This window comes from Schistocerca nitens, chromosome 7 (assembly GCF_023898315.1).
Source record: "Schistocerca nitens isolate TAMUIC-IGC-003100 chromosome 7, iqSchNite1.1, whole genome shotgun sequence".
Lineage (NCBI taxonomy): Eukaryota > Metazoa > Arthropoda > Insecta > Orthoptera > Acrididae > Schistocerca > Schistocerca nitens.
Window position 1 is genome coordinate 180553043 of NC_064620.1, and position 72089 is coordinate 180625131.

A 72089-nucleotide genomic window follows, 5' to 3' on the forward strand; every position below is an offset into this window, starting at 1 on the left:
AACTATTGATGGGAAGAGAGATGACGGGGATGGAACCTATGTCGATGGAGAATGCTTATGACATTTGCCTGACTCATGTAACTTTCTCGTGCGATTGCATGGGAGCCAATGTGCAGAAGACATGCAATAGTAGCAAGAATATTAATTTCCTTCTTTTCTGTCGTCAAAGGTTTCCTTCTATTATGATGTGTAGTTGTTACACTAATATCTTCACGAAACTTTTGAAGAGGTTGATAAATAATTGCCGAGATGGTTGACGTATATTGAGATATTGAAACGTCCCCTTAGAAAAATTTATGAATTACTGTGCTGATAAACCTCTTACATTATTTGATTTTCAAACAGCTGAGCAGAACTGAACGTACTCGGACATTTCGCTCTTTACCTATTCTGACCAACACTAAACTGACAGCCAATACTTTTAGCGCAACGCAATCTGACTTTCAATAATCCCTACAAAAGAATGGCCCTGACTAACAATAACCTATACCTTTCATGAATCACTTATCGCACAAAAATCTTCGTTACTCAAACTACTGCAATACAGCGAGCGCCACTACTGCCAGCTAAATAAAAGATTCTAACTACTGAAGGCACTAACTACTGATAGGCATAGTTAGCAAATGAAAGATTTTGATAGAGAACAAACAAAGCATTTACCTTAATAGTTGAAAGGTGGCTACACTGAGCCACAGCGCCAGAGATCGCGCCAGAGAGTTTTGTTTAGCCGGCTCCACTGGCAGTGATTATTGAGAACTCGTAGTGGGAGTTCTTGTCGAGATGTGGCAGTAGTCAGTGGTTATTGAGAGGTAGCGGAGGAGTGTGCTCGCTGAGATGTCGTTGTGAAAAGTGTTTGTTCCATATTTTATGCAGTTGTTTGATGGGATGTATAGCAGATGTTGTTCGAATGGAGATATTGTAATGATTAGAGTGCTTTTCATCAATATATATGAAGGTAAAATATTCCCTGTTTCTTTTTATTATTTCAGTGTCTTAAATAATGCGTCATTACAGGTTCAGTCAACAAAGCATCTGGCTTGTGTTCTTGTATTAGAGTGTAATTCTGGGTTTGTTGCGTAATTATAGTATTTCTATTTTCTTTAATTACTTCAGTATAAATGGTATTTGAAATTGCTTGTCTTATTGAAGAAGAAATGTGCCAGATGTGTACGTTGAGTCATACTTCCACACACAGAACAGTGACACTTGTGTTTTGGTTTCGTAGGTTTTATAGTTGCTGGGGACTTAATTAATTAATTAATTGTGTTAACGAAAATTTTCATTTCATTCTTTGTTGTTGTTCCATGCAGTCAGATTGCGTACAAAAACTAATCAGGGCCAACCGTTTACGAGACTTCGTAATCGGACAGACAGCTACTAAAAGCAAAAAATTAAAATTATTTGCATTTCATATTTATTTTAATTAAGCCCCCATGCATAGTGTTCAAAAGTCATAATATATATAGCAGTTCATGACATCCAGTCTTACAAATTTACTGTCTCTAATGGACACACGTCCAGATCATCCGCTCTCAAAACTCCGCCATTTAACTCCCTACATCCGGCCGGCCGGAGTGGCCGTGCGGTTCTGGGCGCTACAGTCTGGAACCGAGTGACCGCTATGGTCGCAGGTTCGAATCCTGCCTCGGGCATGGATGTGTGTGATGTCCTTAGGTTAGTTAGATATAATTAGTTCTAAGTTCTAGGCGATTAATGACCTCAGAAGCTAAGTCGCATAGTGCTCAGAGCCATTGGAACTCCCCACATCCATCACTGCGGGCGGCTCACCTCCAACTGCGCAACGCTACGCGCTGTTAAGGGGCTCCGGAAAGGCTCAAAATCATGAAAAGTTCAATTTTTACTTTTTTGCGTTTTCTGAATCTCCAGCCTATTACCTTTTAATAGATATATAATTTATTCAATTCCGAAGACTACAACTATTTTTAAATTTTTTTTGAAATGTGTTCTACATGGGCGTGACCCACTGTGGCCCTGTTAAACTGCTGTCAAATGGTGTTATTATTAACGTCCGTGTTCATCAGGTACATTTTAGTGATGTGAGATAAAGTATGTGTTGTGGCTAATCTGTGATTCCTTTGAGAACCGACATATCAAATATTTCATTCACAACTCAAAACCCCAATGAAAGTGTAAATAGTGTTATATGGTCGAGAACCCCCAAGACTGTATTTGTTGGAATAGAAACACTTCACTTTGGTGTTTATGATGCTCTTGCGACTTTCAATGATGCCAATGTTGTAAGGTGCAAGGTATTTAGAAATATGGGAGTGAAGATAGGTTCTAACATGGTACGAGCGATGCTTGCCTTAGAAAAGGAACGCCTTCGGGCTGCAGACAGGGCTGTAAAGAGTCTAGAAATACAAGCAAGAGTAAACAGGAGGAGGAACAAGAGGAAGCTGGAGGAGGAGTTTGCAGAGGATGAAGATAATCCATCCTATGGACCTGGAATGCACTAAAAAGTTAATCCAATCTTTGTCGCTCGATTCCCAAAACTTTTATTTTCTCATACTAATTACATGTTTTCTAAGGATCTTCCAAACATATTTGTTTCAAACTTTCAGTAAATGTTGCACAGTACCTTCTGCATAATTTAACACAGCCTTTTTCCAAAAAACTGTATATTTTTGAATATATAAATAAAAAATTGCAAAAAAATGTTGTGAATTTTCATTACAATTGAAAAAATATAATCTTTTATAACTGAACTAAAATTTTGTAAAATCCCAGTGTTAAGTTGTAGCCCACATTCCAATAAATAATCTGTAAAAATTTCAACTTCCTACCTCAAATACTTTGTGAGGAAAGATGTAATTTATAAGCGTTATTTTAACATTGCAAGTATAGGGCGTTCCGGAGCCCCTTAACAGCCAACTGCCCAACACTACACTGGCGAATATTACACCAACAATGCAAACCAACCACAGCCTTCACACAGCACAGTCAGTGATTTTCATATAGAGCGTTACATGGCGTTACCAACATAAAAACCTAAACAACCTACTTACATAGCCCCCATGTCCCCACAAAAATTTCACAAATTGTTTTGGGCAGTGGCCAGTATAGATATGAAAAAAATTTTTCATAATTACAATAACAAAGAAATTAAATGCACACATTTATCGATACAATGTTGGTCAAAAGCTAAAATTTTCTCACAGTCCATAAAGACCGTCCTGATCATTCATCACAGTAAAATTGCAGTGTTTTTCTCGAAGTTTGAGCAGTAAAAGAAAATGCACACGGAAGTAGTGGATTTCCATGCAGTCTTGAAGAAGTAGTGTTGTCCTTCCAACGGAAAGACAGCGCTGACTCTTGACATGCAGACAGATAATGGGCCAGAACAGAGCAAACCCACAACAGAGTCAGTCGAAGTTTTGAAGAATATTGGTAGGTAGGTCATCACAGAGAAGACGCACTGAAGTTCTGGTAGAGATTATGGCATTGGTGGGCCACCAGAGGTGCAGACCCACTCAGTCCTTGTAGAAATAATGGTATTGGTGGGCCATCAAAGATTCAGACCCACTGTAGTCCTTGTAGAGGCGGCCAGCAGCCATCTTTTGCGACTGTGCAGGTGCACAATCACCATCGAAGAGTCTTGCGGAGAATGTAGCAAGTCCATAAACCACCACTTGTGCACTCACAAAGATTTTGGAATTGTCCTTAGAACCAGCAATGCTGTTAACCAGTCCCTTGCTGAATTATTAACACACGTGCAAACACTAACAATCCCAACTTCTAATCTATTGTGCATATACTATGACCAACAGAAACTTTGTGCAGTGAAATGTAACTTAATTTGATGAACTGGTGTCTATAGAATTATAAATTTACAACATAGGAATACAATTACAAAGGTACAAAATACATCATTAAGGAACATAATAGTACAGATAACGTTTGTAATAATACAGGCTTTACAAAAGAATAGAAATAAACACGTACATCAGTGTTACAGGAATTATGACATAAGTAAATAAATAAAATAATGAGAATTGTTTTCGAAACATTAATTTCACATATGAGCATTGAAACAGAACAGAATTAATAATGTCTAAACATCTTTACAAAGGAAATAACATATTATTAATGCAAATTATATTTGACGATATCAGTATTCCTCATCATAGTGAATGTAGCTTAGTATTAGAAAAATTCTACAACATAAATCTCATCAGATAAACATATAAAGACAGGAAGAACACAAATACACAAGGGTACAGAAACACATAGTGGAATAATACAAAAGGAAAGGACAGGGTTTGTTTTATTGCAGTATTTTGCAAACAAAACGTTCTTTACTTCTTGGAGATCTCCCGTCATTCATCATTATTCCCGTAAGTCCTATCTATACCACCTTTCTGTATTCTATTCATATTTTTTCCAAATTAATTATTTCTCATTGTACAATACTCATTTTGTCCCAAATCGTTTTCATATAACTTCTCAATGCATTCTTTCCCTATTCTCCATATTCAGTTTCTTATATAGTCAACCCCCTCTTAAGCTAACTCAAATCTACTGAGCTCAGATATATATACTAAGGGACAAGGCAATGCAGCAGTACAAAACAATTAACACAAAAAGAAATGACAAAAAAAAATGCAAATTGGAAAAGCAAGCAGCAGTATATCTAAATTAGCAGAGCAAATGCAACATTACAACTAATATGAGCCAATGTGCAGCAACAAGAAAAATAAATCAGTAGTAAAACTGGCTTAACGCAGTAATACAAAGTGAAATTCAGAAGCACTATGCCTGGCAAACAGCAGCAGCAAATGCTATAAGTTATATCTAAACATGACATAGCTCAAGCAGAAAAAATAATCACAGTAAAGATAGGAAATGTGTAATAACTATGTCAGATCTTAACACTAGGGTGATGCATCACCTTAACTTACACTACTAAAAGGTTACCAGTCATTGACAAAAATTATGTATGCAATTCCTGTGAGGGGAAATGTCTTTTTGTGCTCCCTCGTTTTTCTTTAAGTAGATCATAAAGTTATTATTTACTGAATCTGTAGGCATAAAATATCTATATTAATACATCTATAAAATTTTATTTTAACAAATGCTGCAGTGCAGCTAGAAACTAGATATTAAACAAAATGAGCAAATAAATACATAAGGCAAGGCATGAAACGTCATTCACTAGGTAAATGTCATCTCCAAAGGCAGTAAAAAATCTCTCAACTAGAAAGACAATAGATATAAAATGTTTCTCATCATTTCATTAGGCATTTTAGTAAATATCATAAATTAAGAGCTCCACAGAGTAATCATGTTTTCAAGTTTGAGCGTGTCGTAATTGTGGTGCTTTCTACAAAGAAATGTCAATAGCGAGGGTAGTGGCCTCCTTTTTTTTCACCTAATGGCTTTCTTTTTTCAGGTGGCTGGCACAGCTGGCCGCTCACAACGCATTATGTCAAGGTCACTTAGCTTTCTTACTGAAATATTTATGACAGCAGTTTGCACTACAGTGACAATCTCATATAAAAAATTTCATACGTGGAGAATTTGCGTTACAAATTTGTAGAAACAAAATTATATAAATACAACAGTGTCCAAAAAATTTTCGGTGGCATTGTGATACATTCACACATGTACACACATTTCATAATTCTTAGAGTACGATTCTTGGTTTCCAACATCCTTTTCCACAAATCAGAGTCCCTAACCACTACTCATTATTCATATACATATAAACACGTAACCACATTCCTCATATATGGTAGCATCATCTTATCGATCATAAACATACCTCAACAGCATAATACACATCGTCATCGTAATAATATCATAACAGATCAATCACATCTCAAAATCGTCGCAGCTTCTTTCAACAATATCAAGACCTTCAATAAAGTCATCTACCTCGAACGTACTTCAAAAATCATGTTCCCTTACGAAATACGACATTCAAAGCTCTCATAGTATCACAATGGTTCTGAAAAAGTACAAACAGTTCACACAGTGCAGACAAAATACAATTTCATAAGTGTTAAGTTATCCAACTGTGTAATTGCGTAAACATGTGTCACTGACGTAGTAAAAAGAATGTTTGTTTCTCTGTCAAATAATCAGATAGCTGTGTAATTCTGTATTAGAGAAATATGGTACCGATGTGTAAAGTTGTATAAGCAAATATCATATTAGCTAAGGCTCCTTGTGCTTGCCAAACACATGGTACACAAAGTAAGTGTGTACCCTCCTGAGGATTAATGTATTTGTACCCTCAGGTGTTACAGATTACAGCAATGGAATGAAATAAATCACAGAAAACTTTCTTTGTAATTCAAAAAACTTTAAAAATAAATGTTTTAAGTACAAAATTAATCACTCAAATACGCGTACTGAAGGGCTAAATTCTGCGTCTTGTAACATAATCTCTGTCATTATTTAAGGGGAAGGCACTAACTACTGATAGACATAGTTAGCTAATGAAAGATTTTGATAGAGAACAAACAATGCATTTACCTTAATAGTGTTCAAAAGTCATTATATATATATATATATATATATATATATATATATATATATATATATATATATATATATATATATATAGCAGTTCATGACATCCAGTCTTACAAATTTACTGTCTCTAATGGACACACGTTCAGATCATACGCTCTAAAAACTCCGCCATTTCACTCGCCACATCCACCACTGTGGGCAGCTCACCTCCAACTGCGCAACACTACGCGCTGTTAACAGAGTACCCAACACTACAATGGCGAATATTACACCAACAATGCAAACCAACCACATCCTTCACACAGCACAGTCAGTGATTTTGGTATAGAGCGCTACATGGCGTTACCAACATAAAAACCTAAATAGCCTACTTACAATATGTCGCCGCATACTCTGTGCAAGAACGAATTGCATTCCTCCTACACTCTCCATACATCATGAGCATGTCGGCTTTTTTGCATTGGTAAATCCCATCCTCCACTCACAACCTAATGCTTGGACTGTCACGCCCTATCTGACTACTAAGTCGCAGTGCACTCGAGGAACATACAAGCACACTGTAAACAGACATAACAACATCGTACCTAGCAACTACGCAAGCTGAGTGTCAGAAAGAAGTTTTGGTGTGAAGACTTTTAAAAATACGATATCTGGTAATCGACTCGCATTAGAATCGTGCAACAAACACCAGTGACATTCTAATCTACTCTACATTTAGTTTGTTAATGTCAATAGACATTGTTCCATTTAAAAAAGTGCATGTTTACACAAAAGGTACACTATCTAATCATTATTACAGTCTGGTTATTGGCTAACAATTGAAGCCCCTGTCTACCAATCCCTCCTATGAAAACCGCACATCAACACCACTTTCCATTTCTGTAATACCGGCTGTGATTCACCCTGTGTATGGAGGCCTGCAGATGCCACCATCCATCACGAGCTATGGACGTCCTTCGAACGTTGGCACACCTAGCATACATTGTGTACGACAGCCATATAAAAAGAGCTGAAACATGTATAATCTGTGTTCAGAGATAGTGGATATTCTCCAAAACAAATTAGCTCCATTTTAAACGGGGAAAAAGACTGCCACTCATATGATCAGAAGGGGAAGAAGGTCTTATAGTTCAGGGTGTTGCTCCTACGTATCGGCAACATTTCGTCAAAATTAGGCGTAACCTAAGGAAACGTGGAAGTAATCTTCGTCTACCTACGAAGATCTGTAACGTTTCCGAAATGCTGGATTCTACAGAATAACTTCCCAATGTGACAAATCCTGCATTGCTTAGACTACATTCAAAATTCGTGAAAGGAGAGCGGAAAGTAATATCCACACTCGCTTTTCGCAACCCAGTCACTCAGCCATGGACCTGCATTATTTCTCTATGGTACACTGTACAGATTAAACTGGCATGAAAATCTTGCCCCTGGGAAGGACTTTCCGAGAATCAACTATGAAAGAATCTGTGGAAACGCGTTTGATAGATCTTATTAATCGCGATGTCAGCTTTCAAATAATTAAGGCCAGGGACCCAGTGACTTCTTTAACATATCCACAAAGAAAAACGTCTTACGCGTAGTGAAATGTCTAGTGACAGTTACTTTTATTATATTGACACCTGAATTGTAACTGTAACGCATGGGCCTCCGTGTCTCGGAAGGAGCTATCTTTGGCAGAGGGGGCTAAATTTGACAGGGGCCTTTCGTGCAGTGGTAACCTTTGCGAATGTGCATCCATGCCAGTTTTTGGTATGGACTTACCAATGTACACCAGCGTGTCCACTGCAAATAACCCACCTGAAGGTGGCTGTATAGTTGTGAGCTGAAATATGGAGGCAAAGGCGACGATGTCAGCCAGCTGCCATCCCAAAGCCTTTTGGAATACTCATTACGTCGGGAATATTTCAAGAATCATTATTAAATTCGTTTTTTGATTATTTAGTAATTTTAGAATGGAGACTTGGTGCCTCCATTGTACAAGAAGCCCTGCATATTTTAAATGGTTGTATTGGTGTACCCAAGAGGCCAATAAAAAGGAATGAATTCTCATGATTCTAGATGTTAATACAAACTCGCGTTCTTCGGAAGTATACCACCAACGTGAAGCAGTATATTCTGTACAATATTTAGTGCGGTACTAGAGTCTGGGACCAATATGTAACTGAACTAACAAGATACTCTAAACGTACGCAAGGAAGATCAGTGGTAATGCTCACATGCTGGCTTCCCTAGAAATACAGGGTAACAGAAATATTTTAGGAAATGATTGTTGAACAGTTACACTTTATTTCTTTATTTATTTGGGTCAAAATTAACTTGAATTCTGAAGCTCTGTTATCCAAAGTTATCCAAAGCTCAATCTTGTTGAATAGATCCTATAACTCTTCTTCACGTTTGCTGACAATAGATATCTCAGCAATGAATCTTGTAATTGAAATTCTTTCACCATGAATTTTAATTTCGGTCTTGCACCTTTCTTTTATTTACGTCATTGCTTCTTGGACGTTTGGATTGAACACTAAGAGCGAAAGATTACATCCATGCCTCACGCTCTTTCTAATCGTAGCACTTCATTCTTGATCTTCCATTGTGATTATTCCCTCTTTGTTCCTGTACATACAGTATATTACCCCTCTTTCTCTATAGATTATACCTATTTTTCTCAGAATTTCGAATATCTTGAACCTTTTGACATTGTCGACCGTCTTATCAATGTCGAAAAATCCTGTGACGGTGTCTTAATTTTGTTCAGCACCTTTTCTATTACCAAGCGCAACGGTATAATGCCTCTCTGGTGCCTCTGCCTTTCCTAGAGTCGTCATGTAAGACATTCTAATTTTTTCCTTTCTTATTATCCTTACCGCTTTTAAAATGTCAGCAAAACAGCATTAATATCGACGTTAGGCACTGTGTGTCTTGTTAGGATCCATGCTTGTTCCATTCAGACACGTTGCTAGTTGTTCACAACAGTAATGCCCATTTTAGAATTCGTCCCCAAGCTTGTATTCAGTACTGCTCGGTTACGTCTTGGATTTGTTTTTAGACTGTATTCTTGTGCGGTCAAAGAGGCAGAAAGCAGTATGGACAGGTCTAGTGATCAAGAGTTGGTCGATATACAACTCATGTATGACTACGTTGAATGCAGTAACAGAGCATAACAGCGACACTATTCTGAGCTGTCCCACATCACAGTATTTTTGCATCTTTACGTAGACACCCACTAGAAACAGGATCTTTCCGCGTCACTATGCTTTGGTGACTGTATATTACAGGCATTTATCAATTTTATGAAGGTATTTGCAGAGGAGTCCGCCTCCACTATCAAGTGGTCAGCGGGACAGACACTCATGCGTAGGACCCGGCTTGATTCACGGTACTGTCAGGCGTTTCTCCTTGATGCGAGGACGGGGCTGGGGTGAACTCAGCCTCGTGATGACAACTGAGGAGCTGCATGATAAAGCGATAGCAGGTCCAAGGTCGGGACGTCGACAACGTCCGAAAATGCGGAGTGCTGGTACAATGTTTCTCCATACCGCATCCGATTTTGAGTAGCTGAGTACGACCCGGCGGTCGGCCGACTATCGCGTGATCTTAAGAGCTTGATGGCGGGATTAATTTTTTTTATTTTCAAGGAAAGAAAGGTAATTAGGATAGCAAACCGAATAAATCACAATTACGTTACTAGTCGGTAGCATGCCACCCAAGAAAATGTTTTCTTGTATAAGTTTGGCAACATACGACATCTATTCTTTTCTCGAGGTCCAGTCGATCGCGAAGTGGAAACTACAGTGAAAATCAGTAATCTTTCATTTACAGTGTTTAGTTACATCTTTCAGCTACTTCTCAAAATAGTCGCCACTCCAACATGGACAATTGTTGTAGAGTTGTACGAACTTTCCAATACCCTCATCATGAAAGTCAGCCGCCTGTACATTTTTCCAGTTCTCTACGATGGTCTGCACCTTGTAGTCTGTGCCAAAATTCTGTCATCATAGCGAGCGGTTCTTGTGAGTAAACAGCTGGAAACCGGAGGAAGCCATGTCTTAGCTGTATGGTGGGTGATCAAACACTTCCCACCGAAAACGCTTCAGGAGGGTCTTTGTTGTGGCTGCAATGTGCGTCGGAGTATTCTTATGACAACATTGCTCTTCGGTTGTTCTGAATTACCCTTCTCAGACGAATTTTTCGAACTTCTTGGGGCACCCGCTATACAAGGTGATCGCTTGACACTCGCTTCCTTCCCTGTACCATGAACTTCTTTACGTCAAACAATGATGGTTGGAGAGATAACATTGCGGTTACAGGTAGTCTGACGAAACCAGTAATAGATGTTGGCTGCTGATACATAGTGTATGTGGATAGTGTTAACTCCCTCGGCATTGGCTAAGATTTGAAGGCGATGCACTAAACCGCCGAACCTGGTAGCCATACAATAAATGACATAATGAGGACGGCTGAAAGTGTTTCATTTTCTTACATCCAGATTTACGTTTTCCACGATTTTTCTACACTGAAGAGCCAAAGAAACCGGTACACCTGCCTAACATCGTGCAGGGCACCGACGAGCAGGCAGAAGTCCCGCAACACAACTTGGTATAGACTCTCCTAGTGTCTGAAGAAGTGCTGGAGGGAATTGACCCCATGAATCCTGCAGGGCTGTCCATAAATCCGTAAGAGTACGAGGGAGAGGAGATTACCTTCTGCACCTTCATGACGCCGGCCGGAGTGGCCGTGCGATTCTAGGCGCTACAGTCTGGAGCCGAGCGACCTCTACGGTCGCAGGTTCGAATCGTGCCTCGGGCATGGATGTGTGTGATGTCCTTAGGTTAGTTAGGTTTACGTAGTTCTAAGTTCTAGGCGACTGATGACCTCAGAAGTTAAGTCGCATAGTGCTCAGAGCCATTTGAATCATTTGAGCTATCTTAATGACGTTGATAATTGCTGATTGTTCTGCCTCATAGGAGAAGGTTCCCATCCGAAGGCAAGGAATGTGTGCTGAGCCTCTGTCCGCCCCTCCACCCACTTCGACAAAGCCGTCGGCAGAACGAGGGTGACTTCTTATGCCGTAAGTCTTCAGCCGCCCTTGCTGATGATTTTTGTTTAACGTTTAAGTAGAGGTGAGGGTCGAAACTGGGACCAAAGATGTTTTTGCGCAGCCCGCAGACAAGTCTTGTACAAACTCGGTACTGCTTTACTCTGGAGTATTATGATATTTCTGGGTAGCGAGTAGTGTTCGTTCACGAAGCCCAGAAAGCAATAGATAAATACTGGTGCCCTTATAGACGCCCGTGCTGTTTAGTTTCAATAAGTCCTTCAGTACAGTTCTGCAACGTCCTCTAATGAACGAAATACATGAGTACTTGATACCAGAATAATGGTGTTATTGAACTGAGGATTTTCTAGCGGACAGAATACAGTATGTCGGTATCACCGGGCAGAAGCTTTCACCCGTAAAAGTAACTTCGGAGTTACTTTCTCAGTTACTTTTCACAATATAAGAAGTGTAAATGACGCAGTAAACAACGTCAGAAGTCCTGTGAGGCTTTTCCTCGGTGAAGCTGTTGTGTGTAGAGAAGTCGCAAACCTAGAAAATTGTAGCGAAAAAGCAGGAAGACCTGCAGGTAAGTGATGCTTGGTGCGCGAATTAGCAACACACCCTCAGCATAGACAAACGAATTGTATCTCATCTACATACACAGAAATAACCATTGTTGTGTGATTACATGGTTGGTTCAAATGGCTCTGAGCACTATGGGACTTAACATCTTAGGTCATCAGTCCCCTAGAACTTAGAACTACTTAAACCTAACCTAAGGACATCACACACATCCATGCCCGAGGCAGGATTCGAACCTGCGACCGTAGCAGTCCCGCGGTTCTGGACTGTGATTACATGATTGCAGAAAAATCACCAGAAGTAACTACGTCATGAAATATCTACGAGTTTACATGAGGAGCAATTTAAAGTGGAACATAATACTAATCTCAGGTAAAGCACGAGCTAGACTTAGATTCACTGGAATAATCCCTCAGTAAATGTAGTCCGTCAACAAAGAAGGTAGCTTACAGTACTCTCATTCGACCAATACTTGAGTATTACTCGTCAGTATGCTATCAAAACCAGATACTAATGACAGAGGAAATAGAGAAGAACCAAAGAACAGCAGCGCTTCTCGTTACGGGTTCATTCAGTAAGCACGAAAGCGTGGCAGAAATGATCAATCAACTCCACTGGCTGACGCTTCAAGAGAGGAGATTCGCTGAACAGTGTGGTTCCGAGAGTCAATCAATATACTGCTTCCTCCTACGCATATCTAGCGAAAGGACCGTGAACATAAAATCAGAGAAAGCAGTTCACACAAAGGCTTGCCAGCAGCCGTTCTTCCCCGCGAACCATTCGCGGCTCTCAACGGGAACAGGAAAGTAGAGAAGTGACAGTGGTTCACAATGTGCCCTCTGCCACACACCGCAGAGTGGCTTACGGAGTATAGGTGTAGATGCGGCTGTAGAAATCATTTATTTTCCACTGTGTACGTGTGCTGGCAAAGGAAATCAGCTTTTTAAAAATCAAAGTTCGCGAAGCGATTGAGTTTTGTGTAAGAATGTAACGTGAATAGAGAATACAGTGATAGATTTTGGCGTCGCGTATAGGGTCTGAATCCCGAAAAAGTGGACAAAAATATATATTCACAAAAATCGGAGTTAAGAAGTTTTGTTTAATAGGTTGGATGGATTAACGTTGGGACTATTGATTCTTCCAGTGGTTGAATTTCAGGACCAATACAGCATTCATTTGTGAGCCACGAGCCGAATTAGCTGCGCTAGGAAAGTACTGCGTCGTTTGATTAAAATATTTGTATTCTGGGAAATCAGACTTAATATTCCTATATGGTGTCTATTCCAGAACATATGTACTTAATTACGAACACTTAGTTTATTACTTACTCAGAAGTTAAAAATTAGGTTTTGTTAATTAACTTCTTACGAATACTAGCATAAAATTGTAAAACACGGGCGAGCAAAACGCGGTAAGTCTTAGATTACATGACTATCTGCCTTCTTTTCCGTTCTGATCTTAAGTATGTCACATATTATCTTTGCGAATCAGCCTTAAAATCCAGCTACTGGCCGTAACTCCGGCTTTAAGTTATTTTTAAGGAACAGCTGCAAAATGTCATTATATACTTTATATATATGTGAAGTGTGTGTCCAAAAGAACAGACACTTTTTCCTCCAGCAGCCACTATGAATTAAGACACAAAGGAATTATGGACATTGAATTCAAGTGGGCGTTAATTTAAATAAATAAAGGAAACTGAAAGCTTGTGCCAGACCAGGATTCCATGTCCGATAGAACAGACACCGTATATATATGATTAAGGTGAGGACTGCCAATGATTTCTTTAGTGTGGATGCACACTAGACTCGATCTCTCGGGACTCGGCGAAATACTGCAAGTACATTAGTAGTGTGTGAATGAGTTGAGGATTTGGGTCTGATTGGAGTCGTGTTAGGTTAGTCCGTGCTCCTGTGATGACTCCTGTGTCCGGATGGCGCTGTGGTCAGCGTAGGCAGGAGACGAGGGTTCGAATCCTGAGCCGCGACCTATTACTAACTTTCCCCATCGATTTAAACCAATGCCTACTGGAAGCCAGTGTCTGAATTCGTATACGTTATTTACTTTGTTGTCGGAAGCTGTTGTCTTCTTAGTACCTGCAGCAGAGGATTATGAGCAATCAGATACTGAGAATGATGTAGAAGATACCAATGTTGGCGAGGAACGAGATGAAAAAGGGTTTGAAGGTGGAATATGAGTAGCGCAAGAGAAGAAGAATTTTCTATTCTTGCCACTAATCTGTATTATCCGCATTATCTGTAATAAAGGCTGTTTTGTAATGAAGTTTTCCATTAAAATTATAAATGTTCACTGAAACTATTTTTGTCTACGTCATAAATTTTTCCACTGTCTTTACGCCATATTGTATCGGTCATTTTGAATTTTTCAGTTTTGATATAAAAACGTTATGGTAAGTATGATAAGCCCCGTTATATCCACTTTTGGCCATTTGAAGCAGATTTTGAAATAATTTTCTGCGTCGTGATTTCCCACAGTCAAATAACTGAATACCTGGCCACGGTGTGAGAGGAATATAAACAACGATCAAGAATCTGTCTCTGTGGAAAGACAATAATATTTTGACAAATATTCCATCTCTCGTGCTCTGCTGTCTTAGTTTTCTGTAAATGACGATGGCCCACCTTTAGGAGCTGGAAGAATTTTGTGTTACAGCCCCACTTCTTCCGCATTAGCTGACTTTTGTGAGTGGACAAGATACTGTTCCTTGAGATAGTTCAGTTGACTCTGAACAACAGAAGATCTTGAATAAAATCGTAGCAGAGGTGTAGAAAGATCTATAGTGTAGAATCTAGAAGATTTTTAGAAGATTTTACCGTCACAAACAGTAACAAAAGCATTTAAGAGAGTTGTCAGAAAGAATCATTGTTCCAGGAAGTGGGATTGTCAGGCATTGCGGAGGTTGCTTGTAAGATGTCGCATGAAACCAGCGAAAGGAATCTTTTGTGAGTTGCGAAGACTTACTAGCAGTTCAGGAAGCATAATGACTGTGCTTAAGAATGGTCGGGCAGTTTGTCAGAAGCTACGTATTTTTGCAGCAACATAGAGCGACGCTTGAAAGGTTCTTAAGAGTGACGCCACTGGATAGTGCACGACTAAAAATCAGTGATTTTTAGTGACGAATAACGCCATATACTCTGGCAACGCGGTGGAACGGCTGGGTTTGGCGATGCCTGGAGAACGTTACCTGCTGTCATGTCTAATGTCAACAGTGATGGAGGGAGACAGTGTTGTTGCGATAAGGGGGTGTTTTTCGTTATTATGGCGTGATCCTCTTATTCGCTTCAGAAAACTCTATTTGTGGGAGGACATGGACACACATTACAACATTGTGCACTGCGCACATTAGAGTAACGCCGATGATCGTATGAGCATCCTGACATAAATAAGCATTTGTGAGGGAATGGTTTGCGGACAGTTACTGTCCTGAAAGGCTCTAACCTGCCCAAAATCCAGACGTGAAGCCACTAGAATATCTTTGGGATGTGTACGATTGTCGTGTTCGTTCAAGTCCAAAGCGTCCTACATCACCACTACTCTGGTTTCAGTTCTTGAGTAATAATGGGGTGCCATTCCTCCACAGACATACGAACACCTCATTGGAAGTGTCCTCAGCAGATTTCAAGCCTTAATGAAGGTGAAGAGTGAACACATGTCGTGTGCCCTAATAGGTGTCCAGATACGTTTGATCACTTAGTGTAAGTTGACAGTGGCTTTGTATATGCTCCGCTCTCAAATAACGCATTGTGTCAAGTTTTTTGCCACCGCTTTACACCGGTCTTTGTTTTAAATCTTGCCATATTATTTTACCCAGAACAATTGTTATACGGAAGAAAATGATGACATTATAGCGAAGACAATAAAATAGAGACAGAGCCAAATCAACATAGGCCATTTCAATTTGATTAGAGCTTCCTTATCACGTGTGTGTATGTTGTGACAGAGAGAGAGAGAGAGAGAGAGAGAGAGAGAGAGAGAGAGCGAGGGAGGGAGAGAGAGAGACAGAGAAAGAGGAAAAGTGAGGGCTGGGGCTAATGAACTGTGGTGATAATGGTAGGGCCATGAGTGGGGTGATGAAGGAGTGGAGGACTGTTCACTCCCATGTACGCAGTAAGCTGTGTAAACAAGGGTTCGTTGATCTATTATAGTAAGGAGCCGGGAGGCTAATAAGCGAAGTGCAATTAGCTGCACTGCAACGGCGAGGGGTGCGTGGGAATAGCTTGCAGCTGTTAAGCAGCGGCTTGTTTCGCATCCTAGTTGGGGCGAGACCTTTATGTCCTATGGCACTGAAACTGTCTCGCCTAACATAACCTTCAGTTTGCAACAGACAAGCGGGTTTCAAATTTACGAACAGAAATGAAAGTTATGTTAACTGTGGTATTCTGTTCCGAAGCTAATTATGAATCATTAACTCTTCACAGTATGAGTATAAGTAAGATCTTACTTCAGTTTAGGTGTTATCACTTTATCAGAGGGAACGACTAACTCGATACAGAGGGAGAAAACGTACCTGCTTGTCGTTGATACGACAGAGCATTAGGGGAGCCTACCAGTGCTATAGAACAACCCTTGTAAGCACACTAACAGAAAAATAATGCATAAATAGCAACAATGATAATAGTAATAAATACAATAATAGCGTGAAATACCTATTATGTCTTTATGATTCAACTCTAAGTAGGAATCATTTATGTGAAAAGATGTTAGTGCCTTGTTCTGAGTTATTATACAGAAAGCAGTTGAAATTCAAAGGCGAGCGTAACATTCCACTCTCGGAGTAACTAACTGCTTACTGCCAAGGGTTGTGTGACAGCTTTTGCTGATCAGGTCCATCCATTGTTACAATAACATAAGGGCGTGCGCTTCCGGTACGTTCGATCATCAGCATAATCTGCTCCTTTCGTTCACTGGTGGCCCCCAAAAAGTGTTACAAATAATTTTATTTGTATATTTTTGTACATTAATTTTATTAGATTTCATGAAATTAATGTACAAAAATATACAATTTTATTAGATTTCATGACCCCCCCATGAACCATGGACCTTGCCGTTGGTGGGGAGGCTTGCGTGCCTCAGCGATACAGATAGCCGTATCGTAGGTACAACCACAACGGAGGGGTATCTGTTGAGAGGCCAGACAAACGTGTGGTTCCTGAAGAGGGGCAGCAGCCTTTTCAGTAGTTGCAAGGGCAACAGTCTGGATGATTGACTGATCTGGCCTTGTAACAATAACCAAAACGGCCTTGCTGTGCTGGTACTGCGAACGGCTGAAAGCAAGGGGAAACTACGGCCGTAATTTTTCCCGAGGGCATGCAGCTTTACTGTATGATTAAATGATGATGGCGTCCTCTTGGGTAAAATATTCCGGAGGTAAAATAGTTCCCCATTCGGATCTCCGGGCGGGGACTACTCAAGAGGATGTCGTTATCAGGAGAAAGAAAACTGGCATTCTACGGATCGGAGCGTGGAATGTCAGATCCCTTAATCGGGCAGGTAGGTTAGAAAATTTAAAAAGGGAAATGGATAGGTTAAAGTTAGATATAGTGGGAATTAGTGAAGTTCGGTGGCAGGAGGAACAAGACTTCTGGTCAGGTGACTACAGGATTATAAACACAAAGTCAAATAGGGGTAATGCAGGAGTAGGTTTAATAATGAATAGGAAAATAGGAATGCAGGTAAGCTACTACAAACAGCATAGCGAACGCATTATTGTGGCCAAGATAGATACGAAGCCCACACCTACTACAGTAGTACAAGTTTATATGCCAACTAGCTCTGCAGATGACGAAGAAATTGAAGAAATGTATGATGAAATAAAAGAAATTATTCAGATAGTGAAGGGAGACGAAAATTTAATAGTCATGGGTGACTGGAATTCGAGTGTAGGAAAAGGGAGAGAAGGAAACGTAGTAGGTGAATATGGATTGGGGCTAAGAAAAGAAAGAGGAAGCCGTCTGGTAGAATTTTGCACAGAGCACAACTTAATCATAGTTAACACTTGGTTTAAGAATCATGATAGAAGGTTGTATACCTGGAAGAACCCTGGAGATACTAAAACGTATCAGATAGATTATATAATGGTAAGACAGAGATTTAGGAACCAGGTTTTAAATTGTAAGACATTTCCAGCGGCAGATGTGGACTCTGACCACAATCTATTGGTTATGACCTGTAGATTAAAACTGAAGAAACTGCTGTAACGTTCCCTGGCATTTTCACAGTTTATTTGTGCCATATACGCCGCTCTGGGCAAGTTGTATATACATCGTAATTATTAAACAAAAATATTACTGAATGTGGTATAAAATACGTTTGTTATTCTCATTATGTTTTATTGTAATATTTCTCTATATTTAGGATAGGAATTTTTCTGTATTTAATATGTGAATGTAAAATGTGTCAGTATTTGCGGTATCAGAGATATAAAAATTTGCCAGAAAAGAATAATTTACAAAGAAATGTTAATTGTCGGGAAATGCTATATAAGGATTAAACATTATGTATTCTTTGGTCGTCTCTGATCAGACGTTGTCGAGGTAGGTCGCTGTGAAGAAGCCTGTAACGAATGTGTAGACTTCTTTTGTCTCTGTCTGGACTTAGCCGCCATTAGACGATGCGTTACGAATTAATGTGAGTTGAATTGTTGTTTGAGCTAAATATATCAGTATTTATCAAAAGTGTGAATTATTTATGTAAATTAGCTTGCCCACGTCATCTATAAAATTTCTTTAAGAATTTTTCAGCATTTTTTAGCGGTGTTGCTGGGCTGTGCCGCGACCAACAATCGCAGATCTGAAGAGGCGGCACATTTAAAAAATTATCAAACCCGTAAATCGGGAACAGATGCATAAAAATCAATAGTGAATTAAGAAATTGTTCTTTCTTTTCAGTGATCCTGTGGCTGATAAAATTTGAATTAATTATACGTTTGTGCATTCGTAGGCGGATAGTTAATGTTAGTCAACATTGAAATTTAAACAGTTTGGTTCTTTAAAATAACTCAAATGCATAGTGAAGTAGGTTTGATCAGTGATAATTGTCGGCTTGGCAATAATTAAAACATTTTCTGCTGATAGAGATAATCTTGTGTTCTGTGGCTATTGCCGGGATAAAATTCAGTAAAATTATTTAACAAAAAACCCACTGCATCTGGAAAGTGTATGCCAAGGCCGAATGATTTAAAGGACTCAATTCTCAATCTAATATTCTTAACCAGTTCATATGAGTTCACGTAAATATTTTTTTCTTTAAATGTACGTAATTATTAAGAAAGTAAAATTTCTTATTCCCACACGAAAATAAGAGAGTGGTTCTACAACAAAGTTCGCACGAGAGAAACTTAACTTAAAAGCAAAAAGATAAAATCTATTATTTACTCTTTAACGAAATTTAAAATCAATTCCAAATATTTTCGACAAATTTCGTTAAATTGGCGCCCAACGTGGGGCTCGAATATGCAGTGGCCACTAAATACCCGTGAGATAACTAGGGAGTTAATATAGTCGAACTTTGTTGCAGAACATTTAATAATTTTCTATGTATTGTATGTATTTCATAACCAATATTGTGTGGTAATACCTGTGTATGATTTTTTGCATGAGAACACTATGTATCCAGAGGCAAGCTGAAGAAGAGAGCTTATTATTTCGAAAAATTAATTACCTACCACAATATCAGGGGGCAGCTGCACCCAAGATAGATCACCAAAAGGTAAAGCTACAGTGTAGTTGTCCTGTGGGTAGTAAAGTAGCCTCAGTGCAATGTTCTCGGATCATTAGTGGTGTGCTTGTTGTTAGTACTTTGTTTTAAAATAACAGGACATTTAAGTAGTTAGTCATTGTAGTATATAGTAAGTGTGTATTAGTTAATGTCCATTTCTTGTGTGATTATGTCAGTGAAACCTGAGTGTTAGGATATTTAGTTCAGATTTTATTTCATTTGCTTACTATGGTTAGACTGCGTAGTCAGAAAGATATCAATATGGATAATGAGCAACAGTCAGTAAGTAGTGATACCGAGTTGGAAAGTGGGACACAAAGTAATGTTAGTGACGTAGTTCAGGAAGTACAATGTGAGGATCTGGGGGCAGAAGGGCAAGAAATGTTGCCACTGCCACCCAGTGATTCAGTTGATAGCGGAAATACTGTGCCATCCACAAGCACTGGACACGGACCAGAGAGTGGTGTGATGTCAGAAGTGCAATCATTAAGACTTATGTTCGAGCGCATGCTCAATTTCCAAGCTAAATTTGCAAGTGAACAAGCAGAACGCGATAAAGAACGTGATGCTAAACAAGCAGAGCGTGACCGACGCCTGCATGAGAGGGACTTACAGTTGATGCGAACTTTAGAAGTTATGCAAAGTGATATTGTCAGTTTGAAACAAAAATATGAAACCATACCCAAAACGGTGCAAGAATTAAGCGAAAGGGTAGATAGTGTTCAAGTGGCTAACGCCAATATCGTAGAGGAAATCAGTGTCCTGACTAATAGGGTCGAACAACTAGAACTCGACACAACTCAAGTAATTGAGGACAAAGTGATCGAACAAGTGCACAAAGTAGAACGTAAATTCACAAAGGAAATAGATGAGAAGGTGCACGCCGCAATTGAGGCCAGAGAGGTGGACTCAACTGCGGATGTGCAAAATATTAAAAAGATAGTGCAAAAGGACATTCCGCTGTGGCAGCGGAGTGTGGACCGCCGTCTTGCCGAAATGGAGCTAAGCTTGCGGCATGACGATGCGCAGGCGTATGTCACGCCAGCCAGGTCCAACAATGATAGGCATATAAATACTGCAGTAAAAAATTGCGACTGCGAGACAGAACAGGCAACCAATGTAAGCGGAACAAATAAATGTCATTCCAAAGTAGTGATTGAAGAAAGTCTGATTAGGAACCGACAGTTTCAGATCTTTACAACGGAGAAGAAATCTGTTCACCCTGTAGTGTTTATCAAGGGATTTAGAAACATTTTGCCTAGCGTTTGGAGTCATACCCAGAAAATACAGTTTGTTATGTCATACATACAAGGAGATGCTGCATTATGGGCAACCGAAGCAGCTGACAGTTGTGATACATATGAGCAATTCGAAAAGGCATTCTTGGCCAAATATTGGTCAACATGTATTCAAGAGAGATTACGGAAGGAGGTATATAATCCAGAGCCGTATTCTCCACGACTAGGAAATTTGCGAAAATATTTTGAGAAGTACATTAACAAGACCCGTTACTGGGATGAACAGATTTCATCCCGGGATTTGATCAGACTTTTGAAATCACACTTGCCGATACATGTAAAGGAAAAGGTTATACACGTGCCCGAAAATGATATGGAACATTTCTTGTCTGTTCTGGACTCAATTGACCTGATTCAGGAGGACGTTAAGGCAGCCTCTGAACAGGCTAGAAATAACGGAAACGGTTATAGAAATGGTAGAAATAACACTCCTCCACCAAGTAATGGAAACGGCGGAGGTAATAATAGGAGACAAGAGTATGCACAAAACGGAAATAGAGGTAGAGACCGGAACGGCAATAGTCCGCCGGTGAATAATGACCGAAAGAGGAGGTTCGATGACCGGTATGAAACAGGCCCACCAAGCAATCATAGATGGAAAAATGCCAGGGGGCCGTACAACACTAATACTTATAATGATGCAAACCGAACTTGGCCACAGAACCAGAGGCCCAGTCCGGACCGGCAAAACAGTGATAGATATGACAATAACCGACCGCCACCACAAAATGCGCCAATTGCGCAGCCGTGGCGGCCGACGCAACACAACGTGCACATAGTGGAGGTCAGTGACACAGAGCAGCCACGCCCATCCACTAGCAATAATTCAACAAACTAGATGCAGCCGAGATACGCTCTCCATCGTCGGCTGAGGTTTGGAGTGAGAGCAGCCCGACACAGAACAAAACGCCGAACAAAATCTGTATCCTTAGGTACAATGACGGGGTACAGATGGGAGACGAACTAATAACTGAACCATCCACATGCATAAAGGAGCACAAAGACAAAGTACAAGCGATAATAGAGATCAAAATTAATAATATTGATGTGCAAGCAGTCATAGATACAGGTGCTACTGTCAGTGTTATGAGTATGGACTTATTCAAAGTACTGGGGAAGGAAAGGCGTATGCTGGCTTTTCCCGTGAATAATTGTAGAGTCACTGGAGCCATAAGTGCACAGCGACAAATAATTAAACTCCAAGTGCGGGTAGAGATGTATATAGGGGAAGAAGCCATAGCGAGCTCATTCCTGGTAGTAAAGGGTTTAAAGGTAGCCTGCATTTTGGGGGTAGATTTTTTGAGAGAAAGGGACGCAATAATCGACCTTTCTCGGGGAAAATTAAGTTGGATGAATGCTGGTAGGAGAATAGAATTGTCCATGCTCAGATCTGGAGAGGTACCTGTACCTAAATGTAATGCTATTAATATAAAATGTAGGAATCAGTCGATACTACATTTAGACAATCATTGTCTAGGACAGAATCTCTATTATCCTGACGTACAAGGTGATCAATCAAAAGCGAATATGGACGCATTAGTGAACAAAGTGTCACAGTCCGAAAATTTGAATTCTATGCAACAGCAGGATTTGGTACAGTTATTATTTAATTATGCAGAGGTATTTTCAGAACGACCAGGAATTGTTAAGGGATATCAGTACAAGATCGAGGTAACGCCTCACAAAACTTACTGTCGAGCCTCATACTCCATTCCTTGGTCCAAGAAGGAAATAGTAGCTAAAGAAATAAGAAAACTGATCGAATGGGGAATAATAGAACCGTCTTTGTCCCCTTATAGTAGTCCTTTGGTGGCGGTAGCAAAAGCTGACGGACAGGTACGGTTAGTACTAGATGCAAGAGACATAAATGAAATTATTGTACCTGTCAGGACGCATCCGGAAAATCTTGATGAGCAAATTCAAAAATTCCATGGAGTGCAATATTTGACATCTATTGATATGAGAAGTTCTTTCTGGCAAATCCTGCTCACACCCGAGTCGAGGAAATATACTGCATTTATATTTGGAGGAAGGAGCTACCAATTTAGGGTACTACCTTTCGGCCTAAATGTAAGTGCAGGAGTTTTCATAACAGCCCTTGACGCGGTTTTGGGTCCGGATTTGCTGCAAAGGGTAACAGTGTATGTAGACGATCTAGTGATTGCCACTGCCACCTGGGAGGAGCACATAGAACTACTGAGTAAAGTCTTAGAAAGGTTTAAGCAAGCGGGGGTAACAGCAAATCTTGATAAATCCAAATTTGGACGTAATCAGATTAAATTTCTAGGTCACATAATAACACCACAAGGCATCAAACCTGACAGCAAAAAACTTGATGCAATTCGTGGGTTTCCTAGTCCGAGAACTAAGAAACAGCTCAAAGCATTTATAGGTCTAGCATCTTTTTTTAGACGGTTTGTCCCAAACCAATTAATGAATGACGAATCTTTATTGAGCCTGTTGCGTAAAAATGCGCACTGGGTGTGGACAGAAGAATGTCAGCGCGCATTTGACGCTATCAAAAATGCCTTGGTGAACGCAAACATACTGCGACACCCAGACATGACAAAAGATTTTTGTATAGCGACAGATTCGTGTTCATACGGTCTGGGCGCGTGTTTATTTCAGTGGGACAGGAGCAACGACCCCACAACAATCAATGTAATCGGATTTGCCAGCCGCACACTAAACAGCTGCGAGAGAGCATATTCCGCTACCGAATTAGAGGCTCTTGCAGTGGTTTGGGCGGTAAAGAAATTTAATTATTACATCTATGGTAAAGAAGTCAAAGTATTCAGTGACCACCAGGCTTTGAGCTATCTTATGACTTGCAAATTATACCATACCCGCTTGCTAAGATGGAGGTTAGCATTACAGGAATATAAAATTAAAATCATGTACCTAAAAGGACAAGATAACGTTGTAGCAGACGCCTTGTCGAGGCTCCCATTAGGGCAATCCTCAATGTCAAATATTTTGGAACAATCGGAGGAATATCGAATACTCTTAGTACAAGATAAGGTACATAGGAGGGACTTTTTACATATGTGTAAGAATATGTCTATATTGCAGGAAACTGATCCGACTTGGCGAGATATCATTAACAAAATTAAAGAAGGAACCAATCTTAAAAGTGTGCAGAATTTCAAAATAGTAGATAATATCCTATATTATAAAACAGGTCTGTCAAATGACCATGGAGTCGTGTGTATACCACAACAGGCTATCCCAGCTGTAGTGTGGCACACGCATTTGGCATGGGGTCACCCTGGGATAGGCAAAACAATAAGGATTTTATCCAAATTCTGTTATTTTAAGGGGATAAGCCAGCAGACTCGCACCATTATCAGGACTTGTCCTCTGTGCCAAAAAGCTAAGTTTCAAAATAAGTCCACAAGGTTTGAGCTGCATCCTATAGTGCCTCATCGACCAGTTAGTATCTATAGACATAGCAGGACCCTACCCACGAGCCAGGGGTGGATTGAAGTACATTTTAGCGGTGTATGACCTTTTCTCAAAATATTTAAAAATATACTGCCTTAAATCAGCCACTGCTCGTGGAATAGTTAAATGGTTAGGGAAAGAATATTTTACACAAGTGGGTAAGCCAGAAGCGATAATATCGGATAATGCTTCCTATTTTACAGGCCATACCTGGAAAAACTATTTACATGAACAAAATATAAAGCATATACTAATTTCCCGCTTTCACCCACAAGCAAGTTTAGTAGAGAGAACATTTGGAGAGTTAAATAAATTTTTCAGGTTATACATTGCATATAAACACACAAGATGGCCAGATCTGATACCTAAGTTTGTAGAAATTCACAACGCAACCCCGCATGCTTCTACGGGGTATCCACCAAACGAGATATTAATGAATAATAATAGAGTTCTGAACGAGTGGCTGGCACCTTTGCCTAAGGTCCCAGTCATTCCTGAGCCTAAGGAAGAGAAGATAAGAAAAGCAGGGTGCAACCTTACCAGGTGCGCTCAGAAAAGGAAAGAAAAATATAACCGACATGTGACGAATAACCAAAAATTTAGTGTTGGGGACTTGGTACTCTTACGCAATCATCCTAAGTCCTCGGCATCTTTGAAACAGAATAGCAAGTGGCAATTGGTGTACAATGGACCTTTTAGAGTAGTAAGTGTGCCACATGAGTGTAGCTATCTCTTAGCAGACCCCCACTCAGGGAGAGTACGGGGACTGTATTCGCGTAAGGATGTAAAAGCATTCCTACAATAAAAGACTAATAGTCCTATGTGGACACCGTTCTTTTGTAAATAATGAACATTAATAGTGTATGTACTAGTGTAGAAGTGTTTAGTTGTAAGAATATGATTGACTTTCTTATGTGTATGGATATTTATGTTAAGTACTCTTTTAATTTGTGTTATCTAAACCATGCTCTAAATGTTTGCACAGATAATCTGATTAGTGCAATTATTTGTAGTGTTAAGCTGTGACAAAGTTCAGTCAAGAAGAACATTTTAGTAAGGATTAGTTAGTGTACTACATAATTTCCAATATGTGTGTCAAATTTGAAATATTTCTTGGCACATTCTTTTCTATTATGTGTATGTATGTATATATGTGTAGCTGTCAGATTGACAGACTCGAACCCAGAATAATATCAGTAATATGATGCCCTGAGAACTTTATTATCTCACCAATGTTATCAGAGAAAATAATGCACCCAGTAGTGACCCGAGGGCACCACGGGAGGCAAACTTGTTGCAAATTTATGTAGCGCAAAGTTACGCACAAAGAAGCTTCAATTTAAGCATGTGCATATTAAAAGGAGTTAGCCAGATACAGTCCAAGTCAATTTTTGCCTACAGAGACTACACTGTAGTTACGTAGGACGTTAATAGTAAAGTGTGACATGAGTACAAAGGAGTTATTGAACAATATGCCTGAATCCGGCTGGAATGCACAAATAAAATCTAATCGAACACGAATATAGATGACTATGGGCAAACTAATACGAATTTTGAGTAATTGTTACCATGTACGCAAATCTCACACCTTGGTAAAGAGTTACGAATGTGCTGTTACAAACAAAATTGAGCAGCGGACATTGTAAATAGAAATAAAGGAACTTTAACAAAAGTGCAGTATTGTGCGGCAGAGACAGACAGTGACTGTTAAACCTGCAGCAATACGTCACGGAGTAGTTGTGTATAAGTAATAAAAAACTGTATCATCACCGTGTGTGCAAGTGGACAAGGAACTAGCACGACACGAACAGTGAACCGATAACGGACGGTGGATCAACTTAGTGTCAAACTTTAACTCTTCGTGTGTCAAGGGACGCTAGGAAAGCGCATTGACTACAGAAATACATTTTGATTTTGTCCTAAGGTGAAAACTTGCGTGTGACTAATGACAAGTCATGACATGGTGAAGAATATTGTGTGCCCATAAACGTGTTACTGAGACAACGATACATTGTGCAAACCAGACTAGTGAAGGCCTACTGAGTAATAACTACCACTAACTGTGTGCATTCTTTCCCACAGCAGGAAAAATGCCTATAAGGATAGTACACTGTTTGTGAACTTGTTGCATGTTTCCCGGAGCACCGCGAGAAGACGTCGTACGGGCGAGCTGATATCCAACGCGCATCCGGCTACATCAGCTATGCAGCGGCCACAGCAGCCCGTAGCAGACCAGACAGCCACGCCCCTCCGCACCGTAGCTGTCAACGCCGGGGGCGGTGACCTACACGGAGTCAGCGCGCCGCGCCGAGCGCCGCCCAACAATCACTCCGCACCGCTCACCAAATACAATGTTATTGACTTTTTGAAATATTCACATAAACTGAATAACATGTTAATGACTTCATTTCGATAAACATTGAACATTTACTATGTACGTCCGTGAGTGATATATCCTAGGACAAGTGACCTTGTAGTGTATCACAAGAATAATAGTATCACACACAAAAAACCTTCCATTGAACTGTATGTGACTGTGATATTGTGTAATTGTGTAACCCCGTTTGTGACACACTGCTAATTTAATTCAAATGAATAACTGTTAAAAGGACAATATTGACTATAAACCAACTGGGATGGCTGGGCTCCGGCACAGTTTTGCCCAGGTTTCCTGTTTGCCTACGCCCAAATGGGGGAGCCATGAACTGGGACTAAATAAAAGAGCCATTCCGTAAAACATACAGAAGTGTAAAGAACGTTACTGGCACCATTGTGTCAAAGTGTAAAAACTCTTTGCCAAATGCTGCCAGGGGGCAATGTAACGTTCCCTGGCATTTTCACAGTTTATTTGTGCCATATACGCCGCTCTGGGCAAGTTGTATATACATCGTAATTATTAAACAAAAATATTACTGAATGTGGTATAAAATACGTTTGTTATTCTCATTATGTTTTAGGATAGGAATTTTTCTGTATTTAATATGTGAATGTAAAATGTGTCAGTATTTGCGGTATCAGAGATATAAAAATTTGCCAGAAAAGAATAATTTACAAAGAAATGTTAATTGTCGGGAAATGCTATATAAGGATTAAACATTATGTATTCTTTGGTCGTCTCTGATCAGACGTTGTCGAGGTAGGTCGCTGTGAAGAAGCTTGTAACGAATGTGTAGACTTCTTTTGTCTCTGTCTGGACTTAGCCGCCATTAGACGATGCGTTACGAATTAATGTGAGTTGAATTGTTGTTTGAGCTAAATATATCAGTATTTATCAAAAGTGTGAATTATATATGTAAATTAGCTTGCCCACGTCATCTATAAAATTTCTTTAAGAATTTTTCAGCATTTTTTAGCGGTGTTGCTGGGCTGTGCCGCGACCAACAATCGCAGATCTGAAGAGGCGGCACATTTAAAAAATTATCAAACCCGTAAATCGGGAACAGATGCATAAAAATCAATAGTGAATTAAGAAATTGTTCTTTCTTTTCAGTGATCCTGTGGCTGATAAAATTTGAATTAATTATACGTTTGTGCATTCGTAGGCGGATAGTTAATGTTAGTCAACATTGAAATTTAAACAGTTTGGTTCTTTAAAATAACTCAAATGCATAGTGAAGTAGGTTTGATCAGTGATAATTGTCGGCTTGGCAATAATTAAAACATTTTCTGCTGATAGAGATAATCTTGTGTTCTGTGGCTATTGCCGGGATAAAATTCAGTAAAATTATTTAACAAAAAACCCACTGCATCTGGAAAGTGTATGCCAAGGCCGAATGATTTAAAGGACTCAATTCTCAATCTAATATTCTTAACCAGTTCATATGAGTTCACGTAAATATTTTTTTCTTTAAATGTACGTAATTATTAAGAAAGTAAAATTTCTTATTACCACACGAAAATAAGAGAGTGGTTCTACAACAAAGTTCGCACGAGAGAAACTTCACTTAAAAGCAAAAAGATAAAATCTATTATTTACTCTTTAACGAAATTTAAAATCAATTCCAAATATTTTCGACAAATTTCGTTAAACTGCAAAAAGGTGGGAATTTAAGGAGATGGGACCTGGATAAACTGAAAGAACCAGAGGTTGTAGAGAGTTTCAGGGAGAGCATAAAGGAACAATTGACAAGAATGGGGGAAAGAAATACAGTAGAAGAAGAATGGGTAGCTTTGAGGGATGAAGTAGTGAATGCTGCAGAGGATGAAATAGGTAAAAAGACGAGGGCTAGTAGAAATCCGTGGGTAACAGAAGAAATATTGAATTTAATTGTTGAAAGGAGAAAATATAAAAATGCAGTAAATGAAGCAGGCAAAAAGGAATACAAACGTCTCAAAAATGAGATCGACAGGAAGTGCAAAATGGCTAAGCAGGGATGGCTAGAGGACAAATGTAAGGATGTAGAGGCTTTTCTCACTAGTGGTAAGATAGATACTGCCTACAGGAAAATTAAAGAGACCTTTGGAGATAAGAGAACCACTTGTATGAACATCAAGAGCTCAGATGGAAACCCAGTTCTAAGCAAAGAAGGGAAAGCAGAAAGGTGGAAGGAGTATATAGAGGGTCTATACAAGGGCGATGTCCTTGAGGACAATATTATGGAAATGGAAGAGGATGTAGATGATGATGTAATGGGAGATACGATACTGCGTGAAGAGTTTGGCAGAGCACTGAAAGACCTGAGTCGAAACAAGGCCCCCGGAGTAGACAACATTCCATTGGAACTACTGACGGCCTTGGGAGAGCCAGTCCTGACAAAACTCTACCATCTGGTGAGCAAGATGTATGAAACAGGTGAAATACCCTCAGACTTCAAGAAGAATATAATAATTCCACTCCCAAAGAAAGCAGGTGTTGACAGATGTGAAAATTACCGGACAATCAGTTTAATAAGCTACAGCTGCAAAATAGTAACACGAATTCTTTACAGACGAATGGAAAAACTAGTAGAAGCCGGCCTCGGGGAAGATCAGTTTGGATTCCGTAGAAATACTGGAACACGTGAGGCGATACTGACCTTACGACTTACCTTAGAAGACAGATAAAGGAAAGGCAAACCTACGTTTCTAGCATTTGTAGACTTAAAGAAAGCTTTTGACAATGGTGACTGGAATACTCTCTTTCAAATTCTAAAGGTGGCAGGGGTAAAATACAGGGACGAAAGGCTATTTACAATTTGTACAGAAACCAGATGGCAGTTATAAGAGTCGAGGGACATGAAAGGGAAGCAGCGGTTGGGAAGGGAGTAAGACAGGGTTGTAGCCTCTCCCTGATGTTATTCAATCTGTATATTGAGCAAGCAGTAAAGGAAACAAAAGAAAAATTCGGAGTAGGTATTAAAATCCAAGGAGAAGAAATAAAAACTTTGAGGTTCACCGATGACATTGTAATTCTGTCAGAGACAGCAAAGGACTTGGAAGAGCAGTTGAACGGAATGGATGGTGTCTTGAAGGGAGGATATAAGATGAACACCAACAAAAGCAAAACGAGGATAATGGAATGTAGTCGAATTAAGTCGGGTGATGTTGAGGGTCTTAGATTAGGAAATGAGACACTTAAAGTAGTAAAAGAGTTTTGCTATTTGGGGAGCAAAATAACCGATGATGGTCGAAGTAGAGAGGATATAAAATGTAGACTGGCAATGGCAAGGAAAGCGTTTCTGAAGAAGAGAAATTTGTTAACATCGAGTATAGATTTAAGTGTCAGGAAGTCATTTCTGAAAGTATTTGTATGGAGTGTAGCCATGTATGGAAGTGAAACATGGACAGTAAATAGCTTGGACAAGAAGAGAATAGAAGCTTTCGAAATGTGGTGCTACAGAAGAATGCTGAAGATTAGATGGGTAGATCACATAACTAATGAGGAGGTACTGAATAGGATTGGGGAGAAGAGGAGTTTGTGGCACAACTTGACCAGAAGAAGGGATCGGTTGGTAGGACATGTTCTGAGGCATCAAGGGATCACCAATTTAGTATTGGAGGGCATCGTGGAGGGTAAAAATCGTAGGGGGAGGCCAAGAGATGAATACACTGAGCAGATTCAGAAGGATGTAGGTTGCAGTAGGTACTGGGAGATGAAGAAGCTTGTAGAGGATAGAGTAGCATGGAGAGCTGCATCAAACCAATCTCAGGACTGAAGACCACAACAACAACAACAGATTTCATGATCAAATTTTTTTCTTCTTCAATCACTCAAGGACCCAACATTTTCCTGGATGACATTTACGAGGGGCATCATCCGTTGCCTGACGTAGGCCCACAGGAACGTATATTGTTCGGTCAAGTGACAGATAGTTTATCGCGATTATAGAACACGTTGGTCCCGATTTTCTCAGTTGCTTCACGCTACATGGGACTGTCTGCAACTCTTTTTTTTAGTGGAGGATCACTTTGTGATTCCTAATGCCATTCCTTCAGTTTTATAGGTTGGCATTCACCATTGACGATGCTTTTACCAACTGAAGAAGGCTGAGAACTTCGTCTAGCTACACCAATTGTTTATCTGTGGCATTCTGTAATAGCTCCTTGTGCAGTATAACATAGCATTGTAACTAACTATTTTTGGATATGATATTAAAAAGGCGTTACTTATATGCGAGTGGGACTGTACAGATTTACAACAGACGAAGGAATATAAAGGTGCTAAGCCGGTTTTGTGAGTCTGGATGTACAGTAAATACAGATACCGCGGAATATTGGAGTTTCCATTCAGTTTTCTATTAGTAATTTTTAACACCTGTATGTAAACACCTCTTTTATACCATATGAATGGTCAATCAATTATGAACCATATGTTCCGATTTTGTTCTTCAATAATGATGCAGTCTTCAAAGAAGACAGAGCTCCTGTTCACACAGTTCATATTTTCAAAGACTTTTTTCTGAGCACGAGGATGAATTGTCGCATCTCCCCTGACCATCACAGTTATCCAATCCCAACATTGTTGATCCTTTGCTGTCATCGTTACCTGAACTTGTCGCTATTTTGCAGGAAGGATGGTAAGATTTTCTTTAAAACGGTGCGAGACCTGTATTTGTCCACTCCGAGACGACTTTACACTGTTTTGAAGGGCAGCGGATTTCATATACCTTGTTAGGCATAATAATGTTTCGTTTTTCTGGTGTTTCCAATAGTTCGTCCATCCCCTGTATATCACACCTCGTCAACGACAAATCACTTAATTCCCGACAGGAACTGCTGCCGGTAGTGAATGTAAGTCCTTCTCCACCGGTTTCGAGCGAACATTGACATTAACAGTCGGATGCTTCGTAAAAGTCCTTTGTACACCACGCACATTTTAAATGGACCAAACGAAAGGGAAACAGGAAATGGAATGAAATGAGCGTATGGCATTGTTGGCCGGGAGGCCCCGTGCGGGGGAGTTTGTCAGCAGTATTGCAAGTCCACTTTGACGACTTACAGGTCAATGATGATGAAGAGGGTGATGGAGGACACACATTACCCAGTCCCGTGCCGGGAATCGAACCCGGGCCCCCTGCGTGATAGCTGGAAACGCTACCACTACACTACGGAGGCGGACAGGCAAAGTGGACATTAGTATTACATGGACCAAACAACAGATAAACCGGGCATTAGTTGACCGGTGGTGTGTCGTGTGGTATTACGAGTCTCTATCATCTTTTCTACTGATGCACGATGTTGTATGCATCGACAGACCAATGCGAAGGAGGACAAGAGAATCAGAACGTATATTACAACAATCTCCTAGAAAATGGTTGCCCCCTATTTTGTACCTGAATGACGAAAATGCTGTGCGCGCTGGTGCCTAAAAAATGGCAACATTTACCTTGACAGGCTGCATGGATACGTTCTTTGTTTGACAAACACCCAGAAACTTTACTGCATCAGTTGCATTGAATATTTGTATGCTTAAAGCATGAGTATATCACACATCTTAGTTAATACCTAATTTTAAACATTTTACCCTTTATATTCTGCGACGGGATCGACCAGGTGAGAGAAAAGCTTTAGTGTAATAGTGAATGAATGGTGAGAACCTATGTACAGAAGTGTTAGTGTAATAAAGTTGATCCTTGCGACAGTAGCTTGTGCAATGCATATGTTAATGCCTTCTGCGTACATGCAAATATATTTGAATAAAAAAGAACATGTACCAAATAATAACTAAAACTTAAATGCATGCGCACGTCTGTGGATTCATCTACACTCTCTGATTACAATCTTATAAGATCTTATAAGATAACATGCATACTGATACCACATACAGTAACTGTAAGCAGCGCTTAACATTCCTACATAAAGATTATAGAAACCGAATGTAGTTTAGAAAAGTTTTAGTAGGCTGCAAATTGGTTACACTGTAAGAACACACTTCTGTTGCGGATATATTATGCGTGTATGTTAAATGTTGCTTGTACATGCTGTCATTCAGGAGTGGGATAAACGAAGTAAACGTAACTTAGGTAGATCATTCAGAAACTAGTGTGCCATATACTCCATCACCATTAACAAACATAACAGGAGGTGGTCTGCTCGCTTTTATGTGAGTATTTTGCAAGGGAAGTATATTATCTGCGTATCATTACGAATGTGGTACTGATGGTACAGTCGTGGACAAAACGAGCGAGACCCCTCGCCTTTTCGTTATGCTGATCTGCACAGCTTTAAAGTCTGCTGCACAGCATAACAGGCAAGGCGACGAAGTGCTACCAACATACTATGCACAGGCGTGAAATTGAAGAACTATCCGAACTTTGTCAGACTGTTTTAAATCATGTCTAAGACTATATTAATGCTGATTAGTGTGTTAACCACAACACCTAAATATAAAATATAAATGTAAGAAGAAACGCTAATTAGTATGAACTGTACTAATAAAAATGAATTTCAGCTTATCGAGATAACTGTTTTAGTAAGACAAAGTACCCCAGATCGTTACGAATTAGCAAAATATTATGCGCATTCGGCCGCGAAACGGTCTGTGTCAATGTTCCGACCAGTCATACTGGATTACCGTTGCTGACCTACCATGAAAGTGTGCAAATTTAACAATGCGTGAAAATTCATAACGAAATTCAGTTGAAAATCAATTCAGTTAGTGACAGAAGCGGAAAAAGTAGGCAGTAACAAGTATGAAATTCTACAAGAGTTTCATATTGACATCCACAGGGCGCAGGTACAGAATAAAGGTAGCAAAAAAACATATTGGGGCGCGAGAAATTCTTAAAATTGCTTTATTGATAGTCTATCTGCCTCCATCGAGATTAGAAGCGAAAAAAAACCAGACCTCCCTTGCAGTAGCAAACACCTTTCACTACACTAGCAGACAGACCAGGCAAACAGCCCTCTATTATTACCCCAGACATGAATAAGCCGGCAATTTCGCAATGAAAATGGCAAAGTGATCTGCAGTTTCTCTTGCATAGAGCTTTCTGTACTCAAAAACATGAATTTTCTACCTTTTTGTTACTACTTAAGTGACAACCATTCGGGATGTTTATCGAAATACCAAATACTGTTATTAGAGAGTAAATTTAGTAGGATAATTCTGCACCACCCCAGGAAATAAACGGCGACATAGCTGCCAAACGTATTCTAAAATGTTTCGAATTCTCCATTAGACTCGCCACAGCCAGGAAACGTTCATTAGCCGAAGTGTTTCTTAAGCTATGGGAATGCTCGCACTTCTAAAACGCGGTGGCATTAATACTAAGATCTGAATTACCACGTGTATAGGCAAATCGATTTCATTTGCTTTCCTGTAAACGTGAATTGGATCGTAAGCGTAGCTACGATTAATATGCTGATGTATCGACTGCAACTAGAACATTTCGAGTAAAGAGTAGGGGGAATTATTTATGCGTCCCTCATCTTCAGTAATTGTCGTAGCTATTTTCGTTGTTAGGATTTAGTCACCTAAATCGGTAAAAATGGGACTCTACTAGTCTCACTTTCTTGAGCGTCTATCTGTCTACCCAACTCTTAAAACCCGTTTAACTCGAGTACGGGTAGACAAAATAAGCGGAAATGTATCGTACTTCCTGCGGTATACTGTCCCTTGGGGGTGTAAAAAAGTGAGCTTCTACGTGAACACAATCTAAAGATACGGCTGTTTATGTAAAGAAAATTTACGCAACGGTAATCCAGTATGACTGGTCTGAACGTTGACACGAACCCTTTCGCGGCCGAATGCGCATAATATTTTGCTAATTTGTAACGATCTGGGGTACTTTGTCTTACTAAAACAGTTATATCGATAAGCTGAAATTCATTTTTATTAGTACAGTTCATACTAATTAGCGTTTCTTCTTTCATTTATATCTTATATTTACGTTTTGTGTTTAACACACTAATCAGCATTAATGTAGTCTTAGACATGATTGAAAACAGTCTGACAAAGTTCGGATAGTTCTTCAATTTCACGCCTGTGCATAGTTTGTTGGTAGCACTTCGTCGCCTTGCCTGTTATGCTGTGTAGCAGACTTTAAAGCTGTGCAGATCAGCATAACGAAAAGGCGAGGGGTCTCGCTCGTTTTGTCCACGACTGTACATTCGGCTATGAATGCAGTTACCATAATATCACATCCACATGTGCACTTTCAAGGACTACAGCAAAATATCACATTTGGCTGGATTTTACAAAGACACTCGTCATTTTAGGAAATCGAATTATTGTAATGCAAAGATGATTCTTTAAACAAAGAAATCATTCAACGGCTATTTCATTGGTATGAGCGTGTCCAAAGGCTAGAGGAAGATAAAGGCGAACTTTACCACGTGAGTGATTAGACCGCATTCCGAAAAACTGACAAGGATTCCAGTTACTTCATGCTGAGACGAATTTCACAACCGATTGACCGGATGCCATCATTTTCGCACACACCCTACTAAGGTCAAACTATGAAAATGGTATACAATAACCATAGGCAGAGTCTCAAGAAATACGTAACATAACTCCATGTAATTACATGAGTGAGAAATATCTGCCTCCTGATCTGAACAAATCGAAAACTCAGTGCCTTTGCAATGGGGTACTCTTCAGCCTCGTCACTCCGCTTATTCAAATCAACCGCACCCCTGTAGGAGTCGCAAACATACTGCTACATCTACAACACAAAACTGTCCCCCGCTTCCTCGGTGGCAAAAGATCAAGTGCCTCATTTTAGTTTTCTAGAAACCTACGAGAATTCACTGAGATTATGACAACGCAAGAAACTTCATTTCGTGACAGAGCATAAAGAACAAATTTCAATAATGTTCTGGAGTTTAGTATGAAACGCAGAACTAGTATTAAATTTGTGTAATTTGTGCAACAGTTTCGTAAGTTACACGTCTCGTGGAAGGAATGTAAAATTGTTTATTCCACCTTGTGTTTTGCCCTCTATTGGCAACGGTTGCCACACGGAAACGAAAAGACGCTAAAATATAACAACAACATTGAAACAAAACTAAAGTGAATCTGTTGCTATTTAGTTTTTCGACTACAAACTCATCATTTTTCAATATTTTTTCTGTATGTGTCCGAGTGAACACACTCAATATTGACAGGTCATTTCTTTAGTTGCAATGAAAATACTCACACCACACTTCAGCATGTTATTAGTAATAACAGATCTTAATTATCTTCTGGTAAATGCAGACACGTAACAATTATTAAATAACATAAACCTAACTGAAAAAGATTTCTATCAGTCAAGGTAATCTGACAATGTTTTAACACTGATATTCAATTGCACTAGACGGGTTACGGTAGGTCTGTTCAGTTCAGTTCTGTCTAAGGAAATTAACAGTCCGACAGCAGTAACGACATCCTGCTGCGTTAACAGTTCCTAGGAAGTGTCAACCAATCACAGGACCGTAACCTCTTCCTCCCATCCCACCACCATTCTTTGTTCTTAAACGGAAGAAATGATATCCGCTCTCCTTTACTAGCAGGTTTTTCCCTGCATTCTAGGCAAAAACAACCAGAAAACATGATACCCTACTTTTAATGGTATTCCATTTATTAAAAAGAAGTATTGCAACGCGTTCTGTACATTTTGGGATGAACAATAATGTTATTTGATGTAGCTCTATGTGTAGTACAGTGGATTAGATGGACCGCGCTTCGACTCCCAGTCCAATTACCCTGAGTTATGTTCCGTGATTCCACTTTCGTGTTTCCATATACAATTACTGCTGAAAGTTCAGTAGAATAATTCAACACAGAGGTGTCAGATTCCTTCTCTCATCCTTGTCTGGTAACAAATATTAATGTCATGAAAATCGCTTCTTTCTTTTTCCCGACCGCGATTTTTTTCAGTAGTTTCCCGACCTGTCTGACTTCGGAAGTATGCAACAATATCTCAACTATATTTTGTAGCCAATGAAACACGTCGCTGCTTCTAACTGTATATGTCAACATTACACAGCTTAAGGGATTAGAAATATCTTTTTGTTAATTTTTTTATCTTCGGATTGGCCAATAGAAATTACTTAACACATTACTCTCACACCTTTCTTATTTACTATTTTTTCTACGACTCTGTCTTTTTCTGCATTGTATTTTTTTCCTCTGTAAATACTGTTCCTCATTGCCTATTTTTTATGCCTTGTAAACCTCCCGAATTTGGTATTTTATCCTCAAAAATTTGCTTTCCGTTGCTTCTCACTATCTGACTTTGTTTCCTTCTAGTTATTTTCTTACTTTTGTAATCCGTTATTTTGCAGTTGTTTTCTTTTTTGTGTAAATCATAGTACTGTTGACTTCTTTTGCCAGCATTCCAGAAGTACAGCAATGTTCGTCTTTTAGGGTGTGCATACAAATATTCTGCCCTTAGTACAGTGGTACACCAATCTTTCATTTTAAATTTATTTACGTCGCTTTCGGTTTTTCGGTCTTTTTTTCTTTTTTTTTTTGATCACCAGTCTACTGACTGGTTTGATGAGGCCCGCCACGAATTCCTTTCCTGTGCTAACCTCTTCATCTCAGAGTAGCACTTGCAACCTACGTCCTCAATTATTTGCTTCACGTATTCCAATCTCTGTCTTCCTCTACAGTTTTTGCCCTCTACAGCTCCCTCTAGTAACATGGAATTCATTCCCTCATGTCTTAGCAGATGTCCTGTCATCCTGTCCCTTCTCCTTATCAGTGTTTTCCACATATTCCTTTCCTCTCCGATTCTGCGTAGAGCCTCCTCATTCCTTACCTTATCAGTACACCTAATTTTCGTCTATAGCACCACATCTCAAATGCTTCGATTCTCTTCTGTTCCGGTTTTCCCACAGTCCATGTTTCACTACCATAAAAAGCTGTACTCCAGACGTACATCCTCAGAAATTTCTTCCTCAAATTAAGGCCGGTATTTGATATTAGTAGACTTCTCTTGGCCAGAAATGCCTTTTTTGCCATAGCGAGTCTGCTTTTGATGTCCTCCTTGCTCCGTCCAACATTGGTTATTTTACTGCCTAGGTAGCAGAATTCCTTAACTTCATTGACTTCGTGACCATCAATCCTGATGTTAAGTTTCTCGCTGTTCTCATTTCTACTACTTCTCATTACCTTCGCCTTTCTCCGATTTACTCTCAAACCTTACTGTGTACTCATTAGACTGTTCATTCCGTTCAGCAGATCATTTAATTCTTCTTCACTTTCACTCAGGATAGCAATGTCATCAGCGAATCGTATCATTGATATCCTTTCACCTTGTATTTTAATTCCACTCCTGAACCTTTCTTTTCTTTCCATCATTGCTTCTTCGATGTACAGATTGAAGAGTAGGGGCGAAAGGCTACAGCCTTGTCTTACACCCTTCTTAATACGAGCACTTCGTTCTTGATCGTCCACTCTTATTATTCCGTCTTTGTTGTTGTACATATTGTATATGCCCCATCTCTCCCTACAGCTAACCCCTACTTTTTTCAGAATCTCGAACAGCTTGCACCATTTTATATTGTCGAACGCTTTTTCCAGGTCGACAAATCCTATGAAAGTGTCTTGATTTTTCTTTAGCCTTGCTTCCATTATTAGCCGTAACGTCAGAATTGCCTCTCTCGTCCCTTTACTTTTCCTAAAGCCAAACTGATCGTCACCTAGCGCATTCTCAATTTTCTTTTCAATTCTTCTGTATATTATTCTTGTAAGCAGCTTCGATGCATGAGCTGTTAAGCTAATTGTGCGATAATTCTCGCACTTGTCAGCTCTTGCCGTCTTCGGAATTGTGTGGATGATGCTTTTCCGAAAGTCAGATGGTATGTCGCCAGACTCATATATTCTACACACCAACGTGAATAGTCGTTTTGTTGCCACTTCCCCCAATGATTTTAGAAATTCTGATGGAATGTTATCTATCCCTTTCGGTCACACTGCTATCGAAAAATACAAGTTCTTTCTGTGAGACAACATTCATACAAACGATTACAACCTATTAAGATCAATAATATATTCAACTCTTCGCATAAAATCAGGTACTTTGGACATTTGAATCAATTATTGAAACACTATACATTGTTTGATTATACATATTCGACATTTCGTTGTCATGGCTTGTTGTGTGGAAGAGGCCATTATTGCACGAATACCTATGTTATGTGCGGCGCTCTTGTGCGGTGACGTACTCGGCTCTCTGGCCAGATATTCCGCTCAAAGTAAGTGATGTATTTAATTATCAAAATTTGATTAAAACTACTTTACCTACGTGCCCGTGAGAAATATTTCTTTGCTGATGAGTGAACGATTCTTTATCCGTATAACATAAAATAATACAGTACAATTTCAAACATTTACCTTAGGGTAGCGTTTTGCAAATCCGAGCATTTCATGGTCGTTAAAAAAATGTGTTTGGGGAGGAATAAAACCTTAAATCTTATAATGTCCGAAATGCACATTTGCTGGAAACTAATTTACTGTGAATAACATCACATAAAATAAACTCTGATGATGAAGAGAAAGAAAATCATTGTAAATAGGTTCACATAAAATTACAAAAAGGCAAAATACCAGGAAAGATAAGTGGAACGTCCTTGTTAGCATTAATTTATGTAATGGTGGTACGAAACATTGCACAATAGCTGTCTGTCAACATCACAAACGGTTTGTGAGTCACAATATTTGTAAACCATTTTAAAATATTTTTTTTATAAAAATACAAGATGGAGGTAAATGCTACTGTTTCGTCACGTCTCTGTATCAGTAATTTGAGAGCGTAAAGGGTAATTTACCAGAAGATTATCTTCTTATAAAACTGTTCCCTTAATTCAGTCGACGTAAATCCTAGATTTCAGTCGATCGTTTATAAATGCGAGACAGTGTTAAAATATCAATTATTTAACGACACACATTTCACATTGTTGTCCATTCACCTCCCCTGTGGATGCATAACACTTATAATAACGTCGGTTTGGATATATTATCTTCTGACTCCCTGTGAGGTTGACATTGTGTTGCTTTCATTACTTCAACGTCCCTGAGTAATATACTTCATTCTTTTTGTGGTGCGTGTCGGAAGGCGATATAGGGATAACATATACATACACTTAAAAAGAAATGATCGTATGGCATGCGGGGAAGTTCAGCCGCCGTATTGCAAGTCCTTTTTATTTGACGCCACTTCGGCGACTTGCGAGTCAATGATGATGATGAAATGATGATAAAGAACACACAACATCCAGTCATCACGAGGCAGAGAAAATCCCCGACCCCGCCGGGAATCGAACCCGGGACTGTTTGACGCATATGATGAGTTTCGTTCATTGTTCTTAATGCACCATGCTGAATATGTATATGGTGTTACGTAGTGCCCAAATATAAGCGGTATCTCTGTGTTCAGTGATGGATACTCTTGGATTTACTTAAGAGACGTGATAGATCTCAATCATATTCCAATTTCACATACACCTTGTAGCATACATCATTCTTCCAGTTCCGTAAGTCATTACGTCTGTAATTTCGTAGGTTTAATTTTGACATTATCATCTGGAAACATTTTCTAACTTATTATTTTTATTTTGGGGGGGGGGGGGATGGTGGCGGGAGCTGCGGCATAGCTCAAGGCTACACTCCTAAATTAAAAGCAAAGCTACCGTTGTAGCATTAATTCGGTTTCGTATAGCAGGCTATGTTTACCTCGTGAAGTTTGACAACTCCTTCCATATATAGCCGTTAAAGGTGGTGTGACCTTGAGCCGCAACTATTGCGAGGTAGGCTTCTACATCTACATCTATATACTCCGCAAGCCACCCAACGGTGTGTGGCGGAGGGCACTTTACGTGCCACTGTCATTACCTCCCACTGTCATTACCTTCCAGTCGCGTATGGTTCGCGGGAAGAACGACTATCTGAAAGCCTCCGTGCGCGCTCTAATCTCTCTAATTTTACATTCGTGATATCCTCGGGAGGTATAAGTAGGGGGAAGCAACATATTCGATACCTCATCCAGAAACGCACCCTCTCAAAACCTGGCGAGCAAGCTACACCGCGATGCAGAGCGCCTCTCTTGCCGAGTCTGCCACATGAGTTTGCTAAACATCTCCGTAACGCTATCACGGTTACCAAATAACCCTGTGACGAAACGCGCCGCTCTTCTTTGGATCTTCTCTATCTCCTCCGTCAACCCGATCTGGTACGCATCCCACACTGATGAGCAATACTCAAGTCACTGAAATAACGTAAGCTGTACAGGATGGCCGACTCGGCAGGCGAAGCGGGCCGGCAGCAAATTCTGCCTGAAGCACAGATAGTGAGGTGAGTGGAGTTATGTTTCACGTCACGCTTCACGTGAAACAAATAGTGGGTGTTATTCGACACCAGGATCCAAGTCGTGCGCCGCAGTTTACCAGACTTTGTGTTCTTGCGAGAGTCCCAGCGAGAGCCAGTCGGGATTCAATTTGCACCCACCGTTGCAGGTACCGCTCCAGTTCATCGCAGATAACGTATCCGAAGAAGGATCTGCTACGGCAGAAGTCTATAAGTGTGTACCAGTTGCACTCAGCCTCAGAGCAGAGCTGTCACATGTATGACTACAATACTACGGGCTTTATAAGTTGAGTATTTGTGTCTCAAGGACTAAATGTGTGATTTGGAGATAAGCCCTCGGTCACAAATATTAAGTCAAAATTGACCAGGTTTCGACGCTACTATGAGCATCGTCTTCAGAATTAGACTAGCTGTTCGAAAACATATTAGGTATATAATACATTAATAAAATTAAAGTTTGTACTTACTGGAAAAAGATGGAGTACTTACAAGTCACATATTAAAAAAGATCTAAGCCGGAAAGGCGACGACATGAATAGTTGTAAGTGAGATGGCGAGCCGCTAAGGGCTGCTCGTACTGTGAACAAGATGTGCAACAAGGCTGAGGTGCCCACGTTAGAAAGTGTGGGCAAGTAAACATGGTGTTGCTACGAGCGCCATCTAGTAGCCGCAGAAACAACTAGGCTACTGTACATTTAAAATTAGACACATGGAATTGTGATGCAGCTGATTCAGGCATTGCTACGGTCGCAGGTTCGAATCCTGCCTCGGGCATGGATGTGTGTGATGTCCTTAGGTTAGTTAGGTTTAAGTAGTTCTAAGTTCTAGGGGACTTATGACCACAGCAGTTGAGTCCCATAGTGCACAGAGCCATTTGAACCATTTTGATTCAGGCATAACGTAAGCACTAATAATGATAGGATGAAGTTACATATTTATCTGCTTTAAATAGAGATACATTTCGTATTGTAAAAAACGTTAGTTATACAAGAAAACAGCAAAGATGTGACAGGAAAACAACATTTCGGTAAACTGCATGAGGAAATCTGAATCAAAGATCAAGCAACGGCTTTACACAGTCGAAAAAGTTTTTATTTCGCAGCTGCAGCTCTTCGTTGAGAATGAGGCCAACATGACGAGAGAGATATTCTAAAATCTCCAATTGCTCTAAGATATCTAACCTACGCCCCTTCTTTTCGGTATGCAGAATATTGTTATCGCCTATGGCTTTAGGCACGTGTCCAGTAATTAAGAGATGATCGGCAAAGGATGAATTTAGGGGACTTGTGCCGTTCTTTCTCAAAAGATGTTCTTTATATCTGGTGGTGAAAGCACGTCCAGTTTGCCCTATATAATAGGAGGGGTCATATGAAAGAAATAGAAAAACGTTTTTTTGGGTTAATTTCAGTGCATGAGGTGTTGAGCGTGGTACTTCTTGCAGTTTTATTTTTTAGGATATCGTCCACCATGTTAGGCGTAACTGCAAGAACTACTACGCTCAACACCTCATGCACTAAAATTATTTGTTCTAATATAATTCTGACACGGTCACTGAACCTTAGCAGCTGAACCTTAGCAGCTATGTTCAAAGTTTTACATTTCAGACTGTTTGGGAGTTGGGCCCTCGTCTGCACTGGCATCAGCGCCACCTCGGTGTTTGTTGTCACGTAAGCTTTGGCAGCGCGGATATAAGGAGCACCCCACGGACATTGTACATTTCGAAGAGTCTGTGAAATATATCAAGGACACAGTGGTTTTTCACACAACAACGTCAAGAAAATTTAACATAATCGATCACTTTAATACTTTATACTTGATTCCCATAATTCTACTCCTAGCATGTTGAGTGCAACCAACTCATTTCCAGGAATAAAAGCTAAAGGACAATAATCTAGGTTGAATAATTTTCAGATTTCGCAACACGTTCACAATACTATGCTAATACTGCTGCCGCCTATTAGCAACAAAGGAAAGTGTACTGATCGGTAGTGGAAAAAGAAATGGGCAAAGAGAAATCAAGAGAACGCCACTGGCATTGATCAAAAGGCGGAGAAATGGACAACTTAGATCACTCGGATGGAGCACCACTTCGCAGCGTACAAGGCAGAAGGCGAAGTAACGCAAAGAGCCGTTTTGCTATCTAATGCTGGAGCTGAAATTTGTAATTTAGTTCAGCGGTTCTTTCTGGACAAAGAGCTGAGTGCATTAGCCTATAAAGAGCCCACGGAAAAATTATCTGAATACTTCTGAAGTAAGATCCTCGTGACGCCAGCACAGCATAGATTTTGGCAGAGCGTAGAGGAAACCCTGTCATACAATTAAGAAACAGGCCGCGAAGTTTCAGTGTTTATCTACAGACTGTAAATTTTAATGTGATTATCTCGGATGTCATCTTTAGTATGTGGATACTGCTGTAAGTGACATGCTAGTGGTATATGCTTCTAACATCAATCTGAACGACGACCTAATTTGGTTAAATAATGCTCAAAGATCGTTTAAGACAAAGCAAACGGAATAAGGATAACGTAAAGGAGAACACGAAGTCTTAAAACCAGACTCTCACTGCCCCAGAATTTGCAAAGGGAAGAGAAGTATGCAGCAAAATAAAAGCATCGCCAGAAAAGGAGAAAACCACAAAGTTAATTTGAAACAGAGATTATGATAAACAAAAGAACTTAAAATCATGTGTCAAATGATCCACTACACATAACAGGAAAGCATGTCGTTACAAAGACGTGAAGTTTTTACAATGTCGTAACAAGTGACACAACGTGGCATTACACCTACATAAGCCACTAAGGAACATCGTCCACGCTCGGCTTGAGCACTACAGTTGCAGGAGGTCGTGCTGAAAATGCTCAAAGAAGACCCAGAGACCAGCAGAGGCACTGCACACTCGATAAAAGTACCATGTACCGTGTTGTTCATGAACTTCGGCCCCATCCATACCATCTGAAGAAATTCCTGGCATTACGGAGGACTATCCGCGACGGGTACAATTTGCGCAGTGGTATTCACAACAATGCACACTCCAGCAACGAATTGTGAGCTTGGTGCTGTTAACGGATGAATGAACGTTTATTAGAATGGCATATTAAACTTGTATAACATGCTTATTTGGCGGTCGAAAGTACGCTCATACAAGTGATTTAAATTTACCGTGACAGGGTTTTGATATTAACGTCCGGGCCGGGATAATTGGTGACTCTATCATTGGGCGTCATCCACTGCTACTGCCAAACAGACTAAGAGAACTGATCTATCTCATGTTTATTAGGGCTGTTTTGCCTACCCTACTAAGTGTAGTGCCACTAAATGTCGTGGTAGACGACGGAGCTCCAGGACGCTTTTATTTGGATGTGAAGAATACCTGAGGGTCGCATATCTCAATCTTGGATTTGTAGAGGTGGACCAGTTCCATGGACACCATGGTAACAAGATCTGACACCTGTCCACTATTTTCTGCGAGGTAATTTGAAGAGTATGGTGTACGGCAAACCTGTAGCGTTAACGGAGGACCTTATTCCCCGAGTCCGTGGAACGATTGAACGACTTCAAAGACAACCGCACCTATTGGCTCATTTGTGTGAGTCTCATCACCATCGATGGAGGCTCTGACATGACGTAGGAGGTACGCAGTTTGAGACCAATTTGTAATGTAGACTGCGCAATGTGCTGCTCATGTTGGGTTTGTTGACGTAGTGTGGAACGCTCATCCATCTCAGACTTCCGCGCCCTCCAGCGCCCAAGCCGTGTTTTTCCAGATATGGATTCATTCTTGAAAACCGGTCCTTATCCCTTCCCGCATAGCATACTACGCGTTCGAAGAGATTTCGTTATTGTAATTGGTCGCCGTAAACCTCACTCCACTATATTTCGACTGGACACCTACGAGACATCTTCAGGTGAGCCATCGAAGACTGACGAAGACTTTTTTTTTTTCTTTATTGTATTTCAGTTCCCCATCGGGGCGGGCTGGCAGCAGCATAGGCGCTGCTCCTCAGCCGAAAGACATAGAACAAAACAATAGAAGACATTTAAAAAACAGCAAAGGAGAGAATAAGCTGAACATAGATATATAAAAGGGAGGACATCATGGAAGGCAATAGACAAAAAACGGGGTGACTGTAAAATGGAGATAAAAAACTGTTTAAAAGTAGCACACACAAAAAGCCACACACTGTGACGGTTAAAAGAACACAAGGCACAGTACGACAGGAGCACAAAAGGTAGCGACGGAAGGCATAGCACATAACGTAACACTGACAGCAAACCTCAAGGCAGTACACAATTAAAATCACACATCTAGACGCACACGAGAAACAGCACTAAGCACAACACTGATGTGGCACACTGACGATGATCAATACAGAGGATCTGCCAGGCGCTAGGAGATGAGGGTGACCTGAAGAAGGGAGGGAGGGGAAGAGATGGGGGAGGTGAGCGGAGGGCGCGCTGAAGAGGGCCAGGTAGGGGGGGATGTGGGAAGGAGAGAGGCAAGTAGGGGGTGCAGGGTCTCAGGGGAGGGGGGGGACGGAGGAAAATCTGCTCTGGGAGAAGGAGGAAAGAGGAAAAGGGGCCCTGGGGAGGGGGGGGGGGAACAAGGCCAGGTTATAGTTGGAAGGAAGGGTAGATGTCACGGCGAAGTTCGTCATCCGGGAGGGGGAGGCGTTGGAAATTGCCCTGATGAAGGAGATGGTGGGTGTGGAGGTGGAGAGAGGGAGGGATACAGCGATAGAGGCGCGGCAATGGGCGGGGGGTGCAGAGGAAGGAGGAAACCAGAGGGTGGGGGGGGGGATCAAGCCTGCAAACAATGTAAAGGATGCGGAGATGTTGGAGGAACAGGAGGAGGTGGGGGAAGGGGATCAGTTCATACAGGAGCCGTGTGGGGGAAGGAAGACGGATACGGAAGGCAAGGCGGAGCGCATGGCGTTCAAGGATTTGGAGGGCCTTGTAAAAGCGGGTGGGGGCGGAGATCCAGGCGACGCTGGCATAACAGAGGATAGGATGGATGAGGGAACGAAGACGTTCTCCGCTCCGCCTTTTATAGCGTGCTGAGAGTTTTGCTGCGCATGCGTCAGAGTCACAGTGACAGAAGGACTACACCGCCCGGCGTCAGAGCTCTCGTTGGTAGAACTGTTACCAAGATAATTCACTACAGGGCGCATTAGATATCCATTCTCATGGACCTTAGGGTAAAAGTGGGTGTTTGTGTTCGTTGCAAAACATTCACTGGCCACCCTGTCTGGATGAAATTGCTATTTTTTTAAAGCTTCCCTGATAAAGCATTAAATCTGTTACTAGGATCTCTGTTCGATTTCGTAATATTGTTAGTAGCAATAAATGCTTCTACCTAATATAATAATTCTCATTTATAACGTCACTAGCAACATCACGCCAAAATTTCAGTCGTACAATGAAATTCTAACAGCTCAAAGCAAGATGACATCATTTAAAAAGTTTATAGTAGCTGTGGACCCATATAAAAGGGAAGTAATTATTACCATATATGCCTCAAGATGCTCACTGATGATACGTTAAGGGGGTAATTTGGATTAACGCAGTAGAAACAAACTTCTTCCTTAACTGTCATTCCCGGCCACTCTGTACAGTTGGATGCAGTTGCAGGAGCTGAAGGTGTTTTAATATCTTCAATCCATAGTCTCTTAGATCATCAGAAACTCACTGCATGTAAAAATACTTGCCCCCAATAAAATGAAAACTAAAGTTGTGAAACATATCGAAAGAATTGTTCCATTAACGCGAATGCACTTACATAAACACTACAACATGTCTTTCTTCAATTAGGAGTAAGTCAAGCTAGTGTATCCCACCGCTTACTTCGCAGATGTTAGGGAAACAGCAAGGTGGATCGATGGAAGGCACTCCACGAGATGCACGTCTAAGTATGAAACATCTTCGTAAGTACCAACGCACTTCAAAGTCCCTACCACTTTCGTTCTAGGATGGTGATGCTTTCTGGAGACTTCTTTTCCCTTTCAACGAAAGCCACTTTCCGACGACTTTCGGTAGCGTCACGAAGAACACATCCATAGCGCGGCTCAGAGGACAGAAGTTCGCGCCGCCAAGTCTCGAGGAAGAAAACTAGGAAACCAACACATACAAAAAACTTAGAACTCGTGCTGTATGAATAAGTGGGCATCCTACACTTATGTGCCAGTTATAAAATGAAACCTAAAATGGGTCATGTAGAAAGTTTATTGAGTAATTTTTCGAAAACGACCTTTGAAATTCGATCAGACGGACCTCTTACAATTACTGATATTGAGTATAAGAAATAAATCACAGTTATTACTCGACTTTACGATTTTAATTAGCTCCTACCATAATTTGTGGCCTTTGTATTTGTATATTAACACCCCCTTTGACGGAAAAGATTATCATGGGAAATTTACATCTAGGATGGTGATGCTTTCTGGAGACTTCTTTTTCCATTCAACGAAAGCCACTTTCCGACACATTATTGAAATAAACATGTTCGTTACTGAATGTATTATCAGTATTACTGTTATAAGTACCAAGCAACGGTAAATATAAACGCAATTGTACAAACGCCTACTTAAATGCACGCAAATTACTGAAGACGCTAATCTCGAAGAAAACGAGCACATAAACGACAAAAATAGGAAAAAAAATGTTTCATTGGCAGAGTACAAAACAAGCACACGCAAGATGTTGACATATTTATGGATCCTTCCCTCATTCTCAGTACAATTTTACGTAATGAATAAACATCTTACAATGGTTCTTTTACCTTGATAATCGATTTTCTACGTTACGGCGTCAGCATTATAATGTGGTTACCGTCGTCAAAGTAAACAGCATTAGGATGAAAAATATCGAAAAAGATATTCAGGCAGCATTTGACCACATAGTTTTGTTGAAGATGCAGTTGGAAGGTCAAAACAGGTTCAGCAAATATAGGAGTAACTAATTTTGTTTATATTCAAGAAAACAGTCATGCGAAGGCATACCAAAATATTCGTCGTAATGCAGTGAAACGTTGTTTTCAAATTTTCAAAAACCAAAAGCTCAGTCCTTTTCCGATCTACGTCCTGAAGTGCTATTATGGAAGACAAGCACGACAGTCACCTAACTTTTCCTCGGTCTCTGTTCGTTTCCTGGCCACGAAAATGTTTATGTGCGAGAAAAGAGAGAATTCTGATATTCATAACTATGTAAAATATGGCTGCAGGAACATAGTTTGCGTTGTCCTGCGTGCGGTGAATAGTGTGCTTAAATCCATCAATTTTGTCATGTTAAGTTACGGAAGTTTGGGGGCAAAAAAATCATCTTGTGCGTCGATTGCTTCAGAAAATGTGAGACCAAGGTGCGATCACCAATCTGATATCACGGTGGAGAGAAAATGTGTCTAGTGATCCGTAGAAAAGTTAGCTTTGAAAAGCGGGCCGCAGCGCGTAGCGTGAAGCAGTCGCCCTCCGTTTCCTGGCGGTGGCGCCGTTGCGCAATTGAAGGCTTCGGTGTCTCCGTCTAGCGGGAAAGGGGAAAAGTGGGCTGTTCGTGTAGGTTTAAGAAGTGGCAATATGGGCTCTGGTGTAGAGTTGGCAGTCGGGGCATCAAGAAGCGGCTTCTCTGCCGGTGCTAGAGGGACAGCACGCAGACCGCGGCATCAGCGTAAGCGACACGAGCAGCGGCTCCGTGGTATGGGGGTATGTGGCGTTAACTGCTCGTCGCGAGTCGTAACGCACCAGAAGTTGAGTATTGTTTGTTAACAGTTGCATGGGGGCTTAATAAAAATATAATGAAAATAATTTTAATTTTTTGTTTTTAGTAGCTGTTTGTCCGATTACGAAGTCTCGTACCGGTTGGCCCTGACTAGTATTATTACGCAATCTGACTGCTTAGAATAACAACAAGGAATGAAATGGAAATTTTCATTAACACAATTAATCAATTAAGTCCCCAGCAACTATAAAACCTACGAAACCAAAGCACAAGTGTAACTGTTCTGTGTGTGGAAGTATGACTCAACGTACACATCTGGCACGGTTCTTCTTCAAAAAACAAGAATTTCAAATACCATTTATACTGAATTAATTAAAGAAAATACGAATACCATAATTACTCAAGAGAACCACAATTACACTCTAATCCAAGAACACAAGCCAGATGCTTTGTTGACTGAACCTGTTATGACACATTATTTAAAACATGGAAATAATGAAAAATAAATCAAGTTTCGTTACCTTCATATATTGACCAAAATCACTCTCATAATTACAATATATCTCCACACCGATTCGCTATTACAACATCTCAACAAGAATTTTTCAGTATCACATCTCAGCAAGCACATCTCAACACGACTGACTACTACGAGCTCTCCCCAAGCACTGACTTCTAGCACATCTCAATAATGACTGCCCGTGGAGGCGGCGGAACAATGCTCTCTAGCGATCTCTGGCGCTGTGGCTCAGTGTAGCCACCTTTCATATGCCCTTCCTCCACGGCTAGAATTTGATGGTATTTTTGCCAGCATTGGTGGTGAAAATACCACCAAATTCGTCAAAAAAAATACAGACAAAAATAAAAGATAATATTAATACGTAAATATCATATAACTAGATAAAATTTTGGCTTTGCACTGACTTTTCAATAACCTATTATATAGAATACAGTAAGCAATACAAATTCTTTCATACATGTGACTTTACATAATAGTTTACACAAGTATTATGTGGTTAAACAATTCAATCAATAGCGTCAGCAATGACGAATATGTGCGGGTAAGAGTCTCATAACTTTTCACAACCAGTAATACACAAAAAATCAGTTTATACAAATATTCACATAAACGCTTTCCATAGCCCAAGAAACAAGTAGTTGACAGTTCCAGCAGTAGCACCCAGCAATGGTCAACAGGTGCAAAAACCAACAAGTGAAATTTTTTCAGTAGAAACAGTCCATCAGTGGCACCCAGTACTGTTGAATAGGTGCAGACACCAACAAGTAACACCATTTCAGTAGAAGCAGTCCATTAGTGGCACCAGCAATGTTGATCAGGTGCACACAGCAACAGGTGACTTCATTTCAGTAGAAGCAATCCATCAGTGGCACCCAGCAATGTTGAGCAGGTGCAGACATCAACAGGTGACATCTTTTCAGTAGAAACAGTCCATCAGTGGCACCCAGCAATGTTGAGTAGGTGCAGACACCAACAAGTAACACCATTTCAGTAGAAGCAGTCCATTAGTGGCACCAGCAATGTTGATCAGGTGCACACAGCAACAGGTGACTTCATTTCAGTAGAAGCAATCCATCAGTGGCACCCAGCAATGTTGAGTAGGTACACACAGCAACAAGTCACATTTCTCAGCAGAAGCAGTTCCATAAAATCTAGTATCACTGATCACACTGTTCATCAGAGTTTATAAGCAGAAATTAAACATGTCCTAGTGGCACCAATCATGTAGAGAAGGTACAAGTAACAGTCCATAATTTTTTTTTACAATCACTGATCACACAGTTCATCAGCAGAAATTAAACATGCCTAAATGTCACACATCATGTTGAAAAGTGCAGCACCATCACTAAGCAGACAGTTCAGGCATGAACAATAGTTTGAATACACATACAATGCTTTTACATTAAACATACAAATCATAACAAACACACAAATGATATCAGATAATTGTCCTATTAACTATTACAATACACAAATACCAGTAAACCTATAACATTTATGGGTGTCAGTGCAAGCCACTACCAACAAATAAAATAATATTTAGGAGATAGGTGGGTAGGATTAGGAAAGGAAAACACACAAAACACATCCACTCATCTTTCATCCACATTAAGTACTACTGTGTAATTGAATAGTGTTAACTGTGTAAATGTAACTCTGTCCAAGATTTGATGTTCATCATGTGTACCAAGTACTAGTGGCAGCAATGTATAACAGTCAATAACAGTTAAGTCAACGTCATAGTCATCATGTCAAGACCAATGTTTGCCAAGCCAGATCAAAATGTACGGTTGCTGAACAACTGTCAGTGAGCCAAGATATGCAAATACTTCCTCTCTTAAAAAAAAAAAAAAATGTATACTGCTTATTGATTTAACAAAGTGTGTGTGTAGGCAATCTTCTTTCTACTTGAGTGTTCTAGTCTGCCATCTTGTTCCATATGGACCAACAAAAAAAAAAATATGCTCCTCACTTACTTTACCTCCACCAAACTCCAATAATCATCACTTAATCTTAATACTTCAATAATACGTCGATACATATAAACCTCAGCACCAATATCATTTCACTTCCATAACAACTCTTTCCTCTAGTCAGTCTCCTCGAACAAGTACAGATAAAATCCTAGTGCAACTTCAATTCAGCATCCCATGGAATCCGAAGACACATTGTCCACACACAACCTCTGTGTATTCCATCTGACCCAAATTTTCTACTCATTATAAATTATAAGATACATTTTGGTTCCTTGTCCATCATTAAATAAAAGAAATGCGTACATGACCTCTAACAGACTTAGTTCGAATAACTCTCAGTAATTAAGTACGATTACGGAGTGTGAATAATCATAATATTTCACAGTGTGTACACCACTTCAAGAATCATGGCAGAAGCAAACATGTGGAGTATTTTTTGTGTCAAGTGTCACTTCCTATTTCAATTGCTCACGAAAATGCAGTGTAATACTGTCAATGGTCTAAACCTAGTTTTGGTCTGTCATGTCGTTAGCTTCCTTCCTATTAGCATAAATTTATACAGATTCCATAAAACCTCAGCTCATGTGACTTCTATGACTTTCTTGTACTAATGTCGTTCGTCGAATTATAGCAGTTCATTTTCTTATCTTAAATATATAAGGCACTGAGCGTAGGCAAAACAAGCAATAGCGAGTAAATATACCAGTAGAGAACAGAATGTCAACAAGTGGATGCAGCACAATCCCTACAACGAGGCTCTGCCAAGTGAACAATCTATAATTAATACCACAGTGTAACCTAAACTCTATATTTGTACACAGTATATCAGCATTTCTATATACTAGATTGAAGAGTAGTTATGACAACAAAACAGAAATGTGTAAATATGCAATCCATAAGCAAGGCAGCAAATATGTTATCTATCATAATAAACAGGTCATTAGCATCATATCAGCATAAGCAAATAAATGTTTATATGTAATCTTAATAAGTAAACATGAAGGTGCAAGCAGATAAATCACAAAGTATAACTTACATATCTAACCACATCAGCACAATTAATCAGGTGACAATTATAATTTAAATAAATAAGCACAGCAGGCACATAATAGAAAAATATGACATCAGTGAAAAAGCATAGCAGCCAAGCGATGCATAATATACACAAGTAATAACACTGTTCATTAATCAATAATTGTCAAAATCAGCAAATGTACACAAGCACGTCGCTTCACAAGTAAATTCATAGAACATGAAATTTAGCACAAAGTATGAATCACGTAATCGCAAGCAGCAAATTACGTCTAAAGTACGTACCTAAGTGGAATTATGTTACCTGAAAAATAAACTCAATCAATAGTTATCCTTTTTAGTTTATTATTTTTTTTTTTTTTCGAAATTACATTCTTCCTGAAATTTTCTCCAAAGCAAGTCGTCTTAACGTCGGACACGCACAGAATTTACCTGAAGGTCTTAAATATTTTACACAACCGTATCCTGAAAAATACTGAACGTTAATAACATAATTTATGAAGTCATCATAGCTTTATACAGAATTTATTCGGAGAAATTAGACTGTGTATTTGTTTACGTCTGTCAGTGCATTCGCACTGAGCGCTCGATCAGCTGTAGGCGCGTGACGTAGGAAGCGATTGTTTGCGGTCAACGACTGCCTTGTGCGGCGCGCCGACTTGACTGTTGCTTTGAGTATGTGCCGCCGCCAAAACACAGCGCGGTATCCTTGTACTCTCTTCGTGTTTACATGTAGCTGTTGGTTTCTCAAAAGTATGTCATTCCACAAAAATTTTTACGTTCGATATATGATGTATTCCTTTAGAGCGCCGAGATTTAAGAGTTTATACTTCAACAGTGTTATCATGAATAATTTTGCGAACTCTAAATGGACCGTTATAAAGCAGAAAAAATTTGCGACACAATCCCTTTCCTTTGTGAGACAAACGATGAGACTTAATTAATACCTTCTGACCAACTGACAAAGTTTTTAAACGACCAGGACGTTTAGCTGATTTCTCTCTTCTTGCAGCCGCAGACGCAATATTTCGTAGGGCCAGGTTCACAACTTCAGAATGCCGCAGTTTTCGTGAAGGCGGAAAAGGAACGATTTCAGAAATGCGAGTTGTCGGTGCTTTATTTTTTAATATCAGTGTAGGCGGTAAAGAAGTTGAGTCATTAGGAAGTTCATTCAGAATGTTTTGAAAAATATGAAGATACTGATCCCAAGTTCTGTGATTCTGATGACAATAAAGACGGCACAATTTATTGATTTCCTTCATCCATCTCTCTGAAGCGTTAGATTGAGGGTGAAAAAGTGAAATGAAAATTGGTTTAATTTTACGACGCCGTAGAGTACGAAGCCAAATTTTAGAGCGAAACTGTGATCCATTATCTGATATAACCTTATCAACATGACCAACTTCTTTAAGAAAATGTTTGATGAAAGCGTTAGATACTGAACGAGCTGTTGCTTTGCGTAAAGGTGTAAAACACACATATTTTGATGTCAATTACACTGCTACGAAAATGTACGCAAAACCATTAGTAGAACGAACCACTGGACCGAACAAATCGACTGCAGCCATGTCCTTTAATTTTGCTGGAATGATAGGAAACAACGGTGCTCTGTGAGAAAGAGTTGGCGGCTTAGCCTTCTGACATAATTTGCATTTGGCAAGAACAGATCGAATACGTTTTTCCATATTACTGAAGTAACAATTTTCTCGTAATTTATGAAAGCATTTTCTGGGACCAAAGTGCGCATAACTGAAATGTGTAAACGAGGTGTGGCCAAATCATCCAATCTAACAAGGCGTCTAAGAAAATTACAGACACCAAGGAAACTACGAACATCACGTTTTGTGGTAGGAACAGCATAATTACGAATAGCGTCTAGTTTCTCTGGATCAGGAAGAATACCTTCTGTAGAAATAATGTGACCGAGAAATTTCACCTGAGAACGACCAAATTCAGATTTTTCTAAGTTCACTGTCATGCCAACTCGTGCAAAATACGTAATAATGAATCCAAAATTTTGTTGTGCTCACTCCAAGAACGTTTAGCAATAAGAATATCGTCAACATATGAAGTAATATTGTCACGAAGATAAACAGGTAAAATTTCATTTAAGCGACGAATGAATGCTGCAGAAAATATAGTAAATCCAAACCGTAATTTCCAAAGTCACTTTTTGGTAAAACAGTCAAATCCGGTTATTCTTTACCTACTGTCTAGATAGATGGATAGTAGAAGAATTGTTTTTTATAGACGCAAAGAATAGTGAAGAGTAGGCAGCGGTGCAGAAAACTAAAAGAGAAATAGCACCACTACAGCTCGGGGCCCTGTGATCGCTACGGCACATATTCACTTAGTGTAGTGAATCCCCTGAGGACTTTAATAGCTGCACATTAATTTCAGTTTGTGACTTAGTGGCAAATTTGGCGGACGTGCGTACGTAAATTGATCTAACCATGAACATGGACGTATGTCATTCCTAGAATTGCAAAAGATCTTAAATTTCCGAACAGTCAAGAAGTGTTTACAGTCAAAGCTTCCGCCTCGCGGTGACAAAGACCTGCCGCGTCTGTCCCAGTCCCAATGTCGATTATTGTCAAGTTCGCGCGCCTGGCGCTCTCTTGTTGCTTCTCGTAAATGAAATAAATTATTTTCTTCAAACCCCTCTGGTATCTGTGATTCTAAATTTCTTCTGCTGTCTTTTCCTACATTTTCGCTTTCAATATGTTTGTCTTGCTTTTGTAATGCCTCAGATCCCGTTTTGACGCGTTCATTAAATTTTCCCTGATTTTCAACATGCTTGTTTATGTTCTGGTACTCTTCGGTTTCTGCAAATGGAAATGGAGTTGTATCATCTGAATCTCTATCCCCATTTAAACTAAGACTTGTCAATTTATCTGAAATCTCCTCAACTCTTTCCGATAAATCACCTATTTGTTCTTTCTGTTTATTTACGTCTTCCGTAAGTGTCGCGACTCGGGTTTCAATATTGTCACATTTAGTAGTTAACTGTTCACACTGTTGCGTTAAGTTATTTATTCTGTCATTTGGAACGGATTCCTCGATTCTCTCAAATATTTCTTCCTTATCGTGTGCACGTTGTAAATTTAACTCTGAAAATTTTTGTACTATCACGCGATCTCTTTCTTCCTGTTCTCTATCCTGTTCCCTTTGTCTAATCTCTACTACAATTAATCTATTATTGTGAGCATTCAAAATCGGTTGTACTTCCTCTCTAATCTCTTTCTTTAATTCATCCTTCATGTTTTTGAAACATGTCCCTATTCGTGAGTCTAACCGTGTTTCCATTGTTTCCATCTCTGCTTTAATTGTTCCTATTTGTGATCCCAACTGTGATCCCAGTGAGTCTAATCGTGTTTCCATTGTTTCCCTATCTGTTTTTAATTCAGATCGTAACTGTGATCCCCATGTTTCCCTATCTGTTTTCAATTCAGATCGTAACTGTGATCCCAAATTTAATATTGCACCCAACAACTGCTCCATAATAGCCGGTTCGAAATTCTTTTCGCCCCTAACATTTCCCGCAAAACCAGTTTCCTTCGTCATAGCTGTAAAGCTATCTGTGTTCGATACTACTCCAGAATCTTCTGTCGTTAATCTCGGATTCTGTGAATTTTCTGATTGAGAAAAATTTTGAAATGGTTCCGGACTATTTTCTCGACTTATTACATTGTTTTCCACTTCATTATCCATCATACTGTTTTCCTCTGTTGGCGAGTTCGCCATGTTAACAATTTCGTCATTCTCACTATCCATCATTTTTGCCTTTTTCATCGATCGCGTAATCATTTACAAAATATACAAAACTCGTCACTATATGAAAATTACACACAATAAGACTTTATCGCCAACAATATCATTCACATGAAATGCTTCCCTCAAACACGATTAACGAACAATTGAAGAATGACAATTAGAATAACAACAAGGAATGAAATGGAAATTTTCATTAACACAATTAATCAATTAAGTCCCCAGCAACTATAAAACCTACGAAACCAAAGCACAAGTGTAACTGTTCTGTGTGTGGAAGTATGACTCAACGTACACATCTGGCACGGTTCTTCTTCAAAAGACAAGAATTTCAAATACCATTTATACTGAATTAATTAAAGAAAATACGAATACCATAATTACTCAAGAGAACCACAATTACACTCTAATCCAAGAACACAAGCCAGATGCTTTGTTGACTGAACCTGTTATGACACATTATTTAAAACATGGAAATAATGAAAAATAAATCAAGTTTCGTTACCTTCATATATTGACCAAAATCACTCTCATAATTACAATATATCTCCACACCGATTCGCTATTACAACATCTCAACAAGAATTTTTCAGTATCACATCTCAGCAAGCACATCTCAACACGACTGACTACTACGAGCTCTGCCCAAGCACTGACTTCTAGCACATCTCAATAATGACTGCCCGTGGAGGCGGCGGAACAATGCTCTCTAGCGATCTCTGGCGCTGTGGCTCAGTGTAGCCACCTTTCACAGTTCTTCCGAAGTTTAACTGAATTCAATTTACTTATTCTTGTTAATTATACCATCCGTATATTTTGGGGGTTTCCCGCCATTCATTCTCGTCTGCCCACCCGCTGGAAGGTGGTAATATTAGAAGGGGTCGTCCGTTTGTCCCCTTTTGAGGACGAAAGGGGGGGGAGTCAGAGTAAATCTGTGGTTCGGATTGCTTCTTTCCCCTCCCAGCTTACCTACGGGTTTATTCGACTGTTAGCCTCTGACATGTGTGTGAAAGTCTAAGGCACCAATGGTTCTAGGCGCGCAGTCCGGAACCGTGCGACTGCTACGGTCGCAGGTTCGAATCCTGCCTCGGGCATGGATGTGTGTGATGTCCTTAGGTTAGTTAGGTTTAAGTAGTTCTAAGTTCTAGGGGACTGATAACCACAGCAGTTGAGTCCCATAGTGCTCAGAGCCATTTGAACCAATCTAAGGCACCAATGACTGTACTGTTTAAAATGCAAGGTACTAAGACCTGATCCATTCTCTCGCCTGCCATAACTAGTATTACTAGACTCATGTGTAAAAGATACTCTAAGAAAGAAGAAAAATTCCTTTTGCCTCATGGTAAGAACTAGTCATTTGCATAATGAGTTCCTGCTCATCTGGAAGCTGTAACTTACGTAAATTTGTGTTTATGTATATTTGGCTATAATCAAGCAAGGTTGTTAATGTACGCCGTAGTGGATTTTTTTATATTGTTTCTAGTCAGCAAAACACTGTTGTGTGTTCTTCCAATTGAATACCTTTTAAGGCTTTTACTCAACGTGATTATGTGTTTTATACAGGTAGTTGTGTTTTCTTGCCATGCAAAAGTTTGCCATTTCATTATGGGTAGAAAATGTTGCCTTGAAAGGAGAATGTTGTAAAAGTTCGCAAGTCGTACCTTGCGACCGTGTTTGTTTGCCGTAAGTTAACTGGCAGAAATTTGTAAAATTTGTTCTTTTATATATTTTGGAAATGTTAATGTTATTAACTGTGAGTGTTTCCCCCCCCCCCCCCCCCCCCCCCCGTGTGCATGACTCATGCGTCTTGGTTTTTCTATTTTGAGAACTTTTGTAAACAGGATTGTCTTTATATGTGGCAGACAAGTTAGATTCTGCGCCATTTAATGAGTCTGAGTGAGGCTGTTGTGGGCGGCCATAGCTACGGCTGTTGTAACCAAATGGGAAATTTGTCTGCCCGAAAGTGAAGTCATATATTCAAATTGTATTCATTTATTAATGGAATGAAATTCACCTGTAATTTTTCTGAGCTTTAAATATTATACAGCATCGCGTTGTATACGTTAAATAGCTTGCCTGTACTTGCCTTTTACTGGCGTGAAATTTTTTATAATAATTTAAAAGTCCTTTCCTATCGTAAATGTTGACTTATTCGTTAAATGATTGTTGAGTTTTTTTTAAATATCGTAAAGTCTTGCACCAAATATGAGTAAAGAGTGTTACTGAATATTGTGTGTAATTTCACCAGTTATTCCTTGGCACCTACTTCCACTCTACATTTTGTGTATTAATTGTGTAGTGGACTGACAAGGTAGCCAGTCCACAGTGACGGGTAGCCGCAAGGGCACACGTACACACACGCCGACTGACGCGAAGTCTGGAACAGGATTCGTAATGAATGTGATAAAGAAAAGAACGTAGCTACTAGAACACTTAACTTTTATATCGTCCTTTGGTATACAGCATTCTTGATGATACAAGTGAGACTATCTTGAGATACATGCAAGGGTACACATGGCGCCTTGCTAGGTCGTAGCCATTAACTTAGCTGAAGGCTATTCTAACTGTCTCTCGGCAAATTAGAGAAAGGCTTCGTCAGTGTAGTCGCTAGCAACGTCGTCGTACAACTGGGGCGAGTGCTAGTACGTCTCTCGAGACCTGCCTTGTGGTGGCGCTCGGTCTGCGATCCTGACAGTGGCGACACGCGGGTCCGACATGTACTAATGGACCGCGGCCGATTTAAGCTACCACCTAGCAAGTGTGGTGTCTGGCGGTGACACCATATTCCTCCCCCGCAAATCGGCGAACGGCCGTGTGATAAGGCTTCCGCCCGCCGTTGGGAGGACCCCATGCTGACGTATGCGACGAGGTGGGGAGCCTAACAACAGGCGAGGCTGTGCCACCCGCACCCTGCCATTCCGTCCGAGGGGAGCTAGGAAACACCTGGAAACCTAGTCCAGGGTGCACGTCAACATGCGGTGTATGCGCCCGTAGAGATAGAGGAGGGGCCGAAGGGTCGATCTCCATGTGGTCGGAGCACCCGACGGGCGAAGACGACCTCTGGTCCGGAGCGGGCAAGAGTTTCATGGCGGAGTACTGCTGGTCACGGGAAGCGATCGGCGGCGCGCGACCCAGGGAGGCGCTGGGCGGCGGCAGCGAAGCGTCCACGGCGGGCGGCGCCGGCGGGAGAACAGGCGGCGGCGGCGGTGGCGGCGGCGGCAGCGGCGCGTCGCCATGGGGCAAAATGGAAGGCATCGTCGGTAACACCTGGGGATGAGGCGAACCAGTAGATGGGTCCCCAGGGCGCTGACCGGACGGCACCGTCGCTGAAAGCAGACGGGGAGCGGCAGAACCCAGGCGACGACAGAGGCGCAGCTGATTGAGATGCCGACGCACCTCACCAGAGGCCCCCAAAACCAAGTACATCGCGCGGCCGAGGCAGCGAAGAAGGCGCCCTGCGAGCCAACGCCGTGAACCGCGATAGTTGCGATAGAATACAACGTCGCCTGGAGCAAAAGCAGAAGTCTGCCGCTGCACAGGAACGTGATGCGGCGGATGCAGCAAAAAGGTTCGATGAGGACGACCATGGAGCAACTCAGCCGGCGAGCGGCCATCGCGGGGCTGAGAGCGATACGAAGACAAAAAGAGCAACAACGCGTCCTCCCGAGAATGCGACTCTTTCAACTTCAACATCTGTGACTTGAAAGTCCGGACCAATCGTTCAGCGGCACCGTTTGACTGAGGCGTAAACGGCGCGGATGTCAGATGTTGAATACCATTGGCCTTGCAGAATGACTGAAATTCTGCGGACATGAATTGTGGGCCATTGTCGGAAACAATAGTCTGCGGAAGACCTTCAATGCAAAAAATAGCGGATAACGCTTGGATGGTGGCAGAAGACGTCGTGGAAGACATCCGGACAACAAAAGGAAAATTACTGAAAGAATCGACCACAACCAACCATCGAGCATTCCAGAATGGACCAGCAAAATCGATGTGCAAGCGTTGCCAAGGGGAAGTGGCTTTCGGCCATGCAAAGAATTTTCGCGGCGGCGCGGATTGTTGTTCGGCACACGCCATGCAAGAAGAGCACATATTCGTAATCGCAGCATCGATTCCGAACCAAGTACAGTGCCGACGAGCAAGTTGTTTCGTGCGCACCATACCCCAATGTCCGTGGTGAAGGAGCCGTAAGACAGAGGACTGTAACGAACATGGGACCACTACTCTGGTCTGATCATTATCAGAACGCAACAACAAAACACCACGTCGTACAAAAAGTCTCTCCTTGTGAGCAAAAAATCGGCGAACCAACGGCTCCTCGATCCGCGACTTTGACAAGGGCCATTGCGTAGCTACAAAACGCAAAACGGTAGCAAGGACAGGGTCAGCAGCTGTGGCTGTAGCTACACGACGAAAATCAACCGTAAACGAGTCGACCACATCATCAGTTTCCGAATCAATGAACATGCAAGCAAGTTCGGAAGAATCGAATGCGGTATCCTCAGCAACAGGCAAACGGGACAACGCAGCAGCGTCGCCGTGCTTAGCAGCGAACCGATACAAGATATCGTAGCGATTGGCGACCTCATAACGCAATGCGTGGGGAACATTGCGCGCTCTGAAAAATTTCGGTTGCGCGTCGACTTTCAGTTCCAAATGTGCTTCATAGTTCGTAGCGCAACCAAGGCCCGGTGCAAAAATGTCTGCAAATTCGTCACATAAACGAGAAACACTGTCTGAAGGCACAGTCTCGTTCACTGACAGGACCTGATTTACGATTGACAAGTTAAACAACTGAAATAAATCTAAACCAAACAAGTTCACTGCAGAAGAAGAACGAAGGACGTAAAAAGACACAAGTTGTGTTTGTCCCTTGTATGTTGCAAGAAGAGTGCACTGTCCTAACACAGGGATAGCTTGTCCTGAATAACTATTGAGCTGAATATTTGCGGCACGCAACGGAGGTTTGCCCAGTTGTTTGTACGTGTCGTGATTGATTAATGAAACTGCAGCTCCGGTATCGAGCTGGAATGGTATCACTTTGCCTTCAAAGTCCAAGTCGACAAAAACGTTGTCCTGCTGACAAGAGCGACTTTCACGTGCAATTTGAACTGATACAGGTATAGATGCACTTGCGACTTGACGGGATTTCCGGCGACGTCGACGTACACTGTTTGTGGGACGAACACAGTCACTGTGTGAGATAGTGGCACTGGACGGGGTGGAATTAACTACATGAATGTCCATGGGCGAAGTTTCCCGAGCTTGTGTGTCCTTGATTCGACTCCGGCGCGAAGCAAAGGGCCTGGAATGGTTGTGATTGTCTATCTGAGCTTTTTCTGGCAAACACTTTGAACATGTCCTTTCTTATGACAGTAAAAGCAAATAGCTTGTCGTGACGGGCAGTTCTCACGCGAATGTCTAGTTGCACACCGCGGGCATGATTTTAGAACTGCATTGGCATGCTTACGCGGCACACGTGTTTGCGAGCTAGGCTGCAGCTGCGCGGACGTGTGCGAGGGCCAGTTAGCGTCCCGTGCTGCGCGCCCGGCGGGCCGGTTAATGTGACACACTGCTGGCGAAGTTGCAAATGAGTCCTGAGCAAAGTCAAGTGTGTCTTGCATATCTAAAATGTCTATCACTTGTTGAAGGGAGGGATTAACTAGTTTCAAAATCTGTCCCCTTATGCGAACATCTGAAACGTTCTGTGCTATTGCATCACGCACCATAGTATCTGAATAAGGGAGTCCACAGTCACATTCAAATGCACAATCCCTAGTAAGTCCTTGCAAAGTTGCAACCCACTCCCTAATAGTCTGACCGGCCGTACGTTTTGTACGAAAGAACGTATACCGATTTGCAACGACATTGACTGTTTCCTTGAAATAGGCATCTAAAGCTGACAAAATTTCTTCGTAGGACAGAGTTGCTACGTCGCGTCAGGGAAACAATTTCACTATCACACGGTAGGTGGACACACATACACACGAAAGCAAAAACGGCTGCCGCTCATTACCTTGAATTCTGTAGGCGGCGAGATGAAATCCAAATTGTCGGGACCATTCCGGCCATGTCTCGTTGGCCGCCTCGTAGGGCCTAAATTGAGGTGCAACAGCATGGTGTGGCTGCGGTAGCGATGAAGCGGCGGCGGCCGCATCGTTTTGCAGCGCACGTTGACCCTGGACGAGCTGTCCAAGGGCATCCAACAACGCCTGCGTCCGCTGATTCTGCAAGCGATAAAATTCGGGCAGTACATCTGGAGAATGTGGCGAAGCCATGACACAAGCAAATTAGTGCAATACGAACGCGAAAGTCCCTTTTTAGACTCGTCGCCAATGTAGTGGACTGACAAGGCAGCCAGTCCACAGTGACGGGTAGCCGCAAGGGCACACGTACACACACGCCGACTGGCGCGAAGTCTGGAACAGGATTCGTAATGAATGTGATAAAGAAAAGAACGTAGCTACTAGAACACTTAACTTTTATATCGTCCTTTGGAATACAGCATTCTTGATGATACAAGTGAGACTATCTTGAGATACATGCAAGGGTACACATGGCGCCTTGCTAGGTCGTAGCCATTAACTTAGCTGAAGGCTATTCTAACTGTCTCTCGGCAAATGAGAGAAAGGCTTCGTCAGTGTAGTCGCTAGCAACGTCGTCGTACAACTGGGGCGAGTGCTAGTACGTCTCTCGAGACCTGCCTTGTGGTGGCGCTCGGTCTGCGATCCTGACAGTGGCGACACGCGGGTCCGACATGTACTAATGGACCGCGGCCGATTTAAGCTACCACCTAGCAAGTGTGGTGTCTGGCGGTGACACCACAAATTGTGATCAATAACCTTTGGTTAACCAGTAGTAATTTTACGGTTCATCTAGGAGTTAGGACATTCGTTCTCTTGAAGTGCTTGGTTGTTTTGAAGGAGCGTCTAATATGGAGTATCCTTTGCAACGTACGGTTTGTGGCCTGCAAACCGGCGGAAATCCTTCCTATAACAGTTTAATTTTGTTGCTAGTAGCGCCCAGTGCACCACTTTTGCAGTATGTCTATCACAAGCCCATGTCTCTTTAGTCATTTACTTTGTTACACACGCTTTTCAGTAGTGTTAACTGTGACATGTGGCCAGTGATGTTTGAATCCATCAATGTTTCTTTTTTATGTTTCCGTTTATAGTTCATCGATTTCAGTTGATTCGACAGAGGAAGGAGACTTATTATAAAGTCTAAGGGAGTACTGAAATACGTAAAATGTACCACGATTGGAACGAAGGGAATTATTTCTAGAGTAAACCAGTTTGTGGGGTAGAGGCCAATTTTGTAGTAGTTTTTAACGGACAGGTAAACACTTTGGCAAAACTCCCTCATCACAGAAAGTTTCAGGTACTCCCTAATTACACTGTGGGATTTCATCTTATGGGTGAAGAAGGGAAGTCTAGAAGGCTGGAAGGCGAGCTGGGATCGCTGTGGTGCTCTTAGAGTCCAGTAGAGAGTCACGGTACAGCCAAGAACTCCTCTAGTGCCATAAAGCTTCACGATTAGCGGACGTCTTATTGAAAACCAGCAGGAGCTAAGTTCAATGGAGGCAGATACTCAGTTCATCTATTGAGATTCGATGCTACAAGTAATTGCCAGTGGACGCCCACTGAGGTGGCCGCTGTGGCTGATCGGGTCTACGCTTTTCAGTCCGCAGTTATGCCAATACTAAACAAATTGAGTAGTTTAGGTTCAAAAGCACTGAGCAACAGGGCGTAATTATCATTTAAATGTACTTGCGGCAATAACACATTTTTCTGTGCAATAGAACGCTTAGGAGACACTTATTAACTTTATATCACATTTATTGCTCTCCGAATACTGGCATTCATTAATTATTAATTTTTGTCTTGCAGTATATTTGCTTTCTCATTAATTGTAATAAGGGGAGATCTCCAGATGATAAAAGTCACCATAGCAACTACAATTATTTTTCACACAAGGCAACAGAAGACCAGAAATTCAACAGTTTCACATACAAAAAAAAAAAAAAAATACTGCCATTAAATTACTAAATAATTCATGTAGTGTATATTTTCTTTTTCCTGAACTATTTATCCATATTTGCGTTTGTCCCCTTTAGAAATAACTGGTTCAATTGTAGGTGCGGGAAGGCGCAATCCTTTTCCCTTTCTTTTCTTTTTTTTCGTTTTTGCGAAGTGTAGGAGCTGTGAGAAGACTTGTGAACACAGTCCCTCCAGCCGGTTTGTGTTTCACCCTTTCGCTTAGCGGACGGTAGTGGCTTTCCTGGATGTGGGCCACGAAGTCTATAGCCCCGAAAAACGTGTCAGGTCGGGGCTCAAAGAGTCTGTGTGTAACGACGCGGCAGCGGCAGCGAGACGTTAAACGGCGCGGGCGACGCGGCGCTGGCGCCAGCGGCCGAGTCATAATCCGTCTGCCGTCACCTGGCCGGCTTATCGGGGCACAGCCAGGCCAGCCACCGCTGTTAACTCGCAATGCTTCCGCGCGAGGCGCCGTTAGCGCGGACAAGTGCCGGCGCAATCTCTGCGTCACGTAGGCGCCCGCCGGCAGGCGCTGTTTATGGGGCTGCAGTCATTCCATTATCTGGCGGACCGCGAGACGTGTGCTCGGCTGCAGACGCTGTTGAGATCGCGTCCTGGCAGCTGCTCAGCTGCTGTTCGCCTCCTTTTCGTCCCTCGGCCCTAGCCAAGAAACGATACTATCCAGAGATCGCAAATGACGTAGAATTATGTGCCGGAGCCGTTTGCCAAGTTGCAAACAAACCAGTAAACCCCTGATTGTTTAAACAGCTTCAAACGTCTGATTACAAATTAGTTAATGCGTTAAACATGTGACATTATGCATGTCAACCAGAAAACGTTTAGAAAAGGTTCGAAATTATTATTAAAGCTTGTCAGAAGTTGCTAAGAGCTCTTACTATGGTACTTTGGATGAATATAGTTTGCCTAATTTGCGTTCCATTTTAAGCAAAAGCTAGTTTATGAGATCACTTCTCCTGAATTATGTGTCGTAAAATGATACAATTTTCCAGCGATGTATGTAAATAAAGTCTGAAAAATATATTGCACGAAGAGCTAGTGGCAAAGAAGCAATAAAATATAGCGTCATTTCTGATACTGAGTTGCACTCCGTGCCAGTCTAAGAAGATGGTTCAAATGGCTCTAAGAACTACTTAAACCTAACTAACCTTAGGACATCACATACATCCATGCCCAAGGCAGGATTCGAACCTGCGACCGTAGCAGCAGCGCGGTTCCGGACTGAAGCGCCTAGAAACGCTCGGTCACAACGGTCGGCGTCTAAGAACAAGGTACGTTTTTGACGCATGTAAATGTCTACGACGTGGCATCTCTTGAACTATGAGCTATAAAAGGACATAACTTTGCAAACGCATTCAGTCGCACAGGTGGATAATGACTACAGACGATGTTGTGGATAGAGTCGTTAGTAAAGAAGCAACAAATTAAAAGATCAAATTGGTTCAAATGGCTCTGAGCACTATGGGACTTAACATCTATGGTCATCAGTCCCCTAGAACTTAGAACTACTTAAACCTAACTAAGTTAAGGACATCACACAACGCTCAGTCCTCACGAGGCAGAGAAAATCCCTGACCCCGCTGGGAATCGAACCCGGGCGCGAGAAGCGAGACCGCTACCGCATGACCACGAGCTGCGGACTTAAAAGATCACATCTGATTCTAAAGGTTTATTGCATGAAGAGCGGAAACGAAGTAACGCATAAACTGTTGTCTTTTCATTATTTTGTGGGAGGGGTTGGCGACAAAATTTCGCAGAGATCTAAAATTATTTGTAAAGTTTGTTGGAATTCGGTAAGCACTCGCGCTCTGAAGCAGTGGGTGAGTAAAGTCTGGGTATTTGTACGTCGCCAGTTACACTGCCTCAGAATAGAACACACTTTTTCTAATACATGCCTTATTCGGTATGACGTCTAACATAAGACAGTACTTCTTAACGAGTAGATTGTGACATTGTCTTAAATTTTTAAATTCGGTCAATAATTACGCTAAGTATAGACAGTAAAATTTTTCTAGTCGCTGGAAGTCGTTAGGTAGCCAACGTGCAACTGATTTAGGGGTCCAACTACAGAGATAGTTGCTTAATAACATAGACACTCAGTCTGTAAATAATTGCACAGACGAATCGTCAGAAGCCGCCGGTGCATTCTGACGCAACAACAATCACAAAAAACTTTAAGCCATTCCCTGCAAGAAACAGATCATCCATCACATGGATAGTCGCCCACACAGCGCGTGGCATCTTCCACCTTTGACACATCGAGAAATAGCAATATTTCTAACTTTTCTATGCAATGAACATGAAAAAACAGTGAAAACACCAAAAATAAATAAATAAATATGTATGAACTTCTTAACTGTAGCGATGGACGCATCCTTCAAAAAACTGTGACAAATTTTAACAACAGTGCCGGTGAATAGACTGCTTCACAGCAACACCAAATGGATGGGCTACTATTAGCACCTTTTAAGGAGCCTCTTACGTGAGGAAGATATTTTTACCAGTTTTAATAAATTATTGTCTCTTATTGATGCATTCACGATGGTTAGGAAGTGCTGTAGTCGTTAGCTGGCCATTACTCGGAGAGCATTTCCCACGCTGGCTGGTTAGGTGACGAAACGACCATACAGTATGTCGCGCGTAGTGGGGTGGGGCTCGCGCTGGACCGTAGCAACAAGCGTCAGCCTGGGAAATATACATGACGGGAAGTACCGCTATCTTGGCGCCAAATTCCCCATTTTGTTTATTTATATTTAATAGTTAAAGTCATTTATGACAACATGAATACTAGGAGGAGCCTCTGGATGTTTAAAACTATTTATCGTAATTTTGCCTCATTAAAATTCACACCCGTTCATTAACAAACGCATATATTAGTAAGTACGAACGTGATCGGAAATCCACGAACTGTGACGAAACTAGTAAGAGATACGGACTGTGCGCCAAAGTCGGCAGTCGGCGTTAAAAGCTCTTCCTGTCTTGTTCGATGGTTCAAATGGCTCTGAGCACTATGGGACTTAACATCTGTGATCATCAGTCCCCTAGAACTTAGAACTACTTAAACCTAACTAACCTAAGGATATCACACACATCCATGCCCGAGGCAGGATTCGAACCTGCGACCGTAGCAGTCGCACGGTTCCGGACTGAGCGCCTAGAACCGCTAGACTATGTTCGATGGTAGCCATGCTCTCGGTTTCGAGTAGTTTGGGACATGAGTGTTTCATTATTGATCTAATAGGAGTAAAAGTCATATTACGACATTCTGAATGTTAATTTCGAGTAAATAGATACCCCAAAGTTGATTGACAGCAATTTCAGATAATTAGCTTCCACCGACAGAGACAGCCAATGCGCAAATGAAGAATCTGCGCGGATGACACTCACGAGAGCTGCGCCGCGCACAGGTAGGAGGAAATCCAACGACGCGACCCACCAAGGCGGATCAAGGAAGGTCCGACTTACACTCGCAAATTTCGGGTGGAAATGCTGACCACTTATACTGTACGTCACATATACCATCCTCTACGGACTCAACGGCTAAGCTGAGTAATAACAGTATCAGTTTAGAAGCGAGGGGATCTTGCAACACAACCTTAAAAAAACTGTGACAAATTTTAACAACATTGCCGGTGAATAAACTGCTTCATAACAACATCAAATGGATAGGCTCCTATTAGCACCAAGACGCAACTACACAGCGCTTCGACTGCCAGGAACTAAGCAGCAGCAACCGGACGAGCGAGTCATCCCTCTTCACGCAGTCAGCCACAAGGAACCTCCAGCGGTGAATACCTCGAATGGACAACGATCATTAACACAAAATGTCAATGACTTGTCATGGGTCAAATCAAAAACTAGCTTTTTGATTTATTAATTCGTGGTCGACCGGACTTGCCGTGCGGTTCTAGGCGCTACAGTCTGGAGCCGAGCGACCGCTACGGTCGCAGGTTCGAATCCTGCCTCGGGCATAGATGTGTGTGATGTCCTTAGGTTAGTTAGGTTTAATTAGTTCTAAGTTATAGGCGACTGATGAACTCAGAAGTTAAGTCGCATAGTGCTCAGAACCATTTGAACAATTTATTAATTCGTATGTTTGTTTTCGATTATCTCTTTCTTTATTCGTTTTATATCACGTTACTAAAACAGAAAAGATACATCCACTACGTAGAATTTACATGCCACTAAGTTCACTGTAGCACAGTACGAAAAATGGTTCCTAGTTACAATCCTAACACCCAGCGTTAAGTCACCTAGCTCATACACAGGGTGTAAATTTTGACAAACCAGAATAACTCGAAAAATAAGCTTCACACGAAAAAATGTGTAGAATGCAAAGTTGATTATTTTCGAGGGGATATCTGGTGGTGCTAAAATTAGCCGGCCACCCCAGTCCCCTGGGGCTGGGGCGGGAGGCAACTATAAAATTTCAAGTTGGAACCCCCATTTTTTATTGCAGAAAAAACTACGTACATTTTGTCTTAAACATTTGTTATGATTCCTAAAAATTGGCGCTGTAATCCATGAAAATCCATGTTCTCATTTTTGTGTGGAAAATGGTTACAGTTAAAAAAAATACTTATTTACTTCGTAAATTTTGATTGTTTGGTTAGTTAGTTAGTCTGATGATTTGTTTGATAATTAAAAGTTGTGTGGCCTCATGACCACGAAAGAAACAAAACTTATCCGAATCTGCGGAAAAAAATAATATTTGAGTTAACTTTTGTAACACTCTAATTCCTCTGTCTCAAACCTCACCGTATGGAGAGAGAGGGAGAGTTTTAGTTCTAGCGAATCAAAATTTACTAAGTAAATAAGTACTTTTTTTTAACCGTAACCATTTTCCATGCAACCCTATGTTAATGCCAATATGCAGAAGGTGACACGATTCTTATAATCATTTCCCTGTAGCTCTTGATGGAGAGAAATGTGATGGGGATGGAACCTATGCCGATGGAGAATGCATAGGACACTTGCCTAATTCACACCATTGCTTCATGCGATTGCGCGGGGGGCTACCGTGCGGATCATGTACAGCGGCAACAAGAACATTAATTTACCCTCTTCTGTCGTCATGTGCTTCCTTCTCTTACGTTGTCTCTGTGTTACACAGAGATTGATACATAATTACCGATATGGTTGACTTCTTTTGTTATACCTTGAGCATACATCGTACAACAACGAACTGCATTCTTTCTACACTCTCCATGAGCATGTAGGCTTTTCCTATATTGCTAAATGCCATCGTCCACTCACAACCTACTGCTTGGACTGTCAAACACTGACTAACTAGTAAGTCGCAATGCGCTCAACGAACACGGAAGCACGCTGCAAGCGAACGTAACATCGTACCTAGCAATTACCCAGGTTGAATGGTACAAACGAGTATCTGTGTGAAAACTTTTCAAAATACGATGTCTTGTAAATGACTCACACTAGAATTCTGCAACAAACGCCACTGCCATTCTGATTTACACTGCTATTAATCTGCTAGTGTCAATAGTCATTGTTTCACTTAAGGAAGTGTTTGCACAAAAAATACTCTTTCTATATGTTATTACAGTCTACTGAGTGACTAATAATACGAGCCGCCAACTACCAATTCATTTTGTGAAAACTGCACATCAGTTTATTAGTGTACTACTTGCGGTGCAAGTTTTAGGTGATTCACCTTGGCCGTCTGCAGTGACCGAGCGGTTCTAGGCGCTTCAGTCTGGAACCGCGCGACCGCTACGGTCACAGGTTCGAATCCTGCTTCGGTCATGGATGTGTGTGATGTCCTTAGGTTAGTTAGGTTTAAGTAGTTCTAAATTCTAGGGGACTGATGACCTCAGATGTTAAGTCCCATAGTGCTCAGAGCCATTTGAACCATTTGATTCACCTTGTACAGATGCAATGGATAACAACGTGACCTAACATGACGCGTGTAACAGTTGTGGTTCGTCGTCTAGAGAGTTTTATTTATGAAAAGCCTGGATTGGATGGCGGCACTGATGCGTGCAGTCTTTCTTTCAACTGTTGAGGGATCTGCCATATCTGTGTCCATTCGTCAAAGGCTAGTTTCCTTAATTCTGCGCTGCTGTACGCATTCTGTTCACCAATGTAACAATGGTGGTTATCTGTCTCACTACGTTTCATCAGAAGGTACACAAACTCGTTACTTAAAATACGATTGTGACCCGTCATTCATAATTAGTGGATCCGTTTATGAAGGCGTACACTCTGGAATGATTATGTACATGGAGCTGAAGGGTGTTAGCTTTGGAATTTTACTCCAGACGAGACTCGAAACGTAGAACTTTGCCATTCACAGGCAAACAGGGCTGACAATGAGTGCAGCTTGGATGACTGTGTTCGTTGAGCACCTCCTCGCCAAAGACAAAGGTCCCACGTTCGAGTCCCGCTCAGGCACCCAGTTTTAATCTGCCACGAAGTTTAACATTCAAGGTAAATAATGCGAATAAATAAACAAAAAGATCAAAGCTGCGGCTGTGGAATTTTTTCGACGTACTCGTAAACCACATCAGTTATGACCCCACGACAACATCATTAACATCAAAAAATAATTAAAAATTAAATTTTGAGGTTCAGAGCAGAAATTAATTCTTATTGCAATAGTAAACCATTATCAGTTTGGCCATTGAACAAGATTAATTACTCTTGTGGAAATTAAACCAATTATAGCGTTCTTTAATTATATTGGTCCTGATATCACAGCTAGCTTTTATATTTTTACTGACTTAAAAAACGGCACCTAATTGCATTACGTTAATTAGTGTATATAGCTGCATCCTTACTACTTAATACATTACTTATGATTAATCAATGTTATTAACGAAAATAAGGCTATAAAACCGTAAAAAATTCCAGTCTGTCACAACAAATAAAATTTCCCCGTAAAGTGCGTATTAAAAAACACCAAACGTGATACTAAGAAATTGTTCACAAGAAACGTGATACTAAGAAATTTTTCACTACAACCACCACCCACATACGGCCTCAGACATACTTCCAACATTGTTTTCCAAGTCGCATCTTGTACACCAATTTGAGGCAGAAATTTGGCTCAGAAAGAAAATGCCATAAAAATATGTGTCCTAGTGTGAGCCCTTTGAGAAAAAACTCGAAAGTTGTTCACCAATTTCTGTTGTTCCAGCACTACAGTTATTTGCGTTGATCTCGCTAGTTCAGCCATTTCAAATCTCTGCATCTCTGAGTAGCTACTGAACCTTACATATAACCTGAACTCCTTATTGAAGTCAAGTCTTGATAACCCTTTACATTTTGTACCCCACACTCATCCCTCTACTATAAAATCAACGATTTCTTGATTCTCAAGTGTGTATTGTATCAAATGATCTTTTGATCTAGTCAAGTTTTGCCACGGATTTTCTTTTCTCTTAACTCAAATCATTATCTTTTCCTTAGTTATCGGATCTACCCATTTACAGCATTCTTCTGTTGAGTCAAATTTCGAAAGAGTGTATTCTCTTCTTTTGTGTACTGCTTATTGCCTACGTTTCACCTCCGTGCAATGCTAGAATTCAGACATTTATCTTCCGAAAAAAAATTTTACATTTGATGCTAAAATGTTTATCTTTTTCCAAAGTTTGTTACTTGCTTTTCTGGCCTTCATTTCATATTATCCCAGGTTCATTCTGCTACCTAAATAGCAAAGCCCACCTACTATTGTTTAGTGCCGCACTTACAAACATAAT